This window comes from Trichosurus vulpecula, chromosome 4, assembly GCF_011100635.1.
Source record: "Trichosurus vulpecula isolate mTriVul1 chromosome 4, mTriVul1.pri, whole genome shotgun sequence".
Classification (NCBI taxonomy): Eukaryota; Metazoa; Chordata; class Mammalia; order Diprotodontia; family Phalangeridae; genus Trichosurus; species Trichosurus vulpecula.
The window spans coordinates 106,866,580-106,938,668 of record NC_050576.1 but is presented as its reverse complement, the minus strand read 5'-3'; the positions used below and the strand labels follow the sequence as shown (position 1 = coordinate 106,938,668).

Genomic DNA, 72,089 nt, shown 5'->3' with positions numbered 1-72,089 from the left:
AAAGAAAATGTAATCACCCACTGCTTTTGAGGATCCAGGACTAGGGCTTTGATCTTTTGAAGGGAATTCTGTTTTGGACCTTCTATTGGTGGATGCTATCTATACCTGGGACCTCTCCTCTAAATTGCTTTTTCATACTCTGAATTTTAGGAGCTATAGCTTCGGAATACGAGGAATAGGGACAGATTTTCCCATAAAGGATGGAGTTGCAGCCCTGGGCTGATGGTATCCAAGGCACTGAGTGGTAAATGGTGGGGCATGAGGTTAGAGACTTCAGTCCCTGGCTACTTTCCCTAGGAGAGTCTGTGAACCTAACTAGCCCTAATGCTCACTTTCTGAATAAGGATAATCTGAATATTCCTATATAATGTTCCCTCAGGAAGCTTTTGTATTTTGCAAAAACCCTTTAGCTCTGTGGGTTTTCCCAGTCTTCCCAGCAGGATATCTGGCCACTCCCTGCCCCCTTTTGAGGCAGTCCCCTCTCTGCCCAGCCACTTCTTATATTCCATCTAAGATTCAAAGTGGAGGGGATGGGGAGAAAGAGGCATAAGGAAACAGTTGTCAGAGGGAGATGGCTGGACCCAGGCGAAATCCTCAGGACTCTCCCAGCCTCCGTCACCATGGCAACGCAGTTATTTTTAGCCAGTTACTCATGATGCTGGGAGCACTGACTCTCTCTGCTCCAGAGAGGCCAGACTGGCCTCTGCCCTCATCCTTCTGTGTTGTCCCTCCTCGCAGAGACCTGAGGTGGGGGACACAAATGGAGGGACAGGAGGCCTGCCAGGTGACCTCCCAGCTGGGCATCCCTCTCAACGGGAACACAGTTCTAAGGGCTTTCAGCCTCCATGCCTTTGGTTTTGTGTCTGTCTTAGGAACCTAGTTCCTAAGTGATCAGACATCCCCATCCTCTCTCTAGGCAGTTACCCCAGAGGAAAACAGCTGTCATTCTGGGAGACTTATCACTCAGGGCACTGAATCTTTTCCCTGGTGGTTAAATAAGCAGATTCTGAGGGAGTTCCTTGCCAGCCCTATGGAATACATCCTCCATGTCCTGAAAAGACATAGAGAAATTAATTTGGATAATTAATGGTTAAGTAGGTTGTTACTGGAAACACATGTCTGATAGCCCTCCAGAATTAAAAATAGGTAACAAGGAGGACTTCCGGCTTTCTTACACCCAAGATTAAGATTGTGGTCACCTTTCCGGCCAAGAAATGGAATCATGGGTTCCTCTCCTTCACAAGAATAATCAGACTTCCAATTCCCCTCCCTTTGCAGGGGCCTGAAGCCTAACTAGGGTCCTGAGAGTCTTACTGGGAAAGTTTTCTGGAGGTGTTCTTTCTCTCATTCACACCCTTACCCCCTTCATCCCTTCCTAGACCCCATCCTTGTCCACCTTCCCCTACCCCTTCTTCCACGATGGCAGGGAACCCTTTGGGAGACAATGGTGCTACTAGTCCCCCTCAATATTTGTTCCAATATTAGTCAGCAGCTCTTGAACCCAGCACATGGAGCTGGGGGGAGAATGCTTTTATGCAAATCATCCAAAATCCTGGAGTTTCTGTGAAGCCACAGCCTCAGAGACAGATCTAGTTCCTGAGCCAGTAAAGTAGCAAACTGGGTCTGTCTCTTGCACTGAAGTCTTCCGGTACCAAGCTGCTTCCTCGATTATCCCTGGAGTAGCAAGGACCCATTTACTTCCCATATAATTGGTTTCCTTCTAGCTCAAGTTGTCCCTTTCCTGAACCTATGCACCTGGAGTAAGCACTTTTCTCATTCACACTGAAAAGCATGCCTGTAAATGCTGCTCTGTTAATTGCTGTAATAAATGGACTTTATTATATCCCTTTGTAGTAAACGGATTATGGTGTCATTGTGGATGGGGCCTCCATGTTTATTACACAGGGTGACCCACTGCAGCAGGAGGAGCAAAATATTACTTGCTGCCAATGCTGTCGGGGAAGGGAGAGGGGAAAAGAAAATCTGAAGGATCTAAAAGGTAGCTGAGTTGAAGCCCTGGGTAAGGTGTCAAGAGACCTGCCCTCTGTGTGGCCTTGGGGGCCTTCCCCTCTACAAGCCTCACCTTCTCTTGTCTTTGATTGGAGGAGAATCAATCTTTCCATCTCCTTTCTTCACAGAGAGGAGCAGCTGGATGGAATTGACTACTCTGGGGAAGAAAGGCATCTTACAGGACGTGGTTGCATGTATTAATGAAAGATCCTTTATTTTCTTTAAAAAAAGAAAAGAAAAGACTCCAGGCTAAAGTATTCCAAGTGTGAATAGCACAAGGGGACAGAAATGGAGATTTTCAGACCCAGAGTAAAAAAGAATTAAAAAAAAGAAGGATGCTTCTAATTGAAAAGAGATTCAGAGAAAGTAAATGGGAGACTTCTTGGGAGAATATAGGCTGAAAAACTGACTACAATCCATGTCAAAGGCCCTGAGACAAGGAGCCCAGGCTACACACACACACACACACACACACACACACACACACACACATACACATACACACTTCCTTCTTCTATTCCAGCCTCCTTTATTGCCCCGGGAAGAAAATTGAAATGTCAAATATGGGCAAGTCTTGGTAGAGATTGAGCAAAGAATACTCTTGAGATGGTGGCCTCACAGCCCCATTCCCCACCTCAGTCATTACAGTCTGCCTAATACAGCCATGTTTCCTCTCTTTTCATCCTAGGTTACCCATGAACCTGCTGGCATAGGCCAGCTCAATCCATCCACATCCCCAGCCCCTTTTCCCTGAATAAGGAGTGACAAGAGCAGAGATAGAGATCAGTCTAGTAAGTTCACATCTATGAGTGTCTAGTTCAGCATGGAAGCATGCCTTGAGTTAATCTATTATTTTATTAGAATGAATATTCCTTCCATTAATATAGATGCCAATTCTCCCACACGTCTTGGCAGATGGTTTAATGAATTTCATTGACCAAAACTGTAAAATTAAATAAATCAACCTGGCAGCTAACCTTTGAAGCTCTTTGAACTTAGTGAGTCTAGTCCATTAGATGGGTCCTCACTCAGTTGGCGCACAGCCTTCCAAGATGCAGAAGTCTTTCTGTGCCGCAACTGTATATCAGAGGAGAACTTAAAATGGGGGATATTGGACATTACTAAGAAAACTGTAGTATAAAGTAATACAGAATAAATGCCTAAGGGACATGCAAACAAAGCACCATGTGAGGTCCCAGGATCACTAGCAACTTGGAGGAGGGGAAGACATTTCCAAGAGAAAGTCAAATTTGAACTTAAGCAAGGCCATGAAATCAGTTCATTCAAACCTATCATTTGAGTAGGAGTGACAGTAAATGGCCCCAGGGAGTCCATTTGAGGCCTGGGGAACTGCTGTGAGTAAAGGTTTGAAGGTGAGAAAGTGCAGCATGTCTATGGGAAAGAAGTCTAGTTTAGCTGAAGCTTAGAGTACTTGTAAGGAGGTGTTGAGTATTGGGAAAATGATCAGAAACACCCAGAGATCCTTGGTAACTTTGGAGAGAGTGGTTTCACTTCAATAGGTGAGTCACAAACCAGATTGCAAGAGGAGTTAGTGAGAGAAAAGATGGTAAGCAGAGGCAAAAGGTGTAGGCAACTCTTCCTAGAAATTTAGTTATGAAAGAGAAGAGAGACATTGGACAAAAATTTGAGAAGATTGTAGGGTGAAGTGAGGGGTTTTGTTTGTTGTTTCAAAGGTAGGGAAGACCCAGGCTTGTAAGCAGCTAAGGACAGAAGTAACTGAGAAGCTGGGGGAGGTACTCAATTATGGAAGGTGTAGGCGGTTCAATGGTTAGAGGTAGCCCAGTGGTTAGAGCTCTGTGCCCGGAGTCAGAAAAACCTGAATTCAAATATGGCCCTAGATACTTACTAGTTTGTAACTCTGGGCAAGTCACTTAATCTTTATCTGCCTCAGTTTCCTTAGCTGTAAAATGAGGATAATAGTAGCACCTACTTTCCCCTGGGTTGCAGCAAGGATTAAATGGGATACATATAAATCACTTAGCACACTATCTGACACATAGTAGGTGCTTAATACTTCTTCCATTCCCTTCCCTTTGAATGCCTGGCTAAGGAAGGACTGAGCTTTAAAATGTGAGACCGGGTGAATGAGAGCATGGGGGGGAAGCAGGGGGAGGAAGACAAATAGAGGAACAGGATCTGGGATAAAAATATTAGGCTTAGATTTAGACACGTTGTATTCAAGGGGCCAGTGAGTAGAATTTCTAGGTAAAAAGAAAAATGTCCTGTAGGCAGATGGAGATACAAGTCTGGAGTTTGAGAAAGAGGTGAGAATGGGAATTATCAACACAGAGTATGGTTGCAGCCCTGAGAGTGATATAATGTCCAAGAAAGGGGAGAAAAAGGCTAAGGAGGGAATCTTAGGCAGTGGGTGGGGTGGGGAAGAGGTTAAGAGAAAGAATGTTTGGAGAGGTAGAAAGAGAACCAGAGTTGCATACACAATGCACATACACACACACACATACACACACATATGTATATATATAATATATATATATATATATCATATATATACATATATGATATATATATGCCAACTTTGAGCTAGGCAGAGTGATGTGGTGTCAGAGGTAGCACCCTTTCAGAGATGCCTGTAAGCCTCTGTTCCTCAAATCCCTTTAGTACTCAATTGGCTTATGCTGAAATCCCACAATTAGAGCTTAATTTCTTTGACAGGAGTACCAGTCTAACCTTTTTTCAGTCACATACATACCTCAGTGCAAATGCGCTCATCACAATTTCTCCTGAATACAGATTTTGATAGGTAGAAGGAGAAGGAATAGAAAGGCACTGGGCATGGTAGAAACAGGGGGGGCAGGCATATTGAAAGGGGCAAAGGTTGAAGAAAGGGAAGTGGAGATCTGAATAATGACAAAGAATTTCCATATACATTCTCTCATTTGATTCTCACAATAATGCTGCAATACGCGTAGGGTAGGTAGTAATTGTCTCATTCTGTAATTTCGAGATGTGGAGTAACTGTTCCGAGGTCATACAGTCAGTCATGAGTTTAGCTGGAAACGGAACCCAAATTTTCTGTCTCCCCAGTGAATGTTCTTTATATTACATCAAACAAGCAATAATAACCAGCTCACATTTCTGTGACACTTTATGGTTTGTAAAATACTTTACATATGTTATCTCATAACCCTGTGAAGTAGGTGCTATTTTTATCCCAGTTTTATGGGTGAGGAAACCAAAGCTCAGAGAGACTAGTAATTCTCAAGACCACACAGCTAGTCCCAAAGGCAGAATTCAAACTCAGGTCTTCCTGAATTCAAGCCTAACACCATTAAATTTATGGTTGTCAGTGTGGGAATAAGCCCCACTGGGGGGCCCTGACTGGAGCAGAGTAGGAAAAAGTAGGAAGACAGGTTGCATCCCACCTTCCTCACATAAACCAACACAACCACACCTACCTTTCTCCTCTAATATTCTTCCACTGCCCCTTTCCTCCAATGAGCAAGCTTCCAGCCTCCCTCTCTTTGAGCCCGGACTGGCTGCCAGGTCCTCATAGCAACAGCTGCCCAGGTGCCACTGGGAAAATTCTACCCTCAGTTCTTACCCATCCACATCATATCAAAGCTCAGGTGGCAGAGCCCTTTGATTAAGAGCCCTGCCCTCTTCCTTTTAAATCTAGGTGGAACAGAGTGAGTTTTGCAGGATTGAGTAGACATGGATGGAATGTGATCTACATTATCTTTCCTCCCAAACTCTCCATAATTGCCTCTTCTTCCCAGTCACCACCTTAGTTCAGATCCTCATCACCTTTTACCTGGCCTCCAAATTGGTCTCCCTGACTTGTCTCCCCCTTTCCAATCTATCTTCTCCATAGCTACCAAAGTGATTTTCCTCAATCACAGAGCTGACTATTTTACTCTCCTACTCAATAAACTCCATTGGTTCCTCACTAACCATAGGATCAAATATGATTTCCTCTTTATTTTTTTTGAAGGGGTGAAGGCAAGGCAATTGGGGCTAAGTGACTTGCCCAAGGTCACACAGCTAGTAACTGTTAAGTGTCTGAGGCCGCATTTGAACTCAGGTCCTCCTGACTCCAGGGCTCTTTATTTGTTTTTTGAAAAAAAGATTTTTGTGTGAATTTTTAAAAAATATTATTTTGTGTAAATTTTAATTTCCATAATTATTAATATGATAATACATGTATAGAGATAGGAATAGGAACTGGTCCTGGAATTTCTTTGGTATGGAGAATTCTCTGAAACTTTTATCCTTAAAGCAGTGAGAGGTTAAAGGGACTTGCCCAGGGTCACAGAGCAAACATATGTCAGAGGTGAAATTCGGACCTACGGTATTGTTTCCAGGTTGGTTCTCTATCCATTACTTCTCTGCATATATATAATTTGTAAACAAGCAAATATATATACATTGGGGATGCATGCACAAATTTTTTTTGCACAGTCAAAAGCCTGAAGACCACACAACACAAATGTTTACCCAGTACAACTACAGTCTTTGAAATTTTGTCAAAGGCCAGCCCTCAAATAGCATAGAAGTACATCCTCCCACCCCAATCCTCCTCCTCCACTGTTGGGCACAGTTAATGCCTCCTCCTCCCAAAGCTCTCCTTATCAATATTGCCAAAGGTAAGTACAACGAAAGGACAGTCTTTTGTGAATTGTAGGGGTGAGCTGTCTTGAATCATTGTTTTCTAATTAATCAGACACTATCCAATAGTTATTTATATCACCTCCATCCCTTTAGGAGGAAAAAGGGGAGATTCCTAGTTAGTTAAGTAAGTAGAAGTGTGCATGGGATATGAAACCTGGTCCACCAATAAGAAAGGCATCATGATTTATCGGACTCAGGACGATGGCCTGGCTTCACATCCTAGCTCAGACAATTTCTAGCTGTATGACCTTAAACAGATCACTGAACTCCTCTGATCTTCAGGTTTCTCATCTATAAAAGGAAAAGGTTGGATTGATGACGTCTCAGGCCCCTTCTGCCTACAAGTCTATGATCCAGTGGTTGAGCTAGGAAAACTTGACTGGAAAAACTTGATTGAAAAAATTCACCATGGACAAATCTGTCAACATCTTTGAGACTCACTTCCCTTGTTTGTAAAAAGGGAATGATAATTCTTCTAATTTGTAACTTGCAGGGTTCTTGCCAGTGTCAGATGAGATGAGAGATGAAAAGTGTTACAAACTTCATTTTGTTTTTGTTTTTTATGGTAATCTGGGTTAAGTGACTTGCCCAGAGTAACACAGCCAGTAAGTGTCATCTGAGGCCATATTTGAATTCAGGTCCTCCTGACTCTAGGGCTAGTACGCTATCCACTACACCACCAAGCTGCCCCTATCTTGCCAACTTTAGAAGGGTTACATAAATGCTGTACTTATTCCTAATTGACTGAAAATGAGTCATATGTAAACAAAATAAACTAGGTCCTTCAGGCCTATGTGGAAATGGCATTTCAGGGCATGAATTGCCATCCTTTTTTGAGGATTGTAAAGGAGCTGTTATCTGGGTGAGTTCCAGGCCAACAGGACTATGGGTGAAAGTTAAACCCAGGGAAACTATAATGAAATAGAGTAGTTTAGGAATTTGACCATTCAGTCAGGACTTGCCAGTCTATAATATTCCATATGCATTTCTAATTACCCTTTTCTGAAATGATAGTCTCTTTTGCCATTTAAATAAATATCTTTGCTTTAGACCAAGGTTGCTTGGATGTGGAAAGAAAACGTGTAGCAAAATTTTGTAAAAGCTAGTCAGAGGGGCAATAGAAAAGTAGCAAAAATGATAAGTGGCAATTACAAAGCGCTTTAAAGTTTACAAAACACATTATATACATTATCTCCTTTGAGTCCCATAACAATCCTTGTGATAGGTATTAAGGATATTAGTATCTCCATTTTACAGATGAAGAAATTGAGGATTAGAGAGGTTAAATATTCCCACAGTGGTCACAGAGCTAGTAGGTGTCAAAGGCAGATTTTAAAGCAAGGTCTTCCTGACTCCAAGGCCACACTGCCTCTAAAAAGTGAGTTGAACCCTTCAAAAAGAATAAGTCATCAAGGATCAGATGCAGCGCTTTTATGAACCCAGGAATCATAAGACCATAGGCTAAACTACATAGAATCTTAGGGGGTCAGCTAGTCCAACCTCCCATTTTACAGATGAGGAAACAAAGGCCCAGAAATATGAAGTGTCTTGGGGTACAATCCCACGGGTTGTAAGCTGCAGAGCCAGGGCCCTTGGCATTCTTTCTGTTCACTTTATTGCCTGTGCGAGACCAGGAAAATCCAAGAAGCTTGGTTTCTGGAGCAAAGGTCTAGAGATCAGCAGTTAAAAGGTAGTGAAAATGGGGCCAAAGGGTAAAAATGCCCTCTATGGGGAAGGAGAAGGAGCCTGGGGCCTGGAAAAGCTGCTGTGGTCAGCAGTGTCTAAGGCCTGGGGCTGGATTCCTCGCTGTAATGCAGGCTATCAGGGCATGACAAGGTGTTTACGGAATTCACGGTGATATCCTGAAACCAGTGGTAGGAAAGAAGTTCCAGTGGTAAAACACCCTTCTAGATCAGCCTCAACTTCCATACTTATTTACCTTGGAATCTTGGGCCCATCACTGACCTTTTCTGAGCTAGAAAGATAGGATCATAGGTTTTAGAGCTGAAAGGGACCTAATGCTGACATCTAGTCCTACACTCTCATTTTACAGACAGAGACCTAGAAAGTTACAGAGATTTGCCCAAGGTCATGGTATAGATAAATCCCTGCCAAAATTTGAACTCAGGTCCTTCTCACTATCAATCCAGGATTCCATCTTGGCATGTAGCAAGTGACTAATAAATGCATGTTGATTGATTTTTGTTGATTTCGCTGTAACACATTGCCTCTCTACCTTGGTTTCTCTATTTGTACCATGTAGAAAATCTTTCTTCAAATCAGAACAGATAACAGATGGAAAAGTATTTGTAGCCCTCACTGCACTGGGCAGTAAATAAACCCTCGATTAGTTGAATATACTATGGAATCAAAAGGAATTGTTCCGGACAACTCTCTAGGACTCTTAAGTTGCCCAGGTATTGGTACAGGGAGGTTCCTTACAGCAAAGTTCCTGAAATCACCTGAAAGAACCTGAAATCACAGGTTCAGTCCTCATCCCTACTTTAGAACATATTTGTTGAATATTAAAGCTAGAAAGCATCTTAAAAATCATGCATGGCCTAGAAGAAAATTTCTCCATGAAAGCCCCCTTCTTAAAATAGGCAAGTAGCTATGAAACAAGGCTGGCTGGCTGGCTGGCTGGCCTGGCTGGCTGTTCCCCAAGCAGGGGCCGCCTGGTGAAACTGGATGAAACAAAGTGGGCAATAACTGAAACTCTGGTTAAGGGAGCACCCTGCAGATGGCAATCTCTCCCACCAACTCAGCTTTGGCACATGAAAGGCTGGGGAAGGGTGGTGAGTGGGGGGAAATGTAAAGGAAAAACAGCCCCACACGCCACTCACATATTTACATCTGAACTGTCAAAATAGTTATTTTTAAGCGGAGCCCCGTCTGCTGCCAGTTTAAAATTAAGTAGCGCGACAGCGGGGGCGTCTGCTGAGACGTGAGGGCTGGAGGAGTCACAGAGAGCCAGTGGCTGCTGGAATCTGCCTGCATGTGAGGATATATGTGAGCCTGTTCTCTGCACGTGTATTCTTGGGCTTATATATGTATGCATGTGAACATGTGGCATGTGTGTGTGTGTGTGTGTGTGTATGTGTGTGTGTGTGTAAAACTTGTCCTTCCAGGCTACAGGAACTTCTGGAGTTGGAGAACTTCTCTCTGGTTCACTTAATTAAATGGGGGCACTCTGGGAATCAAGTTCATTCTTCTGCTTTCACGCAAAGTGGCCTCTCTCCCCAGTACATCCTCTATTCAGTTCCTATATGGGTCTGACCATGTTAGAAACCTGTTGGTAAGTGAGGGGGATGTCTACCCCACACACATGAAGACTTCCCTGGGCAGGATGGGTGGATGAGAACAGCATGAAGCTGGCACCAAGGAGTGCTTAGAGCTTGGTCAGATGTCGAAGACACCCCACTGTTCAGTAAACTCCAGTGGCTCCCATTACCTCCACAATCAAATATGAAAGGCTCTGTTTGGCTATGAAAGCCCTTCATGACCTGGCCCCTTCAGATGTCTCACATCTTACCACACTCCACAAACTCTACAATCCAGTAGATCCAGAGGGATCAAAGGACTTGTTGAGGGTCAGGGGCTCTCCTTTTAAAAGTTTGGGGTGAATGGGCAGAAGCGGAAGAGGAAAAAGGGAGAAGAGGTCACACGATTCAAGACAACCCTAGTGAAGACTGGTGTCTGTTCCTGGAAATACAATTTTATTTATGCATCTTCTTGGCTGTGTTTTTATCTGTCAACCCTCAAGGGGCATTTTCTTAGGCAGTGTTTTTTGATGGTGGGTGTAGGGTTATTGCTTGGGATTGAAGCCTGAGGAGAGAGCGGTAGGATGGTGATCACTCTTCAATTGGAATCATCTGTACTAGTAAACAAGACGTTCCATCTCATGACTTTGGGCATTTTTTACTGGCTATCTCCCCATGCCTGGAATGCTTTCTCCTCATATCTGCCCCCTGGCTTCCTTCAAATCTCAGCTCAAATCCTATGTTCTACAAGCTGCCTTTCTTGAGCCCCCTTAATCTTCCAATTTTACACGCGCGCACACACACACACACACACTTTTTTACATAATTGTTTACATAATGTTGTCACCCTAATTAGACTATGAGTTCCCTGGGAGCAGGGACTCTCTTTTGCTTTTCTTTGTATACCCTTTAATATGCTTAACACAGTTCTTGGCACATAAATGCTTAAACGTTAACTTGATCTACACAAATATGTCTTGGTGGCTGAGAGTGGGGAGTTCTGTCCTATTTGAAAAGATTTCTAGAGAAGCAAATTCCACAACCTGCCTTAATCATACAACCCTAGAAGTCAGGAATTTCTTCTTGGAAATCAAATATCTCTTGCTACAACTTATACCTATTTTCTCTCCTTCTGAATGTAAAAGAAAAAATTCCAGACACCAGTCTGGGAGTGAGGGTCACTCTGTCCCTTCTGACAGTCCCCTCTTTACTCTCTGCCTCCTCCCCACACACATTCCCTGCCTTCAGATACATCATTTCCAGAGTACTGGGAAACTGAGAACATTTCATGGGCTTGTCAACATTTTGATCACCCAGAAATATTGAAGCCTGTCTGCAAAGGCTATTAGGGCCTGAAAGCAGGAGTAGGGAAGAGATGACCTCGGATGCCAGAGTTATTATTTTGCTTTTTACAAAACCAGAGTGGGTGAGGGGGCTTTTGATGCTCAGAGCAATCTAACTGGAGACAGAAGCTGGAGGGCTCTGGTGTAATCAATATGTCTCCCCATTCCTGTCCAATCTTTTCTGGGTAATGAGCAGTGAGTGGGAATGTCACCTCTGTTAATGGGGGAAGATGCAACTGTGCACAGCTAGAAACGCCTCTCCGTCTTCATTAAGCCAGTCACAGCCCGGACCGCTTTCCCTCCCACGCTGGGTAACAGATGATTCCAATTGAAGAGTGATCACCATCCTACCGCTCTCTCCTCAGGCTTCAATCCCAAGCAATGACCCTACACCCACCATCAAAAAACACTGCCTAAGAAAATGCCCTTTGAGGGCAAAACACAGGAATGACAGATAAAAACATAGCCAAGAGGAAGAATAAATAAAATCTTGCTTCCAGGAACAGACACCAGTCTTCACTAGGGTTGTCTTGAATAGTGTGACCTCGTCTCCCTTTTTCTTCTTTCCCCTCTGCCCATTCACCCCCTTTTAAAAGGAGAGCCCTTGACTGTCAACCAGTCCTTTGACCTCTCTGGACCTCAGTTTCTTCATCTGTATAATGAAGGGGCTTGGGGAAGGGAATGGCAAACCCCTCCAGGATCTTTGCCAAGAAAACCCCAAATGAACAGCAACAACATAATGAAAGCGTTGGACTAAATGATCTCTAAGGTCCTTTCTAGTTTTACATCTCTTCCAAACTTCCCAATTACTGCTGAGAACACTATCATCCTCCAAGTCACTGAAGTTAGCAACCTCTGTGTCATTCAGGACCCCTCACTCTCTCTCACACCACATACCCAGTCTTTTGCAAAGTGTCACTGTTTCTAGCTCCATAACATCTCCATTCACAGCTACTACCCTATTTCAAGCCTTTATCAACGCCTGCCTAGACGATTGAAATGGCCTTCTAATTGGTTTCCCCAAGTCCCTCCTTATTCTAAGCTATCCTCCAAGCAAGTACCAAAGGCATTTTCCTAAAGCACAGGTCTGCTCATGTCACACATGCCCTACTCCATAAACTCTAGTGGTTCTCTATTGTCTTCTTTGTGTGGCATGTCAAGCTCTTCACAGTCTGGCCTCTTTCTAGTTCTTCAGTCTTCTTACCCTTTATTTCCCTCCATTCATTCTACGATCAAGCCACACTGAGCTAATGTTGTTGTTGTTCACAAAGCCCCACCTCCCATCTCTGTGCCTTTGAACTTCGGCCAGTTAACTATCAATCAATAAGCATTTATTAAGCACCTACTACGTGCCAGGCCCATTGTGCTAACCACTGGGGATACAAAAAGAGGGAAAACACAGTCCCTGCCCTCAAGGAGCCAACAATCTAATGGAGGAGAAAACATGCAGCATGACCAACAAGACAAATGATACAAAGGAGGCAAAACACAGTCCCTGCCCCCAAGGAGCTTACAATCTAATGAAGGAGGCAATATGAAAACAAATGCATACAAAACAAGTTACTTGCTTCTAAACTTGTGACGATAGGGAAATGAGACATACCAAGTTTAAAATTGGGGCAGGGACATAGCGCATGATTCTAGAAGATCGTTGCATAAATAGGAGCTAATTAACAAAGGGGAGTAAGAGGGGTTGGGGAAGGCTTCCAGTAGAAGGTGGGATTTTAGTTGGGACTTAAAGGAAGCCTACTACGTGTCAGACATTGTGCTAAGTGTATACAAAGTAAGGCAACAAACAGTCCCAGTTCACAAAGAGCCCACACTTGGAGGGTTCCCTATGCCTAGAACATTCCTCCACCACCTCTGCCTCCTTATTCTTCTGACTTCCTACAAAACTCAGCTCAAACTTCACCTTTTTTTCATGGAGAGTTCCACCCAGCTCCTCCACCATTAGAGGAGGGCACCCAGAGAATTCTCCTCATCATTTTCCACCAGCTACTTTCCTGGACACTCATCATTCTGCAAGATGAAATCAACTCTGCAACTCTCACCTCCTCATATCATTTCCCACCTCAATGCAGGTGCAGGACATCATTGTACCCCACCCCCCTTTCAGTTCCTTTCTGTGTGGTTTCTTTCATTAGACTGGGGGCTCCTTGAGGGCAGGCAGGCATGCCTTTATTTGTATCCCCAATGCTTAGCACAGTGCCTGACACAATTGTTATTATTGTTTGTCCTTCATTCTCAAAGAGGACCATGACATCAGAGAGGTGATGCCATGACACGCAAGTAAATTGGATTTAATGGAGGCAGGGCTGTGCAAAGTCACCAGCCTCACTTTCTCCTCCAGAGCCATCATCTTGGTGGAAGTGGAAGGTGAAGATATAGATCAGGAGGACTGGAGGCAGCCCTGGATACAGTAGCCCAGTAATAGCCTTTTTAAGCCAAGGTCTTTAACATGTCTCAATTTGACTGGGGCAACACCCATTCAGTGTAGGTGCTTAATGTTGATTGACTCTTATTGAGGACTGTCCAGTTTCCCATAGCTTCTAGTATCTCTCCCTTTGACATTGTCGTCCATCTACTCGGCATCTAATTTGTATGTACCTAGTTACGTATCACGATGGTGTGGGCTCCTCTGAGAACGGGACCGGTTTGGTTTTGTTCGTTTTGGGGTTTGCATTTCTTTGTATCCACAGCACTTCCCTGGTGTCTTTGATATAGTGATGACTTAATAAATGCTTGCTGACTAAGGTAGCCCATGATCCTTTTGCACTCCTTCTGATAAACCTATCCAGCATCCAGACGCTGAAAGGGAAAAAAGCACAGACCCAGAGGATCTGAGTTCCAATGCTGCCTCTGGAACTCACTACCTGGGTGACTTCCACGCAGCACAGGTCAATACGTCTCTCTGAGCCTCAAATTCCTCTTCTGCAAAATGAGCTGGTTGGACTACAAGGCTTCTGAAAGCCCCACCAGCCGGTAAATCGATGATATCAAGAAGGTGTCTGGATCCTCTTTTCTCATCTGATATGCACCAATACGTATGCACGCACGGACGTACAGATGTACACACGCCCTGACTGGCACCTTCTTTCTTTCCCCCGTAGCGGGAAGTTCAAGGGCTGACGTCGGAACGTAGGGAGTATCTAAACGGGTGACTATAGAGAAGTAAGACATACCAAGTTTAAAATGGGGGGCATAAGGCATGATTCCAGAAAATGTTTGTTTCCTTTTAAATAATAAATCTATAGAGCAATGATCCCTGAACTTTCTAGAAAAATAAATGTAAGGATATATCAGTCTGAACTAGTAAGATTTTAGGGAGTGGGTGGCAAGATGTACCTTTATATTCTAGCACCCCCTCAGGATTGACCGTAGAGGTAGCGTCTCCTAGAAGCGAGGAGCGCTCTTTTGTTGGAAATGGTTCCGCCCAAAGCCGGTGACTTGGTACGGCCCAAGATGGGGGTGAGAGGGGAGCTGAGGACGGTGCAACATGGTCTAAAGAAACGGGGCAGCTCTCCTTGCTCCCCCCGGAGACTGAGTCTCAGTGGGATGGACCAAGAGTCGTAGGGGAAGCGTGACGTGATTGGCTGCGGGCGGCGGGAGGCGGGCTGCAGGTGTTTACGCTCCGTCGGGGCGGGATCTCTGATCCCGGCTTAATCTAGGACCGAACCCTCCTTCCCCTCAGATGCTGTCAAATGCTGGCTTGGGGGTGGAGGGGTGGTTACCGGCACCCCCACCCTGCTAAGAGCAACCTGGGAAAGTACCTAGTCCACCTCTCACCCTCTTCCTTCCCCCCCATATTTTACAGAAGTGGAAATTGAGGCCCAGGGGAGGAGAGTGACCCCAGGTAGAAAGAAGACCAGACTCATTATCGTCAGTAGTAATAATAATAATACCCAGCATTTATATAGCGCTTTAAGGTTTGCAAAGCATTTTACAGATACAGAATTATCTCATTTGATCCTCATCATTCCCCTTATTTTACAGAAGAGGACGCTGAGGGGGCCGGGGGGGGGGGGGGGCATTTATGGTTAGGGTCAGAACTCAGGTCTCACTGACTCGAGGTCCACGGCTCTATTGGTTGGATACATGGTCAGTCAGTCAGTAAACATTTATTACGCGCCTGCTGTGTGCCTGGCACTCCTGAGCGCTAGGGATAACACGGATGGCAGAAGGCAGGCCCTGCCCTCAGGGAGCTTACAGTCTTGGGGAGGGGAGGGGGAGAAAAACATGCAAACAACTACATACAAATGAATCATAGACAGGATAAACAGGAAATAACAAGGTAATAGAATTAAGAGGGGTTAGGAAGAGTTTCCTGGAGAAGGTGGGGATTTTAGCTGCAACATTGTTTCCTAGAAACCACCTAATCCAGTTTCTTCATTATACAGAGGAAGAAACTGGCCTAAAGAGGTTTTAGTGGCTTTCCCAAAGTGCCTCAGATGTTAATTTAACATAAGAGGGTGGATATAGAGCCAGAAGGTACTTTAGGAGCCATCTAGTCCAGCCTTATTTTGCTCAGGAGGAAACAGGCCTAGAGAGAGGGTAACTTGCTCAAAGTCACTCAGGTGGGAGCTAATTGACCTAGTGGACGGAGCACAGAGCTTATACTTAGGAAGACCTAAATGCCAATCCAGCCTCAGACATTTACTAGTTGTGTGACCCTGGACAAGTCACATAACCCCTTGTTTGCCTCTGTTTTCTTGTCTATAAGATAGGGGAAAATTTTCCTACCTGCCAGGGTTGTTGTGAGGATCAAATGAGATAATTGCAAAGTGCTTAATACAGCGCCTGGTATATAATAAGTGCTGTGTAAATGGTAGCTGTTGTTATTATTGAACAGAATGTCTAAGAAAAAATGCTATCCGTGCTTGGTAATTTGGGTGCAAGTGTGCTAGAGACAATTTTATCTCAATCTCCAGCCATTTCTGGGCAGCCAGGTGGTACAGTGGTTAGATTGCCAGGCCTGGAGTCAGAAAGACCTGAGTTCAAATATGACCTCGGCCATTTACTAGCTGTTTGACCCTGGGTAAGTCACTTAACCCTGTTTGCCTCAGTTTACTCCTCTGTAAAATGAGCTGGAGAAGGAAATGCCAGACCACTCTACTATCTCTGCCAAGAAAACCCCAAATGGGGTCCCGAAGAGGTGGGCATAACTGAAACAATAAGCCATTTTTAGCTTGTAAAGATGTCCGGATGAGCATAGCTCCCCATGACTCTGACTCATCATATTCTCTACAATTTTAAGTAACATTTATAGCAATCTTTATTAAGGAAAAGATCATATCATATTAAAGTGCAGTTTTAGGTTAACACTTCAGAATAGTTAAACTCGGTTCCTTCCTGGATCACTTCCCCTTAACCCACTTTCTTAGTGGTTTTAGTATCTTAGCCTAGAATTTCAAAAGAGGGGGGTTGAGGTAGTCCAGCTGAGTGGGAAGGCCACAATCCCATCCAGACAAGAGCTGAGTTTGATTATCATTCTTAATTCCATTTCAAAGGAAAGCCTTTTGTTCCTCCTAAAGGGAAAAATCTGGAAAAGGTTTTAGGCTGAAGAAGATACTGTTTTAAAACCATTACTAGAGAAACTAAAAAAGGCAGTTTTAATATACATCCACAAATACGATCATAGATTTAGAGCTGGGTACCTCAGAAGTTGTCAAGGCTGATTCCTTTCATTTTACAGAAAAGGAAACTGAGGCCTAAAGAAGTTAAGCGACATGCTTAAAGTCCCCTAGGTAGGCTTTGAACTCAGGTCCTCTGACTCCAAAGCATGTTCTTTCCTCTGCGCCATGATAATAAGTGGCATGGGGGAGAAGGGGCATCTTCAGGAATTATTTTATTCTATCCTGCTCCCTTCAACCAAGTCATGCTTTAAAGTATTCCAAAGGTTGGTGTGCTTGTTTTTAAAGCTCTAGAAATGGGTATTCAGTGATACCCTGCCCACCACAACTGGTCTAGTGGACAATTTTCTATGCTACATCTGTTGAAGAAATCACAGATCCTGCCCAGTTTAAAATGTCTAACCCAGTCCATCTTGTGTGGGTAGAATCCCATTACCTTGATAGCTATCCTCTCAAGAAGTAGGAAAAAAAAGCACCATATCAGGAGAGTGATCACTTATTGAGTATTTACATGTCCTCTGTTACCACTGTTTGAGAGAAGTAGGTAGCCATGGCATGTTCTAGAGCAGAGCTCTTCCACATTTTTGTGATTTCCTACTATGCATCCTAGCAAATCAAAGAGGAAAGGGTTCAGATCCCATGTGTGATACAGCCTATGTGACCAGGGACCCTGGAGTCAAGATGTCACCCTATTATGTCACTGGTCCTCTTGGAAAATGAAGGATGAACAACATGTGGCCATGGGCAAGTCATTCCACGGTCCCTTCCTGGGCCAGTTTCCTTTTCTGTTAAATGAGGGGGTTGGGTTAACTGGTTTCTGAGGTCCCTTCCAGTTCTAAATCTCTGATCCCATGATCTCTTCCAGATCTAATGTTTAATCCTATCTTACTGGTTGGAGATCCTTGGTTTGCATGTTGTTTGCCTTCTTAGATAACTATGTCATCTTAATGGTGTCAGTATTCTTTCTATCCCTACAAAGACAGACCCTGGCACAGAGTAGATACTTAATAAATGCTTGTTCCCTTCCTGCCACAACCCCTGCTCACCTTTCATGCCTTTCTATTCATGCCCAGGTTTTTCTGTAATGTCTCCACAGAGGACAAACCCAGTTTATTGGAGGCCTTCTTGTTCTTTTAATGTCTGGAAGGTACCATTGAAGTGCTCAGTCTATCCATGTATTGGCTTTAATTCTCAATACATGACCACCTAATCTTCTTTTCTAGTTATCCATGCGTTTGATAACTTATCACCCCCAATAAATGTCCAAAAAATAGATAATAATATAGCAACATGCTATTGTGCAACTGTGCATCTGGATCCAAGAAGTACTGGCTTTTACGGCATCAATAAGAAACCCAGATGTTAGCTCTTAAAAATAATCATGAGACCAGCCCAGAGCAGAGGCTGCGAAGCTAATAAGAGAATATTTGTAAAGCACTTAGAGTAATGCCTAGCACATAGTAGGTGCTATATAAATGTTAGCTATCATCATCATTATTGTTACTAATACCTAAACTTCTTTAGAGGAAAGGCGATAAAGGACCCAAACGACTCAAATAATTTTACAACCGACATTAATTTTGCCTTCTCCAGCAACAGATGTGTGGTTAACATTCAGTGCATCATGAATTCCATCTAGGAAGGAGAGGGAGCAAGCATCAAGATTTTTAGAAGTAGAATATCACTTTATGAAAAGGAATGTGTCAGAGTAGATATGGTAATATCTTGGAAGAGGTTCTATTCCAAACTCATAGTTTGCTTGTCATTCTGATGACCACATGGTATGGTGGAATGAATCCTGGCAACTATGGGGGACCTGGTTTCCAATTCAGCTTTGAGGACGACCTACTTGTATGGCTCTAAAATGCATCATTTAATCTCACTGGGATGTTAGTTTTTTCATCTGTGAAAGGCGAGGGTTGAAGGAGATGACCTCTGAGGTCCCTTCTAGCTATAGAGCTATTACCCTTCATTCCTACTCCAGGCCTTGCTCCCCTCTATCTCGATGGTTGCAGGCACTAATCTCCCAGCTTCTACTCCATCACCAACTCAGCCTTCAGGTACTTGCCAGATTAATCCTCCTAAAATGTTCACAAACCTTCACTGGCTCCTCCTCATCTACAGCAGGACATCGTAGAGTCGTTCCTGATAGTCATAGTTTTGTGTGTGGTTTGACCCTACCTTAACTGTGCAATGTTATCACCTGTAACTCTCCAGAACAAACCTTTTCAGTGTGTCCTGTCTCGGTAAACAGTGGAGTGAGGTGAAGAGTGCTGCCTCAGGAATGGGAGGCCCTGCCTGGGTTAGAATTCCAGTTTTGCTACTTGTTGCCTGTGTCATCTTGGCCAAATCATCTCAGTTTTCTGATTTGTAAAATGAGGGAACTGCACTAAATGACCTCTATATTCTCTTCTAATTTCAATATTCTATGACCATTCTATGTACTATATTGTATTATTTTTTAACTTTGTGTCATTTCCCTAAATGGATGGTAAGTTAAGGTCAGGAACTAAGTCTCATACTTCTTCATAGTGTAGCATGGTGCTTTGCACATAGTAGGTGTTCAATCTTTGTTGAATGAAGGAAAGAAAAGATAAGCTGTCTTGTTAAGCTCTGCAGAATTATGGTGAGTAAACTAAGTTGGGGGTACAGTGGATAGAGTGCCAGGCCTGAAGTCAAGAGGACTCATCTTGCTGAGTCCAAATCTGGCCTGAGACACTTACTAGCTGTGTGACCCTGGGCAAGTCCCTTAACCATGTTTGCCTCAGTTTCCTCATCTGTAAAAGGAGCTAGAGAAGGAAATGGCAAACCATTCTAGTATCTTTGCCAAAAAAAACCAAAACTCCAAATGGGGTCATGAAGAATTGGACTGGCTGAAACAACTGAACACCACCACCACCAACAAAACCTCTTGAGATCATAATAGAATGTGATGGAGACATAGGGCTGGGAACAGGAAACACTGGCTTTTCATGATGTTACACTGAAACCCAGAAAACTGAGTAGTTAATATTTTATAGCTCTGCATAAGAAGAACTGAACAGTATTTATTTTGTCCTCCTCTAGGATTTGACTAATTAATTATACAGTCAATTCTCAATTATCTGCATCCAGATTATCTCTTTGGTGGATTATCCATGGTGAATTTTTAACGCTGGACTGGGCTTTTCCTTACTGCTTAGCCTGAGCCTGAGCTACCTCCCTCCACTGCCCAGCTGGTGTGAGCTCAAAGACTATTAACTCATTTCAATATTGACCTTAGCAAAACATAATTAGGAAGGCACATTTTCCACAAAAGGGGAAATATAATGAATTCCAAAGCCAAATATAAGTGAATTTTGGTTTATCCACTTTGCTACTTCCCTTAATACTATGTATAATGAAGAGCTGTATGTGCTAACTGCAGAATGATAATTGAATGCCAATACTGTATAGAGGATTAAATTCAACCTAGTTATTATGTAAGTGATTACTCATGGATCAGACATAAGGGATAAGAATACTATATTGTACAGACTTTTCCTGTTGCAAGCAAAAGAAAGAGGAAAATTGGTTAACCAGTTCAAATGATGTAGACAACAATTTTGGATAATTCGTACTGAAACCTTTTTTTTAATGGCAATTACAGACATTTTCATTTGGCCTAAATTATCTGGTAATTACCTCAAGTCTCCTTTTTCCTTTGTCTTCCACTTCGACTCTGAGACAGGTGGTAGTTGTGAGGTCATGTAGTAAGGGGGAAATGCTTTGGAAATAGTGATTGATGCAGGGAATTCAGCCTGACAGCTGCTGATCTTTGGTTCAGTTGATTTCCCTTTTGCAGATGGTTATTGGCAGTTGAAACTGCATATCTACTGTTGGCTCCCCTATGTAAATTGCATTTACATTTAAATTGTGCATTCTTCCAAAGGATGGGGTAAGTAAATAACTGCAGATTAAACTTTAGTAGTGGAAATTGTGTGGTACCAAACCTATAACTGAAGTGACATCTGGCTTTTACTGTTTCAGTTATTTAGGTTTAATAACAGCATTTGGCATTAAGGGAGGAAAATTTTAATGAAAGGAGGAAGCTCTCTGTGTTTGGATACCTTATCATGTTGAATTCCTAGTAGATTGGCAATTGAAATACTACTTTCCAGTGAATAATGTGAATAAAACACCTCTATGAGTCCTAGGAAAAATAAAAAGCAACCTAAGGCTCATGTAGACACAACCAAACATAAATGGAAGAAGGAGCAATTTACATGGTGAATGTGGAGAAAATAGAGAGCAAATCCAGATAATTTAGCATCCTTCAATACAGAATCTTCCAGTGAAATATCTTCAAATCCACAGAGCTGGAAAGAACTTCAAGAGATCAGTGCCTGGCACAGTGCCTTCTATGTCCAGGGGTGCCCAGGAGATGATCTTTTGGCTAAAATCATCTGTAGTTTAGTCCTTTGTCTGCTTGCTTGATGTGTCAAACTTCAGATATTTTTGCCAAGAAAATATCTTGAAAATGTTTGCCTCATCTCAACAGCCCAAGTATTTAATGAAAGCATTTCCACCTGGCAAGTGGCTTTTTGTTGGATGCACTGCCTGGAAATGTAAACAAATTGCTCATGCATCCTAATAGCTCAAACCTATCATTTATTTGCTTTTATTGAAACAAATGTGATAATTTTGGAAGTCTTTGTCTGGTGGAAATCAATGTTTGACTGTTATCAAGTGTTCACACAAAGAATTTGTTTGTAAACAAACACTTTGTTTAGAAACATTCTTAACCATAGCCCTGAAACTATGATCAGAATCACCCAGTGAACATCACTGATGGAGAGCTGAAGACTATTCTTTTGGCCCATATGGAATAAATGACCAAATGAGTTGGTGGAAATTCATCATGTGGGGGAGGGTGTCTACTAAAATAGTATAGACTCTAGCCTGGTGTGGCTAAGATGAGTGAAAACTAAGTAACCTGTTGGCTCTCTACTAACCTTAGTATTTGATCTATATTTTCTGTATCTTTCCCATGCTGGGTTTTTTTGTTTTGTTTTGTTTGTTACTTTTGTTTTTGCCTTGTGATTTACTTTTGGCTCATCAGATTTTCTTTCTTTCTTTCTTTCTTTCTTTCTTTCTCATTCTTCCTTCCTTCTTTCCTTCCTTCCTTCCTTCCTTCCTTCCTTCCTTCCTTCCTTCCTTCCTTCCTTCCTTCCTTCCTTCCTTCCTTCCTTCCTTCCTTCCTTCCTTTCTTCCTTTCTTTCTTTTTCTCCCTTCCTTCCTTCCTTCCTTCCTCTCTCTCTCTCTCTCTCTCTCTCTCTCTCTCTCTCTCTCTCTCTCTCTTTCTCTCTCTCTCTCTCTCTCTCTCTCTCTCTCTCTCTCACTCTCTCTCTCTCTCTTTCTAGCAGCTTTTCTTAAAAGAGACCTCATCCTACCCATCTGTAGGGATATAGTTGAGAGATCATAGATGTGAACTTCTAATCGGAAACAGCTGAATCTGAATAGCATCTCCAACAGTTAAGCAATGGCATGGCACTTAACGTTGTTGAGTCTCAATTTCCTCTTCCCTAAAATGGTGCTAATTAATAAAAATAACAATACTCTTATTTTCAACCTTGAGCCATTATAATAAAGGGAAAAGAATTAGCCCGAGCCAGACGCTGGGCTGAGCACCTTTCACAGCAATCTCATTTGAGCCTCCCAACAACACTGTGAGGTAAGTGCTGTTATTACTCCCATTTTACAGTTGAGGAAACTGAGGCAAGCAGAGGTTAAGTAACTTCAAGTCCTATTTGAGCTCACATCTTCCTAACTCCAAGCCCAGTGCTCCATCCACTGCAGCAGCAGCTATGGCTGACAAAGCGCTCTTTAAGGGTTGCAGAACTTCTACCTAAATTACTGCATTGTTCCTCCAAACAGCCCTTTGAGCCGCATCCTCAGAGGTTCAGTGACTTGCTCAGGGTTACAGAGCTCGTAAGCATTGGAGATAAGATTTGAATCTAGGTCTTCCTGATTTTCCTTCCAGCACTTTAGCCACTATGGTGTCCATGCTTATCTGTCTTTGAACAAATGCAAAGTATTCTCCTTAATTTTATTCCATTGTAACCAGAGACCAGGCAACGGGTGACCAGTCTACAGACTTTGCCAACTTCCAAACCATGTGGAGGATTTGGCAAGCCTGCTTCCTACACTAGTCTGTCCTTGGCCAGTCCCCTGTTGCAAATACCATGTTGGCTAATTCTCACACCGATGTGAATGCTTACATTTAAAACATTTTCCTTTTCTTCTTTCCTCTGCTTCTATACCATCAGCCCTGTAGGCTGATTTAATCATTTCTTTCCTCTGAGCTTTTTTTTCGGGGGGACTCATTTTAGTTGATGTTTCCTTACTTTCTATGAGTCATTTATTTTTTATATATTTATACATGTGCATCTTGTTTGTTTCCCAGGATAGAAGATAGAATATAAGCTTCTTGAGGGCAAGTGCTATTTCATTTTTGTCTTTGTATCCCCAGGGTCTAGCATACCCAATGCCTATACATAGTATAGACAATTAAATGTTTGGTGATTGATTGATAAGTAATGATGATTTCTCCATATCTTTTCCTCTTTGCCATAGACGTAATTCAAGGAAACTAATTTCTCTTTCAGTTGAAACTTGGAATGAAATTATAAATTTGTTTTCATGTCAATTGTTGCTATGGAAGTTACTGATGTCACACTGTCAGCATTATGACTATCATATCGTCTAAATAGGCAGAAAACCTGGTTGCTAGTAGAAACTCCAAGGCCAAAGTCACATAGCTTTGGTGCCTTTTAGGCTTTATGAAGGGGTAAGTGGATTAATCATCCAATTGGATTCCATTTTAATATTTCCTCATGTATTTCATTATTTCCTCTAGGCAATTGTCAAGTGTTGCTCTAAACTGATGAGATCTCTTTTTGAGTCTGTTTTGAGAGAGCAGGTAAAGCAGCAGAAACCACTTGGCAAGGATAGATGTCCCAAAACATGTTTGAGTAGTTTTATATAAACTGGAAGGATTCTTCACAATCTTATTTTACTTTTTCTTCAGGGCACCTCCATGACTCGTAATAGCTCACAATTAAATAGAGATGGACATTTTTTTATGTTATATTATATTTTGTTTATTTTGTTAAACATTTCCCAATTACATTTAAATCTAGTTCAAGGGATGCACCTCTGATTCTAGTCCAATCCACATCCAACACAGGAACCAGAGATGGACATTTTCCACATTCTTTTCTAACAACTCTGAGGGTGATTGCTCCCATTCTGTAGCTGAGGAATCTTAGGCTCAGAGATGTTTGTGATTTGCCCAAGATCGTACTAGTGGACAGTAGACCCAGGCCTCAGCCGAGATCCTTTGACCCTTAAGTTCAAATCATTTGATTTGGCTTCTCTACAGTACAAGTTAAGCACAGGTTCATTGTCATAATTCAACAAAAATACATGTCAGAAACTCAAAGACCAGTGGTTTTTTTCTGATGAGAATTCCAACCATCGATTACTAGTTGCATCTTATGTTGCTTACACTCTTTGAATTACTGAGGCTCAGAACGATTAAATGACTTGCTCTTGGGTCACCGAGGTAGTCAGAGTCAGTGAGGCTTTGATCCTAAATCTTCAAAGCAGGCCTTCCCAATTCCAAATCCAGTACTCTATCCTTGACTGCCTCAACAATGAACATTGATCAAATGTCTTATTTATTTTTAAACCTTTACCATACGCAAGGCATGTGATAGCCTAAGAGGGTTTAAAAGCCAAATGAAACAATTCTTATGTCCAGCAGCTTTATATTCTGACAGTAAATAAGAGATAGAATAGGGCTGGACTTGAGATTTCACTGATTCAGGAAACTCTCAGGTGACAAAATGCCCTTTACCAGTGTAGACTGGTACTTTCTTTGCACCGCAAGAGTCTCAGACAATTGTTTGGAGCACTGAGAAGTTAAGTGACTTGTCCAGGATCATATAGCCAGAGGGAGACTTGAACTTAGGTCTTACTGGCTCCAAGGTCACCTCTATTTCACCATGCTGCTTCTTAATAATAATAATAATAATAATAATAATAATGTTGAAGTGAGATAAAAAAAAAAAACAGCCAACACCTGACTTCAAAAAAGAGAAATGATGAACCTGTTGTCCTGAACTACGGGCTCATTATGCAAAATAGCTCATAAGATTTTTTTTATTCTTTCTTGTGTACTATGTTCCTCCTAATTGGACAATGATTGATAACTTATGAAGGCAAATCCTTTTATGGTATGTAATTGTCTTGCAGTGATTTTCACTACAATGTTAAAATGCTTTGTAATCTGGTAAAAAGAATTAAGTGGATGAATGCAATAAATAAACTCGAGGTGGATTTTTTTTAAAGCGTTGCTAATGGTTTTTGCTTTTTTTTTCTCCAGGTTTTTGTTAAATGGGTAGAGATTTTATTTCTCTGATGAAGGGATTATCTGAATAAAAGTGATTGAACCTGAAGCTGAGGAGTTTGGAACACTGAATCATGACTTGTATAAATCTATATAAATCAATTTCTGTGCCAGGGAATGAATAGCCAACTTCATTCAAATGCCAATTCAGCAATTACAAAGTCTGCTGGCAGTTAATTAAAAGCTACCATCTCATTATATTCAGAGGTAAATTACAAGTGTGAAAAACACTACTGTTCAGAATCACTTACTGTCCTATACTTTCTTTAGAAGGTCAGAAATAAATAACTTCCATTGAACTAACTGAAATTTCTCTCTCTTTCATATTTAATTAGTTTCTTATCTCTCTTTTCAAAGCTTGAATCTTACTTGAGGTCTGTAGGCAGTTATGGAAATATTGAGGTGTTAGTAATTTAGATAATTTCTAAGGAAGATCTTTCTCATACTAATTTGTTAGGAAAAGTTAGAAGTAATTAAACAATATAATATTGGGAGGAGGGTCACTTCAAGTTCTTTGTCACTGGCAGCTAATAGGTGATAGATGATTTTAGTGTATCTTTGTAAACTGTGATTGGCCACTCCCTCATGGTGAGTAATAATTTTTTACAGCAAGACAGAAAGAATGGCCATTTCATTTGCTGCCTATATTCTTGCTGAGGTAGGATAGACAAGTTAATAAACATTCTTTTGGGTTGATAATTTTTGGTACTTACTTATAAGACTCTCTTAATTAATTGAATGTTTTATTATTTCAAAGGTTCAATGACTAAAGAAGAAGGCCAAGTTCCCATTGGCATGGTGGATGTTAAAAATCTGACAGACAGTGAATTGCAGGAACAGCTTATCAAGCATGGATATCATCCGGGGCCAATAATATGTACGCATACAACAAATACAACAGAAATTAGGGACTAAGGAAAAATTTTATGTCAGAGAGAGAGATTTAATTTCTCCATCAATAACAGAATCAATATACAGAACAGGGTTATATAGCTGTGGGACCAACTGCATTTAAAAAAATGTATAACATGATATAAGAAACTGAATCATAAAATTTTATTATCTAATATTTCATTATATAGCAAAACTTATTTTAATAACTTCAATAAACCAATCAATAAACATTTAATTAGTGCCTACTATGTGCCAGACATAGCTAAGCTCTAGAAATACAAAAAGAGGCAAAAGATAGCTCCTGCCTTCAAGGAGCTTACAATCTAATGAGGGAGACAATATGCAAACAAATATATACAAAACAAACTATATACAGGATAAATACGAAATAATTAATAGAGGGAAGGTACTAGAATTAAGAGGGGGTAAGGAAGGCTTCCTATAAGAAGTGGGATTTTAGTCAGAACATAAAGGAAGCCAGGCAAGTCAGTAGTCGGAGCAGAGGAGCATTCCAGGCATTGAGCACTGCCAGAGAAATTCTTGAAGCCAAGAAATAGAGTGAGTAGAGTAGCCAGGAGGCCAATGTCCCTTGATGGAAGAGTATAAGTTGGGTAGAAAGTGTAAGAAGACTGGAAAGGTAGGAGGGGGCTAGGTTATGAAGGGCTTTGAATGCCAAGCAGAGCATTTTGTATTTATTCTTGTAGGCAATAGGAAGCCACTGGAATTTATCAAGTAGAGGGGTGACATGATTGTACTTGTGCTTTAAGAGAATCACTTTAGTGACTGAATGGAGGATGGATTGGAATGGGGAGAGAAGCAGGCAGATTAACCAGTAATCTCTTGCAGTATAATCTAGGCATGAGGTGATAAGAGTGTTGGCAGTGCCAGAGGAGAGAACAGGGCTGAGTATATGAGAGATTTTGCAAAGGTGTAACCAACAGGCCTTGGCAACACCTTGGATATTGGGGAGGGTGGAGGGTGGTGAGAGATAGCAAGGAGTTGAGGATGATTCCTAGGTTGGGAGCCTAAAGGACTGGGAAGATGGCGTTGCCTTCTACAGTGATAGGGAAGTAGGAAGTGGGGGAGGGTTTAGAGGGAAAGATAATAGTTCTGTTTTGGACATGTTGAGTTTTAGATGTCTATTGGACTTTCAGTTCAAGATACCTGAAGGACAATTGGAAATGCAAGGTTAGAGATCAGCAGAGAGACTGGGGCAGGATGGGTAGATTTGAGAGTCATCAGAATAGAGATGGTAATTAAATCCATGGGAGTTGATGAGATCACCAAATGATGTAGTATAGAGTGAGAAGAGAAGAAGGCCCAGGAACAGATCTTGTGGGATACCCACCTGTTAAAGGGCATGATCTGGAAGAGAATCCAGCAAAGGAGACAGAGATGGATTGGTCAGATAGGTAGGAGGAGAAGCAGGAGAGGTGGGTATCCCAAAAACCTAGAGAGAAGAAAGTATCAAGGAGAAGAGAGTGGTCAGCAGTGTCAGAGGCTACAGAGAAGTCAAGGAGAATGAGAATTGAGAAAAGGGTGGATTTGCAAGTGAGAGATCATTAGTAACTTTGGAGAGAGCAGTTTCAGTGGAATGATAAGGTTAGAAGTCAGATTGTAGAGGCATAAGGAGAGGAGAGAAAGTGAAGGCACCTGCTGTAGATGGTCTTTTGGAGGAGTTTAGTTACAAAGAGCAGAATAGGTAAAGAACAATAGTAGGGTTGGAACCGTCAAGTGAGGGGTTTTTCAGGCTAGAGGGAGACTAGGACATGTTTGTAGGCACAGAGAATGAGCCAATAGACAAGAAGAAATTGAAAATAAGTGAGAGAGTGAGGATGACAGAAGGAACAATCTGTTGGAAGAGATGGGATGGAATAGGATGACTTGAAGAAGTAGAGGGGTTATCCTTGGTAGAGAGTAAGGCTTCATCATGTGAGACAGGCATGAAAAAGGTTACAGTGGCAGAAGGCACTTGGGTGATGGGAGATGAGGAAGAGGGGTGAAGAGGGAACTCATGACAAATGGCCTCTATTTTTTCTGTAAAATATGAAGCAAGGTTCTTAGCTGAGAGTGTGATCGAAAAGGGGAGCCATGGAAGGTTTTAGGAGGGATGAAAAGGTTTGGAAGAGCTGCTGTGGCCAGTGGGATAGTAAATTGATAAGGAATAATTTAAACTCTCTCAACTTTCTCAGCTTCCACAAGACAGGTTTATGAGGATAAACTACTACAGTTGTTGACATATTCAAGTCCATCAACACAACATAAGGTTAAGAAAACTGAAGAGCCACATCAGGATCTGGAAAGTGAGGAAGATAAAGGTACTATGGTTAATCTAAAATTCATATGGCTAAAAATTCTTGTTTTTAATGGAATTGTCCAGAGCAGTTCATGTATCTTAAAATATTATGCAATATTGTCCCCTAAATACCTTTTCTGGGGGGCCAGTTTTCACTTAGGTCCTCCAACAGATCATGAAAATCAGGGGCCATTTTGTTGTTCAAGGATTTGGTCCTACAAGGGAGAATTATGCAACCGTAACCATTTGACAGCGTTCAAATACCTGAAAAAAGAGTTTGTTTACTTATGAACTGCATATCATCCTAATAACAATACCAAACTTGATAGTTGATTCCTAAAGCCAAAATCTACTGCAGGCAAATTTCAGAATCCCTTAAAGATAGCCAGATTATATATCTGATAAAAAGTACTTAAGAGAGCCGCATGAATTCAATTTATCTTCCCTTATCTAGACTCTCATACATGTTGTGTCACTGTCCCAGACAAGAGCTGCTAGGTAGTCTTTTTGGTAATCCTGGAATTTGGGGATAAAGGATACTCTTTGGAATTCCCTGATGTTCACTTGTAATGCACACCCTGTCAGAAGTTCCAGAATTCCCTTGTAGAACTTCCCAATTTCAAAGTCTTTAGCAGATAAACCCAGAGGTCCCAAAGCATACCTTTCAAAGCAATCAAATTTAGGAACTATGATAGGCAAATGTGTGGGAAGAGAGGATCTGATATAATTCCCTACTCCTTTCTAGTTTAGCAAATAGTAAGAATGCTTTAAGCCACTTAAAGATCTACTGTTCTCTTCTGTCTCAGGAAATGGCACTGGGTACTAGAACATCCCCTAAATTACATGTAACGCATGGTTGTCCCTCCCCCCTCCAACAAATGCAATTAATGTAAGATACTTCAGTTATCTTATGATGGCAAAGGATTTGGTGTCTCATCACAGTCCCAGCATTTTTTGGAAACCTTAAAGTTCTATATAAATGTTAGCTCTTATTATTCACAAGAATACTTCAGGGCACTATGATGGCCGCTCTAACAACTTTCCACAATAATCAGATAGTGGGACCTCAAAATTTCCATTTCCTGTAAATAGCAGCCCAAGCAAGCTACTTGTTAGCAATGGCCATTAGGCAACTGCTCTCCTATAAAGAGAAGCTCCTATAAAGACAATCATTCAGTTTGGCTTAGTATCTAAGAGAGAGCAGTGATGGGCCTTTGGGACCTCTTCCACCAGCAGGCACTGGAAGGCTTGTATTTGGTCAATGATGGTCAATGAAAAGAATAAACTATTCGCATAACCCAGTAGGCTAGGACAATCAACCCTTTTCAAAATACTAATCATAATAACAATCTCATTTTTAACTTGTGAGTGAGGAAATTGGATTTGGTAATTAGTGTCCATTCCTTTGATAGCTTTCATGTTCTCATCTCAATTTTCATTATGTTTCCCATGATTAGAGAATTTTGACGATATCGTTTTGAAGAGAAGCATCAAAATCTCACAAAGAACAAGACGACCCAAAAAAGTATGTAGCTTCCTGATTTATGAATATTTTACAAATAATTAAGAATGATAAATTGCAAGTCACTCTACTAACTATCAGGAAGAAAAAGTATGTGAAGTATGTGTTAAAAAATGGTATTTTGAGTAGAGTTCTGTTATACAAAGCTATTTCCATGCTCTGGAAGAATATTCATAGTAAAACTGCCATTCTTATTGTATTTAAATAAATTCTAAGCTGGGTATGGTGGTGCCTGCTCCCAGGAGGCTGAGGCTAGTGAACCTCTTCAGCTCAAGAGTACAGAGCTATAGTCGGCTAGGCAGGTCCTAGCCCACTAATGTCTGTGCTAGGTCCAATATCACTACGGTGTGGCCACCTGTCTGGAGCCAGTCAAAGTACCTACATTTATCAGTAGTGGGATTGGGCCTGTAAATGGTCGTTGCATATCCAGCCTGCTTGAATTAAAGAGACCCAGTCTGTTTCCCCACCCAAAATTTATTGAGCAAAAAATATACAGATGTAGTCACAAGTTCATATCTATGGAACAGTCATGCTGTTTAATGGGAATGTTCGGGTTCAGCATTTGGCCTTTCCACTTGAATTATACTGGCAAATTTTTCAGGTGACAACAGATTCTAGGAAGGTGGAGGCAAGTAGCAGTCAAATGAAGAGGAGCGATGGAGATAAATGGCAGGTAGGTCAGCAAAGGGGCTAGTAGATTAGTGAAAAACAGAAAAAAGGGCAGGCAATTAGCAGAACCAGGAACAATAAAATGGGCAGTGGAAAGAAGGAAACTCAGAGACTGGAATATTAGGTACAGTTAGAGTAGAAGTCACAAATATGGATAGAATTGCATTTATCCTTCTAGCTACTGTTGCTTTCACTTATTCCTGATTCTCCACAAACCAGACACTCTGAGCTCCATGTCCTAAAGAATCCATACAAACACACTAATGTACCCCCAAAAAAGTTGTGATTGTTCCAAATGGTTTTATGTATTACCTAAAGTAGTTACTTCTTCAGTGTTGCAGAGGATCTGTGATTTCATCAGTGTGAATATTCTTTCTTTTCTTTGGGAAGGAAAAGAAAAACAGAAGATCACCTCTGTACTACAATGAGGCACCAAAATGGAAATTTAATGGAAGTTATGATTACTTTCTTTCCTTTTTAAAAAAATCTACTTAACCACAATCTTAGAGATGGAAGAGATTTCAGATTCAAGCTATACTCAAATCATGAATATTCTCTACAACATCTCTAGCCTCCCTAACTGCTAGAAAACCTCTAAAGTTGTGGATTATGTCATCTTTAATGAAACTCATTCCATTTTAGGATATATATAATTGTTAGAGTATTTTTCCTTATGTTACTGAAATCTATCCTGTAGCTTCTACCCTTTGGGCCTAATTCTGTATTCTAAAGCCAAGTAGAATTCAGTTCAACATTTTAAAAATACCTACCATAGACAAGGTATTGGAATATGTAGAGGAAGTAGTCTCTTGCATATGCCAACCCTTTGACTATGTAGATCTTGAGTTTCTGATTCTCCAAACTAAACATCCTCACTTCCTTTACTGAGTCCTCTTTGGCGTGGTTTCTAGCCACCCCCATTTTGGCTGCCTCTTCTAGACAGGCTATAGTTTATCAATGGCCTTTACTAAAAGCTCTCCTCCCCAACCCTGAAACAAATTTAATATTCCAAATGACCAGAGTAAAGTCTCCATTCTGGACATCATATACTTACATTAATGTAGTCACAAGTCATGTTAGTTTGGGTTCCACATCATATTTCTGGTGTATTGAGCTCGCAAGTCTTTTAAAATATATATAAATTATCTAGCTACATCTACCCTATTCAACACTTGGACAGTTGATTTTTTAACCCAAGTGGAAAACTAAATTTATCCCTTTTAAATTTCATCCTGTTAGCTTTAGTCTACCATGCTTTACTGCCATGATGGTTTTGGATTGTTTGTTTCATCCAGTGTATTAGTAGTCATTCCTGGCTTTATATTGCTCACAAACTTAGTAAATTTGTCATCTCTGGCTTCTTCCAAACAACAGACAATACTTTTGTATATTATAACAATAGGTTCGTACTTAAATATAATTTAGATTTATTGAAGTAATTCTGATGTCTTACTAAGTTATTTTAAAAGATATTTTACTAATGAGTTGGAGGGGCTCATTAAACAATTTTTTCCATTTATTTAATCTCTGTTCTGCTTTTCAGCAAGTATTTTTCATATAATTCATCTAAATATATTTCCAGGAGAAATTGGCAATCTGTGTTGTAAAAATATCTCAGGTGAAATAGATGCCTTTCATCTTTCAATTTAAATATATTTTGAATAATCTCAGTTTAAATCAGCAGTCTAAAGAAGTAGGTAACCTGGAAGTTATGATGGGTTAACCGGTTTTGAATTCAAAGATCTTATATAAGCCATTCTGATTTAATCAAGGACCTTAAGACTTGAGAAGAGATGATAAAAAGCACCTCACTCTTCCTTGCAGAAGTGGAGGAATGTGGGTGTAGAACATTGCCTATACTGTCAGATTCTGTTGGCATGTATCATATTTTTGCTGAACTACAGTTTTTTTCTCTTTCTTGTAAGAGATGGCTCCCTGGATAGGAAAGGATGTATTCAGAAATGAAGATTATGTAAAAAATTATATAGAAATACATTTAAAAAATAATACGGGACCTTAAGATATCTGTTAAGCTTTAAATTTGAAAGTAGCTACAGCTTACTCGAAGGTGTTATTTTAAAAGTGATAGCCAAATATATTAGTATACTTATCTAATGCTATACACTTCAATTTCTCAAAAAACCCTCGCTTAACCCATACATCCGCACTGGCTATTGTCCAGTATCTAGCCTCTCTTTTGTGGCTAACCTCCTTGAGAAGGTCTTCTAACAATCAGTGCCTTCACTTCCTTTCCTCTTACTCTTTTCTTAACTCTCTACAGTCGAGCTTCTGATCTCTTCATTCCACATAAACCGCTCACTCCAAAGTTACCAGTGATCTTTTAATTGACAAAACCAACGATCTTTTCTCAGTCCTCATTTTTTTTTTACCTCTTTCCAGGCTTTAACACTTTAAAAGTCATGCTTTTCTTTCCTTCTTTTTTTTTGAGGGGGGGATGCAAAGCAATTGGGGTTAAGTGACTTACCCAAGGTCACACAGCTAGTGTGTCAAGTGTCTGAGACCAGATTTGAAAGTCACGCCTTTCTTGATGCTCTCTTCTTTCTAGGTTTCCATGACACTACTCTATCCTGGTTCTCCTACATATCTGACCATTCCTCTGTTTCCTTTGCTGGATCTTCTTCTAGGTCTTCCCCACTAACCCTGGGTGTCCTATGGGGCGATGTCTGGGCCCTCTTCTCTTCTCCTTCTATACTATTTCTCTTGATCTCATCAGGTCCTATGGACTCAATTGTCATCTCTATGCTGATGATTCTCAAATCTACTTATCCAGACCTGACCTCTCTGCCTATACCCACTCTTACATCTCCACCTGCTTATTAGATGTCTCAAATTAGATGTTCTGTAGACACCTTGGACTCAGCAGGTCCAAAACTGAACTCATAATCTTTCCTCCAAAACCCTCCCCCTTTTCCAGATTTCCCTATTCCTATCGAAGGTAACAGTATTCTCTCAGTCACCCAGGCGCACAGCCTCATCTTCAGCTCCTCACTTTCTCTTACTCCCATATCTAGTCTATTGCCTAGGCCTATCAGTTTTATCTTTGCAACATGTCTCAGTACTTAGCCCTGTTCTCTCCTCTGACACTGTCAACAGCTTGGTTCAGGCCCTTTTACCCAGAGCCAGAACTATTGCAGTGGCTTGCTAGTTGGTCTGCCTGCCACGAGTCTCTCCCCACTCCAGTCTATGCTCCTTTCAGCAATAGAATAGATCTTCCTAAAGCCCAGGCTCACTTACGATAAACTCCCATTCAGTAAACTCTTTGGCTGCCTATGACCTCCAGGATCAAATATAAAATCTTATTTGGCGTCCAAAGTCCTTCATGACCTGGTCCCCTCCTACCTTTCCTGTCTTCTTACAACCTGTTCATCCCCAGGTACTCTCTGATCAAGTTTCACTGGCTCCTTGTTTGTTGAACCAGGCACTCCAACCCCAGATTTCACGCCTCTTAACTGGCTGTCCCCCAGGATTGGAATGCTCTCCTTCCTCATCACTGCTTCCTGGCTTCCATGTCTTCCCTCACGTCTCAGCTGAAATCCAGCCTTCCCTGATCTGCCTTCATGCTAGCGCCTTTCTTCCGTTGATTGTCTTCTGTTTATCCTGTCTGTAGTTTCTTTGTACCTAGTTGTTTCCATGTTGTCTGCCATCAGACTGTGAGTTCCTTAAGAGCAGACTCTTGCTTTTTTCTATAGTCCCAGTTCTTAGCACACAGTGCTTGACCCATAGTAGGTGTTTAATAAATGCTTACTGAGTGAGAAATGGAATAATACTTAGTAGTACCTCACAAAGTATTTGCATTTCTTTGATCAGGGCACCAGTGAATATTATTTTCTTATTTCGGTAGTTATATAATAGAATTGAAATGACTTTGAGATTAAGATCATGTCTGTAAATGTCCACTGAGTCAGAGAGGCAAATGCATCCACTGCTTGAAATGCTGACCCTGGGAAACATGGTATAATTCATGCATCTTGATGGCTGCATTAACTGTGCTCGAAGGTAGAGGACGATGGGCTGGGTCCTTGAGCAATAGGTCATCTCCTCCACCCAGGCCGGGATGCTCATGTCTCCTAAACATGCCTTGTTCTTTCTTACCTCTGTATCTTTGCTTTTTCTTCTTTCAGCTTGGAATGTTTTCCCTATTTTTATCTACCTATCCAAATATCACACATGTCCAAAGTCCACCTCTGTGAAGACCTCTAAATATAACACAAGACAATATAATATAACTTAATATAACATAACACAATAAAATAATGTAACTTAATACAAGGTGTTCCTAAAGTCTGGACACATACGCAAAAATGCACATTTTCAAGAAAGGAAATGAATGAAATTTTCAACATTTTATTTAATTGGAATAGTAACAAACAACATCTTCAATATGATTTCCATCATTTGTGATGCAAAGGTTGATTAGCTTTGCAAGATTCATGTGAACTCGATGCAATAATTCCATGTTACTGTCAATTTTCCTATGTGTCCAGACTTTAGGGACGCCCCATATAAGGGGGCAGCAGGGGGCAGAGCGAATAGAGTGCCAGGTCTAGAAAAGGGAAGATTTGTCTTCCTGAGTTCAAATCTGGCCTCAGACTGTGGGACCCTGGACAAGTCACCTAACCTGTTTGGCTCAGTTTCCTCATCTGTAAAAATGAGCTGCAGAAGGAAATGGCAAACCCCTACAGTATCTTTGCCAAGAAAATCACAAATGGGGTCACAAAGAGTCAACAACAATGTAATATAATATAGCATAACATAATAAAATATAACACAATATAATATAATACAGTTCAATATAACAATGGTGAATATAATATCTTCGCATAAAAGTGTGTGTGTGTGTATGCATTTTAAGAGGGAGAGAGCATTGAAAACTAGAGGGGAGTGTAAGACCTCTTGCCAGCATCATCAGGACCCATGAAGTGGGCGTCTCTGCTTAGCCTTCAAGTCCAGGTAACCCACCAATTGGGGGAAGCGCTTGAAATAATTATGGAGGTACTGGCATGTGCCGTTTTATTCATGTCTCCATGACTCCTCACCCGCAACAATAGTATTGAGACTACTCAAGCCTGCCATTGTTTCTTTCCTCTTCTAGTTTCCCAAGGGAATTATTGGCCTTTTAGGGGCAATGTGAATTTATGCGTCCCTATTCATCATTATTCATCCATATTCACCATTTATCTTTCTGTAGGAATGAGTATAATATGGCCATTACCATGGAAACCATTGTGGCAGGCATTATCTATCTACATAATTCCAATTCCAATTCACTGACACCTGCCATCCTGCGTAACTCTTGTCCGTGTCTTCACATAGGTTTGCCACAGGGGAGCCGTGTCACAGGGGAATATTAGTGGAATGCTCTGGCCATCCACCTCTCATCCTTTGCCTTCTCCACGTGACCGGTCCATCTTTTCTTCCTATCGTACATTTTTTTCTTTGATATCTTTTACTCCCTTCTTTTTTGAAATTCCCATTAAAAAAAGAAAAATGCAAAAAGTAGGCTGATGCTGTCTCCTTCTGCCACCACATTCATGGTGGCAGAAGGGCAGGAATGCATACAGAGGTGCTAAGAATCCTGGTTCTTAGACTGTTAATAAACTTTAACTTCACAGTTGCTACTCTAGAGGTGCCATAATTTATCCGATGACCAGTATAGACAGAAGGCTGGAGGAGGTACCAATCTTGACATTCTCACTATAAATGAAACCAGAAGAAAGAAGAAAGTTGCAACCAAATGGAATGATGGCTCACAGGTGGTCCTTGGAAAGAAAGGACTTGGTGGAGTTAATCTTATTATATACCCAAAAGCAATGAGAAACATTAATGCATGGGATATTTGGTTATCTCATATCACAGTATCACTAATATCTATATGTAAAAAAACCCCATAAAAATAAACATAGTTTATGCACCAGTATTAGTTATTGAGGCTAGAGAAGAGAAATTCTATGACAAATTCATTAGGATCCTTCAAAGTCAATCAATACACACTCTGATAGTTGGTAACTTAACGGGGGGAGGGCAGCAAAAATATATATGGGAAATCATGGCTCAGGAAGAAGGAATGAGAAGATAACCTGTAGGCTACACAGAAGCCTCATGAATATTTTCTTTTAAAAAAGTAGTCACAGGACATGGGAGCATCAAATAAAATTACCAAAAAGAAATTAAATAGACTGCATTTTAAAAGCAGGGAGGAGAGTTGTTATTTATGTGAGTTATTCCTGAATCAGCTCTCTGTGTATGTCTTTTTGTTGGAGTAAAGATCAAAATGAGTAAAAATCAAGAAAGAGTTACAAGAAAAGGATATGGAACACAGTTGAAACAATTCAGTACTGAACTAAACAACTATTTGACAAAGAAAAAGAGATGATGGACAACAGAAATGACGTTGAAATGGATTATAATAATCTTATGTGGAAAGTGTTATTTTGTTTTGTTTGGACCAGACCTGTGATTTCAGCAGTACGAGGAACTCTTGGTGAATATTTTCTTCTTCCAACGCAGATCTAGACTTTGAAACCTGCACAAGTGATGTCATGAGGAAAAAAGTTATTTTTTAAACTAAATCTATGATTTCATTGGTATTGAGAGCTCCTAGTAAGTAAAATCCCACCATAATTGCTACTTGTCTTTAGAGTTGGAGGAAGGGGACTAATATATTTTTCTTTTCTTCTTTTTGGAGGCAATTGGGGTTACGTGACTTGCCCAGGGTCACACAGATAGTAACTGTCTGAGGCCACCCACATTTGAGCTCAAGTCTTCCTGACTCCAGGGATGGTACTCTATCCACTGTGCCATCTAGCTGCCTCTTTATGCTCATGTTTTTCAATTCAGTGGTCTCCATATGGCTTTAGAGAGTTCAGGACAAACTAATCTTCAGTTCCTTTCTAAATCTAGTCTTGTATTCACAAATGCAATCATTTATAAGGGTGAAGACTAGCTGCATGTTCTTTACAAATTTGCAGTAATGGCCCAAAACTCTGAGAAAAACTATTAAGTGTCTAATGGGCAGTTGAGGAATCATCTTGTCTTCTCTGAGTCAGAGCTCACTCTTTGCTGAGATACTATAGAATTCAAATACTTGATAGGAATTCTGTAAAATTGGTACTTCTTGATTGACAGCTTCCAACCAGCATACTCCAAATGACCTAAAATGTTTATCTGTCTTTCTCCATGTTCTTCTAGTAACTTTCCAAAGACATTGAGGTCATCTAGACATGCCAATGTGTCCGTATAGTTCATTTCTCCATAAACCATAGAAAAACATCAAGTGTCACCAAGATGGTTTGCAGATTACATAAAACTAGTAAAAACCGAAGAGATGAAAACTGTCTTCTCTTTACCTTCCTCTGCCTTAGGTATGTAGTAGTACCTACTCTGCAAATCCAGTAATGAAAACCACTGGCTTCACAGCAGACAGTCCAGGACATCTTACAGTCTTGGAACGGTAATCCACTTTGGTTCTCTTGTTAAAATTCCGTTAGTTTACTCTACACACATTCATATTTTACTCTTCTTTGTCTGTACCACCACAGGTGAAACCTATGGACTGCTGGATTCTGTGATGATAGTATTGACCAATAGTCTGCGTATGATTTTAGGATTTGTTGTCCTTAGACTGTATAGATGCAATGACAGACTCTTCAATTTTTTGAAATCAAATTTTTCATTTTGTTCTAGGTTCCATACTTGCTCACACCATAGTTGCTTCACTGATTCAGACATAAATTCTGCCTTTCCCAGGAGGACATCAGTCCTTTCCTGAGAATATTTCTGACTTGGGCCTGTGACTTACCTGTAAAGCAGGAGGTCTATACACAATATTATCCATAAGTAAAACATCTTTTCCTAATTTAATGAAGTTTTTCATTGGTTTATAAACTGGCAAGCTTTCTCTGCACTAGGGCTTTCACTTTCTAATTCTGCTTCTCTTTAGAGGGAGAAATAGTGATCAATTTCCCTATAATCACTGTATCAGAAATTTTTGAATGATCATCTATACCTGTTACACCACAAAAAATTACAGAATAGACTGAAATTTATATTAATCACCACATATATCCCCAAATCTTATTAGCTCTTTTCAGTATTTTTATAAGGTCCTTTTTTCTCTCCTTTTTTTAACAGTCAGGGTCTACCCCTATAATTACTCCTTTGTGTTTTTTATAACTGTTGTTTCACATCACTTTTTTTAAAAATTTGGCCTCAGTTTTGCTCAAATCTTAGTTAAAATTGTATCCAGTAAATCAATAGTGCTAAATACAACAACCCAATGCGAAGTGTCATACAATAACAAATCAGTAAAGAAATATGCTAATGCAATCAGTAACCTAAAGTGCTATTATGGAGCAACAGAGAAGCCACAACCAACAATTAGCGCATGAAAAGGCAAGCAGTGTCAGTGAAATCAGTGCTCCATACAAATAGGCAACAATATTATCAATAGTACATAATTTTAAGTAGTATGGACTATCAGCAGAGCAATACCCCTGTACGTAACAGGCATGATTCATTAATAATCAATAGTGTTCACATGCACAATGTACTGGCAATCCAATGAAAAACTGGGTAAATTATGAGAGGGTACAATCCCAGAGAACAAAAAGATTTTTTTAAAGTATCACTCAGTACTAGAAAAAAATGTCATGATGAAACATGAAGAATTAGAATATAAAGTAAATTTATTTTTTCATTAAATAAAAAATATAACTAGGAAAAGAGTATCTTTTGGCTTAAAACACAACAAAACAAATGACTCATATACTCATACATTCCTAAGACAAGCATCCCCACAGGTGACTACATCTTGGCTCCAGGATATCAATGTTTCCTATAGTGCTAGGATCTTATCGTTTAGCTCATTGCCGCTTCCATCTCCCAGATGAAAATATGGAAGCCCTAAGGGCAGCAAAGAAAGAGAGGAAGCCAACCCTGAGCTGTAAGTTAGAGAACCCATGTATCTTGATATTATGTAACATGCTCCCTGCTTCAGCAGCTCTCAGGGCAGTATAGTTTCCTTTATCATAGAGAGGAAGAACAAGGTATATCAGTTCTGTTGATATATCTCACAAATTCTGTTCTGCCTCTTTCCCTCTATGGAAATATTTTCGTCCTTTGAGTCTCCCCAAAGATGAAAAGGCTCTGCAGAAGTATGCAGAAGCTATACCACTAAATATCATTATTTTTATATTTAGTCCAGCAATCTAGTCTGTTGGAATTTTTTGTGTCCCAGATCTCACATTCAACACATTAACTATCCCACCCACATTTTGTGTAATCTGAAAATTTCATAAACATGTCATCTTTTCTATCATTCAAATCACTGATAAAAATGCATAAGAATCCTAGATCCCTGGGCCTCTCCACTAGAGACCTCCTTTCAAGTTGATCTCAAGCCAGTAATCACTACTCTTTGATGTTTTTCAACCATTTCCAAATCTACCAATGTGTATTGTCTAGCCCACGTATCTTGTGCACAAGATGTCATGTTTTGTTAACTGATTGGCTGAAATCTGGGTAAACCATTTACCTCACTTCACCCATGTGCCACTTTAGTAGCATTATCAAAAATAAAAATGAACTTAGTCAGACATGACTTCTTCTTGATAAAGCCATGCTGGCTCTTTGTGAAGACTGCTTCCATTTTTAGTTGTTCACTAAGCATCCTGTTAAAGGGCACCTGGAGACACAGTGGGCAGAGCACTGGGCATGAGATTCATCTTCCTATGTTCAAATCTGTCCTCAGACACTTAACTAGCTTTGTGACCCTGGGCAAGTCACTTAACCCTGTTTACCTCAGTTTCTTCATCTGTAAAATGAGCTGGAGAAGGAAATATCAAACCATTCCAGTACCTTTGCCAAGAAAACTGCCAAGGGGTCACAAAGAGTCAGATACTCCTGAAACAACTCAACAACAACAACAAAAATAATTCCAATAATGAAATTTTTATTTCAAAGAGTATTGATACTTTATTTTTCAAAATTTATTTGCACAATTCCAAATGGTTCTGCAAATACTTATACCACTTCAGAGTGCCAGCAACAATGTATTGGTGTGCCTATCACTCTACAATCTCTCAAACATTGACCACTTTCATTTTTTTTTCATCTTTGCCAATTTGCAAGATAATTTTGTGAGATTGTGATTTTCATTTCTCTTATTATTAGTTATTTGGAACATTCATATAATTATGAATACTTTACAGAGTTGGAATTATAAAGTACCTAGAGCTCTTTTGAGGGAGGATGATTATTATTATTTATAGTAGCTGACCTTCATATAGTGCTTTTTAATATTTGCAAAAATTAGATCATGAGCTCCTTGAGGGTAGGGAAGGGCTAAGTTTTTGTTTTGTTTGGGGTTTTTGTGGCCTTTCTTTGTATCTTTAGCACTTAGCACAGTGCCTGACACATAGTTGCCACTTAATACACATTTATTCAATATCTAATTTGGTCTTTACTATAACCCTCTTAGGTAATTACTGTGGTAGGGCACTAGGTAAAGGAATGAATAAAACACTAGGCCTGGAGTCAGGAAATCCTGAGTTCAAATCCTGTTGCCACAGACACTTACTAATGGTGTGACCCAAGCCAAGTCATTTAAGCCCTATTTGCCTCAGTTTCCTTAAGTTTAAAATGAGGATAATAATAGCACCTATCTCCCAGGGTTGTTATGTGGATCCAATGAGAGACCATTTGTAAAAAGTGCTCAGCACAGTATACAGTAGGTGCCATATAAACACTGGCTAGTTGTTACTATCCCTTTTTTATAGACGAATAAACCGAGGCTCAGAAAAATTAACTTGCCTATGATGGACAGTGTCAGAATTGGGATGTGACCTCAGATCTCTGCTGATACCAAGCTCAGGCCTCTTCCCTACATTACAGTGCCTTGAATTCACCAGGTCTGGATTAGAGCCAGAAATGAGTAGAATATAGCATTCTGTACTTGTTATGAGCACTTCAAGTGTTGGGTGTTATCAGTTGGGTTGACTAGCACTGCTCCATCCATGTTGTAATGTTTTAATCATTATCAGTGAAGTATTCTGAGGTCTCCATGTCTCTATTATCTTCTCTCGTTGGACATGAAGCCGTGTGCACAAGGTTGTGACACCCTCTACTTCTCTGCTGTCATTCAGATTATTTCTGTTCTTCAAGCTGGCGAAATGTCTCTTTTACCAGACACTCCTCTTACCAGTTTCTGGGTTTTGTGCTGGGTCCTGAAGGCTTAAAAATCAATCTGATATATATCAGGGTGCTCAAGGATAGATTTCCCTGATGGAAATGAAGACCCTCTACTGTTTCCTGGGCATGGTTAACTTTTCTAGACAGTTTGTTCCAGGCTACTTCTAGCTTATGGGGCTTTTCTCATGGTTCCCTGTTGCTAACAACTAACTTTATATATCCCTTTAAGGTTTGCAAAGCATTTCACAAATGTCTTCTTTTATTCTCACAAAGACGGTAGGAGTTAGGTGCTATTATTTTCCTGAATTCAGAGATGAGCATACAGAGACAGACAGAGCTTGAGTGACTTGCTGAAGGTTACCCAGCTAGTAAGTCTAAGTTTGGATTTGAACTCAGATCTTCCTGACTCCAAATCCAGTGCTCTATCCACTGCCCTTAAAAGAAGGAGCCATCCATCTAGAAAGAGCCGAATGACAACGGGCATTCATGCCAGCCTGGCCATTGTCATCCATCCCAAAGTCAATCCTCTTCTGCCCAGAGATTGATATGCTCCATTTTGAATATTAAGTTCAGACTTGAGACAATGCCAGGAGAAGAGGGGGGGACTTAAACTTGAAATTGCTTACTGATTCATCAGTCAGCAAACATCTATCAATGCCTGCTGCATTCTAGGCTTTTCATCCTGACTCACTAGGAAAACAAGACAAAAATGAGATTGTGCCTGCTCTCGAGAAACTTAAATCCTATCAGGAGAGACCGTGCACACATCATAAATACAATGTGATGTGTGAGAGAAGGCTCTGCACTAACAGAGCAGGGGTGGGGAAAAGCACCAGGCAGATGGTAGGGCTTATGCTGAGCTTTGAAGGAAACCAGGTTTTTTTAATTAATGCCTTTTTTTTTTACATCACCATAATTTCCCCCAGTATCTTTCACCTTCAACAGTCATCCCATATAATGAATAATATTTCTTGGGGAAAAATGAAAGAGAAAAGGGGAAAATTGATATAACTTGTCAGTACATTGAAAAAATATGTGCAACACGCCACACTTATCGACCTTTTACTTCCACAAAGGGATGAAGCGGGGATTTTTCTTCTTATCTCTTTGAAGTCACGCTTGTTCTCTGTAATTTCTTAGCGTTCACTTTTAATTTTTTGTAGTTCTTTCCATGTACACTACTGTAGCTATAGTACAAATTGCTTTCTTGGTTCTGCTTGCTTCACTCTGCATCAGTTCACGTAGATCGTTCTATGCTTCTGTGTATTCTTCATGCTCTCATTTCTTTCAGTATAGCAATATTCCATTATATTCGTGTACCACAATTTGTTTAGCCATTCCCCAGTGTTTATTAATGATATTAGTCTACAATTCTCTTTTGAGTGCTTTATTCTTCCCTTGTTTAGGTATTAGGATTATATTTATCTTGTAAAGGGAATTTGGTAGTGTAGAATAGTTTGTGTAGTATTGCTAATAATTGTTCTTTCAAAGTCTGATAGAATTCTCCTGTGAAATCACCAGGTCCAAGAAATACTTTTAAAAAATTTGCTTTAGTTTTGCTTCTTTTTTCTGAGACTGCAGTCTTTTGTCCATTTGGATATTTAAAAGTGTTCCTCTGTTTCTTTTGTGTTCTCACCTTTGAGTTGGTAATCAACTGAACTGGACTTGAACTAAGGCACAGCATCTAGCTGTGCAATGTAGTTTCTTCTGATTCTTTTTGTTCTGATTTTGTTGTGATTTCACTTGGTCATTTGCTGTTTCGCTGATTTGATTTTCTGACTTCTCTTTAACCTATCAGCTGAAAGTTTATCAATTTCAAAGAACTAGCTTTTAGTTATATTAATCATTTCTGTAAATCTTTTTCTTCTAATTTCTATTTCTCCTCTAGTTCTTTTATGTTTATTTTAGATATATTTAACTTTTTACTTTTAAAATACATATTCAGTTCATCAATCTTCTTCTTTTCTGTTTTTTTAATCTATGTTCATAGGGATATAATTCCCCCCCCCAAGATTGTTGTGGCTGCATCCTAGAAATTTTGGTATGTTTCATCATTATCATTTTTCATATTGTTTCTATGATTTGTTCTTTGACCTCCTTATTATTTAGGATTTCATTGTTAAGTCTCCATTTGGGTCTCTGTGTTTTTCTCTTCCCTAAACTGATTGCTATTTTTATTTTGTTATGGTCTGTAAAGGAGAAACTAGAGATTCTAAGAGGCATGAAGGTGGGAGATGGAGAGTCCTGTGTGAGGAACAAGAAAATCAGTTTGGACTGAAGAGTGCATGAAGGGGAATAATATATAATATGACTGGAAAGGTAAGTTGGAGTCAGGTTGTGAAGGGTTTTCAGTGCCAAACATTGAAGTTTGTATTTGATCCCAGAGGTAAATGGAGTTCATTGAATAGAGTCAGTTGAATCCTTTAAGAAAATCCCTTTTGTGGTCCTTTGTAAAAAGAGGAATTGGAGAGGAGAGAATCTTGAATTGTATCAATTAAGCTATTTCAATAGTCCAAGCAAGTGGTAATCACCTGAACTGGACTTGAACTAGGCCTAACTAAAGAGATGGGGATTAATGCAAGAGACATTGTGGAGATAGAAGCAGTAAGACTTGGCAGCTAATTGGATATGTGAGGTGAGAGATAAAGAGAGAGAGAGGAGTAAATATAGCCTCCTGCCTTTAGAGAAGCCAGAATGGAAGCCGACAGGATGAACTGTCAGTCACCAATGTATTCTGATTCAAGGACCATTGGGGGCTTTGGAAAAAGACAGTTTCCTTCTCTCATTCTGAAGAGGGGATGGTGACTGAAAATCCTGCAAGGGGAAGAATTGAGCAACGGGCTAGCACATGACTAGCTAAGAGAACTAAACGATGCAGAGCCAATAGGAAAGGCTAGCTATTTTTATTTGCTAAGAGATAATGGTGATGCTTCTCCTCTCCCCTTTGCCACCTCTTTTCTCTTCTAGGGAAAGCAAATACCCACTCCAGCTCTTTGTTTCTTTACAGTTTGATCATTTATATGTGTTACTCACTAGTATTAAAATAAAACTGGTTTAACCAAAGGACTGGTAGTTGGTGTGTATTTCATTTATTCAAGGGCAGTGCAGAAAGGGTGAGAGTCAGCTACGCATAATGCAGGAAGGAGACTCTCTTGTTTAAATTGCCAGTTTCTTCTCTGATGAGTGCTCAAGAGAACCAGAAAGATTTTTATTGATAAGCATTATTATAATTCCTGATAATCTTGGAATTAAGATTAAATCATGTGAATTTGAATTGTTCTGAGTTTCCCTGGGGACAGTTGTGCTAACACTTGTCATTAGGAGAAAAGAGGCATGGTAAGAAGTCTTCTCCCTGAGCTCCTCAGAGGCAGTTGGCCTTGGGCCGCTCTCCTCCTAGGGGTCCTATCTGCCCCTGAGGGGGAAGTCATGCCCACAGGGACACCTAAGGGAAGAGCTGGGAAAGAGTAGCTTCACCCACGTGAGAATGGGAACCATCTGAGAAGAAGCAGTTAGCTTTCCTGCTAAACTAAACTGCTCTAGTCCTGTGAATGGTTAGATAAGGATGCCTCTGAACATCCCAGGTTGCTAGATGGATGGTGGTACTTTTGGCAGAAATAGGGAGCTCTGGATGAGAGGAGGGCTTAAAGGGAAAGATACTGAGTTCTGTTTTGGACATGTTGAGTTTGAGATGTCCCTGGGACATCCAATTTGAAATATCCAGTAGGACTTGGTAATGCCAGGCCTGAGCTCAGAAAAGAGACTAGGACTGAAGGTAGAGACGTGAATGTCACTTATGTAGTGATGATAATTAAGCTCATGGAAGCTGAAGAAGTCACCGAGAAAAAAGTGTGTCATAAGAGGGATCTTTGGGTGCACCAACAGAGGCGCAGTAGAAGATGGTGATTCAGCGAAAGAGACTGAGACAGAGCAGGTGGGAAGAAGAACCCACAGAGCAATGTCCCGGAACCCCAGAGAGAGAGGTTCTGCAGCAGGAGAGAGAATGGGCGACAGCGTCAGATGCTTCATGAGATTCGTAAAGATGAGGGGTGAGGAAAGGTAATCAGATTTGGCAATTCAGAGAGGGCTGAAAACTCTGGAGAGGGCAGTTTCAGATGGATTATGCGGTCAGAGGTGGGTTATAAGGGTTTGAGATGGAGTGAGAGGGGAAAAAGTAAAAATAAGTAGATAGCTTAAAACTTTTTTCTTTTTTTATTATGAATTTAATCATCAACAAATATTTTAGTATAAAAACAAGAAAAATAGATGGCATATGAACCTTTCTTGTATACAGCTTGTTTTTTAAGTATATATGAAATTTAACAAGGAAGTAATAAAATTGCCCTGGTTTTGTTCCTTTGTGAACTTAAATTTTTTCTGTGTGATTGTTAGTGTTTTATTGGTTCTCTCTCTGTCTCTCTGTCTCTGTTTCTGTCTCTGTCTGTCTCTCTGTCTCTCTGTCTCTCTCTCTCTCTCCCCTCGCTCTTTTATGTTTCTACCCCAACACATCACCTTATCTCCTACTCACCCCTTGTAAAAAATATCAAACCAACAAATCAACACATCAGTCATATCTGAAAATTTATATGAAATGTAGATATCACGATGCATGTGAGAGCTGAGGATGGTCCTCAGCTGTAAACATCCCTCACCTACCAGTAAGCTAATTAAAGGTGAAGTACGTATAAGGAAGCCATAATGTGTATAATGATAAAGGAATCCAAAAGGAGAGTCACACTACCTACATGTCCACATTCAACCCAAGCTGTCTCACATCTGCCCCAAGAGAATGATTTTCTACTTGGTGCAGGGGTGGGGAATCTGCAGCCTCCTTGGGTGCAGCATTTTGACTGAGTCCAAGTTTTACAGAACAAATCCTTTTATTAGGGGGCTTTATTCTTTGGAGTTTGGATTCAGCCAAAGGGCTACACTTGAGAGCCTAGAGGGCCACATGTGACCTCGAGGTTGCAGGTTCCCTACCCCTGGCTGAGGAATGTTTTGATTCGGTTCAAGTTATTCATCTCTCTCTCTCCTATAAATCAGCCTCAAATTGGCTAAGGAATGCTCAAGGTCACATGAAAGGTTTGGGATTCTCCTGGTAGAAATCATGACTTTGTTGTTTCCCTGTGCCTCATGCTGCAAACTGGATGCATCTCCTGTTTTTCTCAAACCAACCAGTTTCCCCAATCTCACATCAGTAATGCAAGCATCAATGACACAGCAAGGATTAGTGGCCACTAATTATTTTATATGGAGGCAAATAGACAATACAGTAATCAGGGAAAGAGAACAAAAGGGTAGAAGGGTACCTGTTGTTGGATGTAACAGTGACCAGCAACAGGTCCTTCTAACCACAAGAGGAACTCAAAATGGCTTTTCTTTTTTAGCCTGCAGCTAGGGAGTGAAGTGGATAGAGCACTGGGCCTCAAATCAGGAAGAACTGAGTTTAAATGTAGCCTCAGATACTTACAAGCTTTGTGACCCTGGGTGTTAGGGGTCCCTGACCAGCAAGGACCCCAATCTCAGTACGCAATGATGAGGTGGAAGTGAGGGAAGATGCAACTCCGATCTATTGGGAGACATTATCCAGTTTTATAGGGTTTTGCACTGCAGGAGCAGAAGCAGGTGTTCAAGGGATAAGGGAATGACAGCATGGGAAGATCAATATCGGGTGGGAAGAATCTGAATTGTTGTAAACTATGATTCCTAGGAGCGTATGGGAAAAACTAGGGCTGTAGTAAGGTAGTTTCCATAGGAGTATGGGAACAAAAGGGGGGTGCTGTTCTACAGTATCTAAGGAGGCACGGGAAAGCTCAGGCATGTAGCCAGCTGATATCAGAGCTGTATGAGCTATGTGAGGCATGGGGCAGGATGCCCTTGTAAAGTATCAAAGATGTTCCAGTAAGTAAAGTATCAAGCATTGTTGTGTTAGGCACTGGTTCAAGAGCATTAAGTAGTGGCCACCTGGGTTCCTCCTTCTGGGCTTGTGAGTCCCTGGTGAATGGACTCTGCCTGCATGAGAAAGGATGGCTACGAGAGCGGGAGAGGGGCTGTTAGGGATGGAAGTCCTTCCTCCAGGCGCTTGCCATTCCAACTCCTACTAAGCCTGTCTGGTTTTACCCAGGAAACAGGCCAAGCACAAGGGTCCAAGCAGCCCCGGGGTTGGCACCAACTCCCTACACTGGGCAAGTCACTTAACCTCTGTTTGCTTCAACTTCCCCATCTATAAAATGGGGATAATAACAGCACCTACTTCCCAGGCTTGTTGTGAGGATTATGCTTAGCACAGTGCCTGGCACATAGTAGGCTTATTTTCTCCCTTTACACCACCTAGACCCCTAACCCCCTTATGGGAAGGAGAGAGAACAAAACCTACAGCATTTGCTCCATTAGAAGGGTAGTGTCTTTCTCCCTCCTCAGAGGCAAGAGAGAAGGGGATGTTTGGGTTAGCTCATGAATCATTATCCTCATCAATGAAAAGAAATACTGTTATTGACCTCAGCAATAGCTCATCATGGCCTCTGAAGGGAAGAAATAGGGGTGCAGAATAGCTGAGGGTACACAGCATCCCCTCACATGGCACAAAGATGTAGAATCTTGAACTCTGAATGGTGCCTCCTCATTTCTCCTTTTTCCAGCCTCTCTTTCTATGAAAAACAGTCCTAGAAACCTTCACCAGCTATTCCCAGGAATCCTAGTTACAAAGCTTCAGTGCTAGAAGATTCTGGAGCACCTTGTTCATGGCAATATCAAGTTACATATGTCTTTCTGACTAATTCATAACCTCTCTGCCAAGAGGCAGGAGACATGCTTCATCGTAAGTCTTCTAAAGCCATGACTGGCCATTGCATTGATTGGAGTTCTGAAATCTTTCCAAGTTGTTTTCCTTTACATAATTGGATCATCCTCCAACTTGTTCCACTAGTTCAATTCATTTCCTTCTGTATCAGTTCATTAAAGTCTTCCCAAGTTTGTCTGAAGCCTTCATTAGTAGTTCTTAAAGAGCAGTAATATTCTCTTACATTTACATATTGCAATTTGTTTAGCCATTTGCTGATTGATAGGCACCCACTTTGTTTTTAGTTTTTTCCTACAACAAAAAATTGGTGCTATAAATATTTTTGTGCATATGGTAGATTTTTTCTAGGACTTTGGCTATGAAATGTAGCAGAGAAAGAATCAGTAGATAAGGAGACAATTAAGATTGGGAGGAAGGAGATGATTTTTGGGGCAATCTTTTGAAAGAGACAGGAGGGGAGTAAGATCAAGGGTCGGTTTGGAAGGGTTTGCCTTAAGAAGAGACGAGTCACTTCTTCATCTGAGATGAACTAATGGATGGCTACTCTTGTCAACTGATGACAATAGATAAACAATATTGTAATTGGCAATTAAGACTATTTTGTGGAGACCTGAAAGTATCACTTCAAAGGAGTTCAGTTGTAGTCATGGGCCAAAAAGATCTTTTACACTTCAGAGGCCAAAATCTTAGTCACCATGCATGATGGACTCTGCCTGCATGAGAAAGGATGGCTACGAGAGCGGGAGGGGGGCTCTCCCACTTCTTTCTGCTCATAGTATACCTGCCCATGGCCAAGAACATACTGTCTACATAAGGCAGACCCTTGTCCACTGTCAATCCAGGCTGTCTTACATCTGCCCCAAGAGGATTGTTTTCTGTGTACAGCTCCACTGCAACCTCATTTTTTTCTGAACTTTATCCCAAATAAAATGAGCATTTCGTATATGTAGTAGAATATAAAAAGAAGATTATACATGAAACTGTGAAGCTTTTCTGGGAAAAAAAGCTTGCTTTTATTTTGAAGTATATAATAAGTTCAATGTGTAACTTTCAGCATCCTTCTTGTCTGTGATTCCTTCTGGTCTGGCTGTACCAGATATTTTAAAAAAAATGTACCAGATGTACCAGCATATTTTAAAAAAATGCTTTGGTGACCTCTTTTTTTGCTAGCTCTATTTCACCTCTCCTTTCTACAACTTCCTGCCCCCCAAAAAATGGGAAAAAAGAAAAAAAGGACCTAATAACAAGTATGCTGGTCAAGCATAACAAATTCCCACATTAGTCCTATCTGAAAATGTATATATTATTCTACATCTTGAGCCATCACCTCTTTGTCAAGCAGCTTGCTTTATCATTGGCCCTCTAGAATTATGATTTATCAGAGTTCTTAAATCTTTCAAAGCTGTTTTTTCTTGCAATGTTATTGTTATATGAATTGTTCTCCTGGTTCTTCTTACTTTACTCTGTATCAGTTCATATAAATTTTCCCAGATTTCTCAAACTGCACCTCATCATTTCTTATAGCACAATAATGACCTATAATATGTTCAGTTATTCCCCAGTTTGTAGATATTACCATTGCTTTCCATTTCTTTGCTTTAACAAATGCTGTTTAAATTTCTGCTTAAACATTTGTGTACTTATGACTCTTTCTCTTCTGTAATCTGGTTAGCATGTCGTTGTAACAGTGATGGAGCCCAAAGTTACAGTTTAGTGACATTGGAGACATATGAACTGAGAATTTTTGTTGCTACTTGTTCCTCTGCCAGAAACTGCCACCCATTCTGCAGACACCTTGATTCTTTTTAAAGAAGACAGGTTTCCGGCTAAGGATAATTTCTGAATGGGGTCTGAAATTCACAGATCAATTATAGAAAGGTTTACAAAAGAGGGATAGCTCCCACTTCAGCATATTGCCTATAAAGTTGTCCTAATAGAACAAGATTGAAGGAAATGAGGAGACTCCCACACACATTTATAATCAAACCAACTCTAATAAGAGTCCATGCATTCACCAATATTCAAGCCCACCAACAAATTGGACAACTAGATTCAGAAGTTAAGGCTGTCTAAGACATGGAGGATTTACCTAGTTTTCCATATGTACATCAAACCCTTCTGCCAGTGGAATTTCTGAAAAAACAACAGTATGAACAGCCATTATGATGAATACATAGGTGAACATTGTAAGAGGTAGAAGTGGTTCTGACTCATCTTCTGGAAAAAACGCAACTTGAAAGTTCAGACCTGAGGAAAGGAGGATGGCCACATCCTATACTGGGGAACTACTCCCACCAAATGCATTGAAAAGGCCCTATCCACCCAATCCACCTGATGGGGGTGGGGTGGGGATGGGGGCAAGAGAAATACAGTCACCAATTAGATGTTTGATATTCAGCTTCTAGAGCAAGTAGTGACTCCAGAGAATAGCAGCAGGAATTCCCTCAAGCTTGGTGATGTTTAGTTTACTAATTTTAACAGGGAAAACCTCTGATGACAGAAAATTAGACAATATCATTGCAGAGCCACTCTACTAGCTTTTTCTTTCCTCTAGAATAAAATATAAACTCCTCTGTTTAGTTATTAAAGCCCTCTACAAACTGGTCTTCTTTCCAGTCTGATTGGATGTTCCTCACCCTCTTCCTCTTCCTCTCTATAATCAAGTCTCTCCTTCCCTTTGCCTCAGAGTGTGCCTCTTCCTATGTACCTAAAACACCATTTTCTACATGAAGCCTTTCCTGATCCTCCCAACTGCTGGTGTCCTCTCCCTCAAACCACCTTGTATTTAATTACTTTGCAAATTTACTTCTTCTCATTCCCTTTATATTTATCTGTGTATTTGTCTCTCTCATTAGAATGTCAGCTCCCCAAGAGTAAGGATTGTAACCCCAGTGCCTAACACAGTACCTGGCACAAAGTTGGTATTTAATGCTTATTGATGATTGGTCGATCAATTAATGTAGCAGTACTGAGTCGTAAGTGAAATGTACGGAGCATCTGACGTGATAATCTGAGGTACTCATGGGGATTTGGAATAGGAGTGTCCTCAGACTCAGATATCTGTGTGCTACACGTCTGAAGCATTTTACTAAGACTTGTGTCTTTTTCCTGAGGGTGGGACACACCATAGAGTACCTTGGCTACTGGAATAACTGTGAAAAATCAAATGAACTAAGCCATCAAGGGAATATATGTTGTCATCATTGCAATTAAGTCTGTGATTTCAGTGGTTTTAGGAGACAATATAAAACAGCTTAAAATATTTTACTTAATTAATTGAAAAACACTCTAATTCCCAGTGGTAGTTTTCACTCACTCAATTTGTGTCAAAGAGGAGTAAATTACATATTCTGATGATATTTAGGAAAACCCTATTTTCTTACCTTTGTCATGTGCTAATGGGTGTTAGCTGTCATTTTTACTAGGGTAATGAAAAGGGCAAGTGAATAAGTATTTGTACAGGGCCTACTATGTGCCAAAGGTCCTAGTCTTCCCTGAACACAAGAAGGCTGCCGAACCCATTTCAGGGCTGCTTTCCACCTTTGACGTCCACCTGTTCCACTCTCCCGTGTAGAGAGACCGAGGAGTCTCAAATCTGTTGGTGAGTTAGTGAAGACCTCCCCTGGTGGAATGGGAGGATGAGAACAATCTGTTCCAATGGCCATGAAGGCAGATGAAGCAGGCGCTGTGGAGCGCTTAGAGCTTGGTTAGACATCGAAGATGCCAAAGTCATACACTGCATCTTGAGCCATCACCAGTCATCTTGATTCTGTCCTGCCACTGGACTGTGATGACTCTGGAGGAGAGAGTGAGGCTGCCGACTTCATGCAACTCTGCCTCACTTAAATCCAATTTATGCACAAATCAGAAGACAAAAATGTGCCAAGCACTGTGCTAAGCACTTTCTACAAATATCATCTCATTTGATCCTCACAACAACCCTGCAAGGAAGATGCTGTTATTATCTGCTTTTTGTAGTTGAGGAAACCAGTACAAATACAGATGAAGTGACTTGCCCAGGGTCAAACAGCTAGGAAGTATCTGAAGCTAAATTTAAACTTAAGTCTTCCTGATTCCAGGCTAGATACTTTGTCCATTGTGCCACCTAGACCTCCTCTAGATGGGGACATAACTCTAAATTCTTCCTGAGAAAAATGTTGAATTTACTCAAGCTGTCTGCATCATATTAATTTTACATTGATTTATTTCTTGATAAATGTCTTACCAGTGAAATAAAAATATGGCATACAAATATCAGAGCAAGTAGTTACTATACTTTTGAGTTAATGATAAATTATTTATTAGGTCTCAAATTTGAAATGTAAACATAAATATTTAGACCTAAAAGGATATTATTGGTTTCTTTAGGAATTCACATTTCCTTATCTACCGTTTAAGAGCGTGGTCTCAATACCCACTGTCATATTCATCCTAATTATAATATGATGCTGATAAATCGATATGCTGTTTACTTTATTAGTGTACATCTTCTTGAGAAAGAGTAGGTTGCTGACCCATTATCAGTATAAAATATACTTTTGTGTTATTTTCTAAGGAAACAAAAATGTGAAGTGGCATAAAAGTATGGACTGAGCCCTTCACATTTTCTCATCCATTAACACACATCTGTTCAACAGCTCAACGGGGCAGGTGGTGAATTCTGTCGCCATGGAAGTTTTTCCTCTGTATAAAGCCAACCAATCTAATAAGCAGTCTTGATCCCATGAGCATTATCCTTGAATCCTCTGAACTAAGGAGTCTAGACACCTTTTTAGAAAAGATCAAGGAATTTTAGAACTGGAAAGATATGTTAGGTATTTTAGTTTAAAAACATTAGAATTAGCAATATTTTAAATAGGTTTGAAAAACAAAAATACTTTTCAACTTTTAAAATCAATGACTGCTTCTTAATTTTTTTTTAATTTTAAAAACTCTCAATCAAAAGATTCTTCCACATTTACGTAGCTCACATTTGCTAGTTTGCAGATGAGGTGGCCCACTGGCAATTGGATAGATTTCTATATATGAGCTTTACATGTAACTTATTGCACAGAATCTTACAATTACATGAGATCCCACAGGTCTAATTTAATCCTTCCTAAGGAGGAATCCACATCTTTTTTGCTTTTATTTTAGTAACCCTGACAATGGGATTATTCAAACTGTCCTTGAAGACCCCCAATATGATGGAGAACTTATTAATTCCTAAGACAGTCCATTCCACTTTTGGACAACTCTGTTAGAAATATTTTCCTAACATTGAAACGATCTACTTTTCTGCAATTTCTACCCACTATTCCAAGTTTTCCCCAGTAAGTTCAAGTTGAACGCATACCCGAAGCCAGAAGGGGTAGGACCTTAGGGAAAGGTCTGGTGCTGCCCTAGGGTCAAGCCTCAGACCCCACACCTGGAGTCAAAAAAACTTTGCCACAAGAACCAAAAGAGAATTTGTGACCCCTCCACCCCTTGCAACAGGAAACCTCAGACACAAAACTGAACTTGAATGCCAAAAGGGCCAGGGTCTCTGACACTGGCCTGACAGCCAGAGTAAACAGTCCACATATGAGATATCTTCATGGCGTGTCTCATTCCTAACCATCTGGGGATGGAACTACTAATTGGTAGTTATGTGTGATTTCAGTCTGTTCTCTGATTCTATGTGCCATACACTGTACTAAGCACTGGGGAAATACAGAGACAAAAGGGAAACAGTCCATGCCCTTAAGAATCTTACACTGTGTGTGTTAGGGAGTGGGGATTGGTGGGTTATGTGGAAATGAGTCAGGGGCAATAGAAACACAGTTTATATAGGATATATATGATATATGAAATACATATGTGTATATTGGATATATGTTATATATGTATATGAGATATGGGTGTGTATATGTGCATATATTCATACATTCATATATGCATATACATACACATTCATACATGCATTAACATATGTGTATGAATGTAACCCCAGTCCTAAAGCCCACTGGTGTGGGACTTTTCCTCACTGATCGAAATCAATGCCTTGTACCTGCATGAAAGGTAGAAAGAGAGAGAGAGAGAGAGAGAGAGAGAGAGAGAGAGAGAGAGAGAGAGAGAGAGAAAGAGAAAGAGAGAGAGATATTGAGAGATTCCCTCTCTTCGTGCTCCAGAGGGGGAGAGGCGGGTCTTCAGGTGTCTTCAGGCTTTGCAGTCACTTTGGACACTTCTGGCTCCCAGCTTTGAGAGAGATTTCAACCCCACTTCAGGTTGCTGAAGGAAAAGACTCTGTCTGGGAAAACATAAGAGTTGCTGACAGTCTCTATCATGTCCCTATCCCCAGTTTGCTACACTAGAGACTAAGGGGAACTTCTTGTGTGAGATCTAGTGTACTCTCTTGGTTAAGCTGAGTTACCTTAACCCAATGGGACAGCTCTTTCACTCTGTATCATCTGGCATATAATTCCTTATGTATACTTTCTCTGACTTCCATTTTGCAACAAATTTGGATAAATGGGCTTCTTGGCTAGGTGTTATGTTTGTTCATTTGGGAGCTAGTATTTGGTGATAAAAGGGTCAAGCCTCGAATATAAATCTTGAGACCTACTTCTCCCACTAATGAAACAGCGATCAGAAGTTTAGCTTGAAACTCACATCCCCTAAACTACCAATGGGCAAAGGTGTCTCAGTGGATAGAGTACTGGGCTGGAAGTCAGGAAGACTCATATTCCTGAGTTCAAATCTGGCCTCAGACACTTACTAGCTGTGTGACCCTGGGCATGTCACTCAACCCTATTTGCCTCAGTTCCTCATCTATAACATGAGCTGGAGAAGAAAATGGCAAATCACTCCTGTATCTTTGTCAAGAAAACCCCAAATGAGGTTACAAAGAGTAAGACAATTATTTGCAAGTCTGCCCTAGCCCCCGGAGACATAAATAAGACTTTTAATATAATGAAGCATATTCAATCATATTGCATCTAATAAAATGTTACATTAATATTTTAGTGAGAGCAAAAAGGGTTTTGTACTATTCATAAGAAAATTTTAAATATTTCATATTTATTTTATTTTTAAACTTTTATTTTACATGTTTATCATGTATATAATTTGCTAGTATAATGGTACATATATGTAATTTATAGATAAATATGTACATGTTGAGGATGCATACTCAATAATTAAAAGATTTTTTTTACTAGTAGACGTACAAGGTTTTTAAAAATTTGGAGATTGTTGGTCTATAGGGTAAAATACAAACTCCTTAGCCTGGTTCCTCCATGCATTCACACAGACCGCTCCCCCTACCACACACACACACACACACACACACACACACACACACACACACACCCTTTCCATGTCTGGAACACTCCCCCCTCATCCCCATCTCTGCATCCTTCAAGGCTCAGCTCAGATGCCATATCCTCTTGTGATACCTTTCCTAATCTCTCCACTTGTTAGTGGTCTCTCCTTCCTGTTTTCTTTGTACTATATTCATTAATGTTCAGATTACATCCTCTTAGTAGAACATAAGCTCCTTAAGAGCCAGTTCTATTTTTTTATCTTTGCATCCTCAAATGTCTTGCACATAGTAGGTACTTAATAAAGGATCTATTGAATTGGATTCAATTGAAATACCTGAAGGTAGCTATCCCTTCTCACTCAAGTTTTCTCTTTTCTCAGATAAAAATCCTCAGTTCCTTCAACTGTTCCTCATATGGCGGTCTTTAGTTCACATGCCATCCCCGGTCACCTTCTTCGGATTCACTCAAGTTTGTCAGCATCTTTCTGAAAACAGCATTCTAGAACTGAAAAAAAAAATACTCCAAACATGGTCTTCCCAGAGAGCAGTATCATGTCACTTCCAATTCATTCTCACACACATCTTTTCACTGCCTATCACATCCCAGGCACTCTTACTTCCCTCATTCTGACCAGGGCCTGATAGGAAAGCAGCCTAAACACACTCACCCCACAGGGATTGATCTGGCCACGCTTTCCCCACCCTGAGCTTGCTGACTTTTTAAAATCCAAGTTTAGATCTTTGCATTCGTCATTATTTTTGGTCTGATTAGATTCCACCCATCCTTCTAGCCTACCAAGATCCTTTTGCATCCTGCCCCTGTTGTCCCATAGGTTAGCTCTCCTTCCCAGCTTTGTGTCACCTGCAGTTTTATAAGCTTCTATCGAAGCCTTCCTATGAGTCATTAATAAAAATGTTGATGAAAACAGGGCCAGGAACAGAAGTGGGAGGCATGAAAACATTATTATAAATAGGAATTAGGGCTCTATAAATACTAGTAATACAACAGTTCAGAGATGTCCTCAGTTAACTATGCTTTTGTGGACTAGAAGGAGAAAATTGAAATAATAACACTTTCACTACCTATTTTACAGGGTTTGTTGGGAGGATCAGATGAGTTAACATATGTAAAGTGCCCTGCAAACCCTAAAGTACAAATAATAACAGCCAACATTTGTGTAGCACGTTAAGGTTTATATGGTACCTTACATACATTACTTCATTTGGTTCTAACAACAATCCTTTGAGGTAGGTATTAAAGTTATTATTATCCCTGTTTTCCAAATGAGGTCATTGCTATTATCAGGTCAGCTCCTCTTTATTTATGACGTTGTTTCTATGGGAAAAAATGCATTCTGAGGGTCAAAACAATTGGCTTACAAACTTTGCAAATACTGCCTGTGGGTTAGTTGGTGTCTGCTTATGTGTTCTATTACGTCATGATCTGTTGTATTCTATTATAAACTGTCACAATGCTCAGTGCCCTAGGTCACTTTGTGTTCCACTGGATAATCTTCCCAAAAAGAAATTAGGGGGAGTTCAGAAACCCACAGTTCCCATAGATACCTTATGGGAAATTGAATCTAAATCTCAGCCTTTCTATCATTGCTCATATCTTCTTAGTATCTGGGAGTGGAGCTGGGGGAGGCAGGTAGAGAGAGGTGGGATGATGGAATACAATGTTAGCCAGGACACAATCCTTAGACACAATCTTTCTTATACCTAGTCCAAGTTCAAAGCCAGGTCTCCAAAGTATAATATATGCTCTGAAACTCACTCATTGTTAAATACCATGGACAGCTAAAACTTCACCCCCTCACATAAAATTCACTCCCCAAATCCTTCCACAACATTCTAATGTAACTGCCACACACCCCTAACTCGTTAATCGCTCTAAAGTTTTCCTTTTAAATACCTAATAACTGATATTAGCCTAAGGTTATATCATTCTGTTTCCAAGCACTCACATGGAATTTCAGGCACTTTTTCGGCAACATAGTGTCTTTGAGAGTCATCCAGAAAGTTGAACAGTTAAGTGGCTTGCCCAAAGTCATGGAAAAACTACATGCCAGAAGTGGGACTGGAACTCAGATTTTTCTATCTGTATCATGCTACCTTTCTTAATATGTGATATGGCATAATATAATACAAGAGAAGCATTGTGGCATAGTGGGTAGAGGACCAGCTTTGAAATCTAGGTTCAAGAGCTTCCTCTATGTGACCTTATTAGTTGTCTGACTATGAGCAAGTCATTTAACTTCTCAATATTCTGGACGACTCTCTAATATTCCAGGTTGCTCATCCTAATTAATGGAGAAAGTTTCCACCCTGGGAATTTACTGCATTTATGAAATCACAGTTCTGGACAAATTCTACATTTACACACATACACACAAGTACACAAAATTCCATGTTAGTATTAATGTAGATAGCCTATATATGTGGGCAATGATTATCTAAAGAACATATTTCATTATTTTCATTTTCAAAATATTAATTTCCATCATATCTTAATGCACTATACTTATGTGTACCCAAAATGTCTAGGGAAGTGAACAAATTATCATAATTATTGCTATCATCACTGGTGGGGGGAAGAGTAGGTGATATTGTTTTAGACTGTGGAATTAGTGAAATGTTTTTAAAAGTATTTCCCTCTGATATTTTCAGTAATGAGTCTTCCAAAATGGAAATATTTTCCTGGATGACTGTTTTGGCCATCAAGGCAATACAAACATCTTGATAATCAAATGTTCCTGGTTGAATTTAGTTGTACAATTCTGAAATATTCCATTTGCTATGGTAGACATCACCCAATTTGTATTTCAGCTTTCAGACATGTGAATTTGTGGATCTTTCCATCTTCAATTAATATCCATCTTTTACATCCTGATAGAATCCTGCACTTCAAAAATCTGCAAAAGAAGAGAATTATGAAATAGAAGAGTGTGGCAGCCCTTCACCTCTCCATAGCAAAGAGGTAAATTATTGCATGTGTATTATATCTTGAGTTGCTTTAGAGTAGTGATTTTCCCTCCTTTGGATGGAGTGGGGAAGGGGACAAGGTTGGAACATACTGTCATTTGATTTTCCAATACACTTTTCCAAAGGTAAAATCCTTTATTTATATAAAAATGCAAGTATATTCCTTCTCTTGGAAATCACTATAGAAAAAAAATAAAAGTGGACTGTTTACTTAGGTTGTGACTTGTACCTGAGAAGGGAGAGCAGTGAACTCATTACACAAGAATGACATTGCTCATTAAATTCTGTGGAATTGTTTAAAGCAAACTATTGGGAAAATCACAATATATTTGAAGAAAAAGAATCCATACGTAAGAAACTATTGAGGTATACTTAAAAAGTAACATCTCAAGAAGAGCAAATGAATGCAATACAAGCCCAAGTCAACGAGCATTTATTAAGTGCTTACTGTGTGTCAGGCACTATGCTAAGTGATACCTCCCTCGAACAATAGTCTTATCTCCTTTACTATGTTATAGACTCCTTAAGGACCTTGATTTATTCATCCACTGTCCTCTACAATGCTTTGCAGTTAGAATATGGAATGGAAAAGCATTGTGCTTGCCATCAGCTACTTACTATGTTAAGTACTGGGGATACAGGCAATCCCTACTCTCAGGGAGCTTACATTCTAACTAGGGGAACTAATACATATTAGGAGAGTTCAAATTCCAGGCAAATAGAAGGACTTAGTCAATCTTAGGGTGCAGAGGCAGGACAGATGAAAAAACCCAGCAGTCCTTGGGGTATCATGGCAAGTCAGATGGCAATACCTGGATGTCAGAAGGGCATAGCGGCAGGCCAGATGGTAAGACCTGGTGGACTTTAGGAAACAATGGTATATTCTTGAGGGTCTCCATTAGTCATGTATTGCTTTGTCATGATACTTATATTTTAATGCTCTATGTATTTTATGTTAATTTTTCAAGTCTATACCTTCCCAAACCGTATTATAAACTCCTTGATGGCAATGAACAGATTTTAAATTTCTCTGTATGCCCCATAGTGCCTGGCACAAGGCCTAGTACAGAATAAACTCTTATAAATATTTGTTGATTGAGAGAGCACCCTGAAAAACAATACACAACAAAGAAAAATAAGATATTGACCTAGTTTCTGTACTATTTTAGTACTCTTCCTGTAGTGCACCAACAACATGCCGATATAGGATTCATATAGACATATCTTCTCTATACCACATGAAAGAATATTTTATACAACTTAACTAGTTTTACACTAAGAATCCAGGCCTTTTGAATCAGATTTCAGTGGCCTATATTTCTCTTCCTGTCTGGACCAGATCCATACGGGAAAATCAAATATAGTTCCAGGCTTGCCAATGGGCAAAAGCAGTGGTGTCCAATTCAAATAGAAATAAGGGCCACTAAGCAGTACATAAAGATCCCTGCAGCCGCATATTAATTTATGTTTATAGATTTCTTTTTTTGTTAATATGTCAACACATTAAAATCACATAAATCCATTTTAATCTGCTTCCCCAGCACTTGAGAATGTTGTGGACCTTGTACAGCCTGTAGGCAGTGCGTTTGACACCTCTGGTCTAAGACACCCTCAGGAAGCCTTGCCAGGGCTTTAGCTCCTCCTTTGAAGGTAAAGAGTACAAAATTCAAGGAATATTTAGTCCTGTAGGGTGATCTTTAGATCTTCTAGGTTTCTTTTTGGACAGAATATTTAAGAGTAGGGCTATACTTCATCATTCTGTTCACTAGTTTATTGATCTTAAGATGATAAGTATAATGATGCTACACTTGAATGTTTTGTAGACTATTAAATAGGAAAACTTTCTTACAGTGGGGATTATAAGATACTAAATTAATCTTTTAAAGCTATTTTATTGAATTGCTTTCCTTGGAGACTTAAAAATATTGGGCCACTGTATTTTCTTATTTACGGTAGGTACTGTCTTGCCTGGAAGCAAGAGGATAGGACGGGGAGGGGAAGGTGCTACATTACCTCCAATGATTCTATCAGCTCTTGGGTTATTTACAGAATCACAGCATTCTAGAATTGGAAGAGTCCAAACCACAACTGAAAAGTAATCCTGATTGTAATGTACCCAATAAACAATCTTTCAGCTTTTGCTTGAAGACATCCATTTATATAGAACTCACTACCTCCCAAGGCGGATCATTCTATTTCTGTATAGCTCTAATTGTTAGGACGTTTTTTCCTGACATCAAGCTTAAATTTACCTCTTTGCAACTTCTGCTGTCCTCTAAAACACATCACCAAACTAATCTCTCTTCCACCTTGACAAGCCTTCAGATACGTGAACTTGGATATCATGTTTCCTCTGTGTCATAGACTGGTAGAAATCTATGTTTGTGAAGGGATTTTCCCTATATAGTTTTGATCCATGGTTTCCTACCAATCCTTCCTCTGAACCCACTGAAATATTCTTTCCCATGATCCAGGGTGCATGTGAGGTGCCTATGGGTGCCTGTGTTTTCCACTCCTTTATCATAAACTCTAGGAGGGAGTGATCATTTCTCCCCAAGATTCCCATTAGTTCTGCCCCAGCAATCAGTTCCCCTGTTACTGAGAATCAGCCAGTATCGAATTTCCTCTTATTAATTTATCTACAACAATAGGCATCAATTTATTAAGCCCTTACTGGGTGTAAGCCGCTGTACTAAGTGTTGGTGGAGAGCCAAAGAAAAGGGGGAGACAGATTCTGCCCTCAGGGAGCTTACCTTCTAAAGGGAGGCATGTATGCATAAAGAGGTATATACAAGATATACACAGAGTAGATTCAAAGTAACATTATAGAAAAAGGCACCAGCAACTGGGGGAGGGGACCTTGGCAGAGGACTAGAAAAAGCCTCCCACTGAAGGAGACTATTTAAGCTGAGTCTTGAAGGAAGCCAGGGATTCTAATAAGTGAAGATGACAAAGGAGAGCTTACCACATATGGGAGACAGCTGATATGAAGACACCTAGGTGGGAGGGGGGTATTTGGGGTCAGGAAAAAAAATAGGCTGTTTGGACCACAGAGGGCATGGAAGGGAGTAATTTAAAGAAACTGGAAAGATAGGACGGGGCTAGGTTCTGGTGAGCTTTAAACACCAGAGTTTATGTTTGATCTTAGAGGTAATTGGGAACCACAGGAATTTATTGAGTATGAAGGGTGGCATGGTAAGATCTGTGCTTTAGGACAATCGCTTTGGCAGCTGTATGGTTGGTAGACTGGAGTGGGGAGACCCTTAGAGTATGGAAAATAATTAGCAGGGTATTACAATAGGTTAGAGGTTAAAAAGCCTGAACTAAATAGAGTGGTGGAAAGGGACATAGAGCTATTGTGGAGATTGAAACTACTATAAAATTTAGCAACTGTGATTGTCTATAGGGTGAGTAAGAGTGAGATATTGAGGATAACATCAAGGTTGTGAACCTGGGTGACTAGAAGCATGATGAGCTAGCAATAATAATTGGGAAGTTTGGGAGAGGAATGGGTTTTGAGGTAAAGATAATGAGTTTTATTCTAGACATGCCAAGTTTGAGATGCCTATAGGACCTCCAGTTCATAATGCCCAGTATGTATCTGGTAATTTCAAAGTGGAAGAGAAGGGGATAGAGCCTTAGGGGACATCCTTGGTCAGTATGGGTGACATGGATGAAGATCCAGCAAAGAAGAAAGAGCAGTCAGACCGGTCAGAAGAAGATGAAGACAGAGTTGTGACACGAGAACCCAAGAGGAGAAAGTATGCAAGAGGAGCAGATGGTCCACAGGATCAAATGCCATGAGAGGACTAAGAAAAGGACCATTAGATCCTCCCATTAAAAGGCCTTTTGGTAACTGGAGAGAGTATGTTCAGTTGGGTGATGAGGTCAGAAGCAGAATCACAGAGGGTTTTAAAGAGTGTGAAAGAGCAGAAAGCAGAGGCACTGAGTGTAAATGGTTTCTTCAAGGAGTTTAGCTTAGAAGAGGTGGGATATTAGATGATGGCACTGGTAAGTTCTGAGGGCTTAGACATGTGTGAAGGCAGCAGGGAAGGACTGTATAGTTAGAGAGAGATTGAAGATTCAGGTCAAGGTTGATGGTGGGAGCAATCTGATGGAAAAGATAGGCAGGGACAGGGCAAAGAGTATAGGGAAAGGAGTTGACCTGGGCAAAGGGAAGGACTTCCTCTTCATTGAAGATTGGAACTTAGAATGACACAGTGGGGGAAGATGTCAGGGGGAACTGACATGATAATGGGAGGAGAGGGAGCTTGGGGCAAATGGCATCAGTCTTTGGAAGGGTGAAGAATACTGGTTTTTGGAAAGGGAAATAAGGTCCCATTTAGGGGCCAAAGAGAGAAAACCACAGACCTCATGAAACTCTCTCTCTTTCAGTTACCTTCAGTTTATTCTGTGGATGGTGATGTTGACATCTATTATCCTGATCCCAGCTCTCACACAGGAATAAGGTACTTTTGTGAAATATAGGAAAGAACTATGTGTAGGAAATATAGGAAGAACTAATTTGTTCTATCATGTCCCTCTTATTGCCAGTTTCTAATGTCACCAGAGTTAATCAGATCCTTGGATCCCTGAAAGAGAGGTTGGGAGGTGAGATAAGTGTCACTTACTGTGAGCACTTCCAATTTCAACATGGGATGATAAAAGTGCCTCCCTATAATAGAACTAGCAAAGGGAGACAACCCAGATGTCCAGAATTTTCATCCTTAAATTCATATATTCATAATATTCCAAATTCAGTGATACCTCCATCCCGACTCTCTAACCCCAACTAAATAATCATGTCTTTATTTTCTCTTCTGTTCTTTCATCCTACTCTGTTATTAAAGAAATAGCCTGAGTCAATGGAGCATCCTTTTTTGGGACAGAGTCCCCAAGCCCTGGTGAATTTATATTTTTAAAACTAAATTAGTAAAAGTGATTTTTCCTAAGGTCATTACTTAATAAATGGTAGATCTGAGGCTAGAACTTAGTTCTCTTGAATTACTGCATATTCTTCTTCCTGTCTTTAAAGAAGGGAAAATAGAAGTGGTTAACTTAATAGAAAGCTCAGCTTGACTCATTTTTCCATCAGTGAGTCTTATGTACAGCAAAGCTTTGTGTTTCCTTGATTTCTGAACAAACTGTGTAAGGCACCTAGCCTACTTCTATGTCTCACTGCAGAATGAAGCAGATCTTAGGTACTCAGAGGTTATGCCAGCAGAGCCCAATGTCTGATAGGGGCCATAAAGCTAGAAAGCTTCTAGTATCATCCCTATACCAAAGGTTTTATCTGCTAAGGATTGGCTGACCTAAATACCAAGATGCTAAGCAGTGGAAGGTTGATCAATAGAAGATGAATTCTTTGACCAAGACAACCTATGGATTGGATAAAAATTGCTACATTTTTACCAGCACATGCCTGTATTGGATGTAGGTACTGATGGAACTAAAAATAGAGAACCCTAAGAAAAATGTTTAGAAAAGACTACCTACCTTTAGTAAACTGTAAAATAAGCAGGTACAAAGTCCCCAACCCATTCCTAATTGCAATGCAGGAGGTTATTTGGACAGATTTATTTTTTTTGGATAGATTTATTTCATTTTTTGCCAATTGAAGAGAAAATAAAGGGCCTCCCTTGCAGAGATATTCCACTGGCTTCTGTCATTTTTCCACGAGGAACAGATCCCCCTAAATAATAGATGGTCAACACATTGAGTGATTGATTATCCAAAAGTACAGTTGCTAGTTTGTAGAATTTAGCTAAGGTGAGCACTGTGTGCATATGATATGTTTTAGGGAGTCTTAGCCATCTCTGATAACACCCTTGAATGCATAGAAATCTTAAGTGGAAAGCTACCACTGAAGGACCTACACTTGTAAAGTCTCTTAGCTTCCCTTCAACCTCTAGTCCCAAAGCTTTGCAGAGGGTGTTATATATAGTAGCCATATATTTAGATAGTTAGATAGAGACAGAGACAGAGACAAAGACAGAGAAAGAGAGAGAGAGAGAGAGAGAGAGAGGGAGGGAGGGAGGGAGAGGGAGAGAGAGAGAGAGACAGATAGACAGACATACAGATGTCACAGAGATCCACCAACATTTTCACAGGATTACCATAAGAAGACCATTAAAAACCAAAAGAGAGGATCCACGAACAATATTGGAAGAAAAGGAAAAGGAAAGGAAAATAGGAGTGATTTCAATCGCCTTTATAATTTCTGTGTGGCTCATTTTCACCTTAATACTTTTTGTCTACTTAACCATGGAAAAGGAGGTAATTGAAGTTTAGTTCCATACAGTAAGACAAGTGTGAAGACAACAAGCAATGGCCTCCTGACTGAGTGAGTAATGTACCATTCTATCTTCCTTCAGTAAAAGAACTCAGAACAACTTTGGAATTAGAATGCTCAAGTAAAAAGCCAAATCCAATGACTATGTGGTCTTCCTTTGAAAGTATACTGCTTTAAAAAAAAGGAAAGGGAAAAAATACACTGGTAGGTAATTTATCTGTATGCCTATGTCAGGATACAAGAAAGCAAATGGCACAGAGTAACCTTTTCAAGATGGAGAACATGATTAAGAATTCTCTCTATATTCATTACTGCACCTACTTTTTAATATTCCCTTGAATTTTGCTTCTGAATTTTGGCAGACTTATAAAAAGCAGAATGCTGTTTTTAAGCTTGGGGATAAGCTATACATGACATTTCCTTTACTCCTCAAGTGATCTGGTCAGACACACATACTTCTGTTAAGAGCCATTGACAGAATTGTGAAATTCTTAGTCATTTGATAACTAATAGTAATAAACTTCAATCTGCTCTCGGCAATAGTGATCTCAAAGCACCCTTAGAGAGACATCACCAGTATTAGTCTTTGCTAATTTTTTCTTACAATTTGGGACTTCTATGGCATGAAAAAAACATTTGAAATGATAACACTAATACCCAGAATCTTGTGTCTCTTCCTCCACCAAGAAATTCCTAAAATTAGCAAACTATTATTTATGGGATTCCCAATCAAATTTGTATAAGTATTCATGCTTAGTAATTTCTAGAGATGTGTCCTTACCTTACAGTAAATCCTTTACTAAGAGTTTTTCTCGGTCTGATTGTCAAATGTTTAAATGTTGTACAGACTAAAGTAGTTAGAATCCATCCTTATATTTACTTTGGTGTATTTTGTTTATCTGTGCTTTGTATATGGAGAGATGGATGACATTCTGTTGTGTGTAATGTTTAAATCTTTGCAAAGCCTACCTTCAGGTTGATAGACTGAAGAAAATTTGAAAAACTTTTTTTCCCGTCTTTCTCAATTCAAAGAAACACTATATACTATCGAATAATGGGTTAAGTACCAAAGTATTTCCATTGCCGTAATACTAAAGGTAAACGAAGAAGTGCCAAACTGTGTTTATTACAGCCAACAGCAGGTTGTATGCAGACATAAGACCTAAAGGCTATTGATACTTGGGCTTTATTTAATGGGAGAAAAAAATCTTGTTGATTTAAGAAAGTCTTGGAATTGAGCCTTAAGGAAAAGTTAAAGCTTACTCTTTCCTGAAATAATAGTTTATCTCCTACTCTAATTTGAGAAAACGCTTTTAATCTGCCCAGAGGCAGATTTTGAGGAGAAAATTCCAAAATGACCTTGGATACTGGGAGACAAGGGTGTTAGTGCACTAATTGATCTGATTCTGGGCTGACTTTGCTTTGGATAAACGAGCCTACAAAAGGGGGAAAGAGCCCTTCGTCAGCTCTCCCTTTCTTCAGAGCACATTTCATGCTAGCTCGGTTTTTAGCAAAAGCAGGTGAACGAAGAGAGAGAAAAACCTGTGTAGATGTCGCTGCAGGAAAAATCGATATTGATAGGGTGAATTTTCTGCTGTCGTACAAGTTCATTCATGGAAAAATGATAGTTCTCTTGTGTGGGCAGTAACCTAAACAGAGTCCCTGACTAATGCAACCTTCTCTGAGGAATTAGAAGGGTGCTATTCTAGGTACAACGCAAAAGCAGCTTGAGGACATTACTACTGTATTCCTAGGCAACAAGAGAATGGCATTTTTGGTGCAGTTCCAAGGAATCCCATTGTAAAATCTTCTTCGTTCCAGAGCTGGGGATCCTGGGTAAAGATATGTAAGCTCCTCTAGAGCTGAGACTGCCTTTTTTTGGTTTTGTTTTCTGTTTTGTTTTTTGCACCTCCAGCTTAACAGAAGGTTTGAACTTAAGAAGTGCTTATTGAATTAAATTAAACTGAATTCAGGTGTCATTGTAGGTAAAGGTTTAAGTAAATATAGATAGGCACGTTTAAGTATATGTAGATATGTAGGTAAACATGTTTATGTGTGTGTGTGTGTGTGTACACTCATAGATAGATGGAGTTTTGATTAGAAAGCAGACTTTTTCTCATTCACAAGATCGATAAAGGGGATAAAGGATGGCCCACTATCAAACAGAAAAAGAGCTAATATTTATATAACACTTTAAAATTTACAAAGTTTTTGTTGCTATTCAGTCAGTTTTCAGTCGTATCTGACTCTTCATGACCCCATTTGGGGCTTTCTTGGCAAAGATACTAGAGTGGCTTGCCATTTCCTTTTCCAGCTCATTTTACAGATGAGAAACTGAGGCAAACAGGGTTAAATGACTTGCCCAGTATCACACAGATAGTAAGAGTCTGAGACCCCATTTGACCTCAGGAAGATGAGTTTTCTTAACTCCAGGCCCAGAGCTCTATCCACTGATATACCTAGCTGCCTACAAAGCTTTACATATGCTCTTTTTAAATTAAATTAAATTGTTTTTTCAATTAACAAGAATCCATTTTCTCTCTGGCCTACCTCCACCACTGAAAAAAAGAAAAGAAAAGAAAGAAAATGCCATCATTGTAATATATGTATAGTCAAGCAAAACAACCACATTGGCCATGTCTAAGAAAATCTATGTCTCAGTCTACATCCAGAGTCTATCCCCTCTGGAGCGGCATATTTCGCCACGGTCTTCTGGAATTGTGGTTAGTCATTGCACTGATCAGAGTTCTTAAGTCTTTCAAAGTTATTTGTCTTTACAATATTGTTATTGCATAAATTGTTCTGTTTCTTCTCACTTCACTTTGTATCAGTTCATATCTCAAGTTCTTTTTGCATATTATATGTATATACATATGCATATATAATTGTTATAAGGGTTTAATCTTTTTTTTTGGTGAGGGGGAGGTGGGAGAGAGAAAAATAAATTTACTTTTTAATACTTTATTTTTTCCCTCCTCCCATCTTTTCCTCCCCATTCTCAGGGAATAAGAAAAGAAAAGAAAAACAAAACCCTTGTAACAAATATGTCAAGTGAAACAAACTTCCACATTGGCCATGTCCAAAAATATTAGTCCTTCACCTACTTCTGTCAGGAGGTGAGTATTATGTTCCATCATGAGTCCTCTGAAATCATGGTTGGTCATTGTGTTGAACAAAGTTCTTGGGTCTTTCAAAATTGTTTGTTTAAGTGTTTCTCTTTTTCTTTATTTCTTACAGAACAACAGCACTTCATTTCATTTATATGCCATAGTTTATTCAGCCATTGATATGTACCCTCTTAGTTTGCAATACTTTGCTACCACAAAAAGAACTGCTATAAATATTTTTGTGCCTATGAGTCCTTTACCTCTTTCTTGGTCTCACTGGCATATTGAACTCGTAGTGGTACCTCTGGGTCAAAGGGTATGCACAGAATAGTAACTTTGGGGGCATAGTTCCAAATTACTTTCCAGAATGACTAGACTAATTCACATCTCTACCAACAGTGGATTAACGTTCCTGTCTTCCCTTCTGCCCCACCCTGCTCCAATATACTCCAACATTTGTCATTTTCCTTTTTGGTCAACTTTGCAAATCTAATGGGTATAAGGTAGAATTCCAGGGTTATTTTAATTTGCATTTCTTTACTAGTGATTTGGAGTGTTTTCATATGGCTACTGAAAGCTTGGATTTTACATATATAATCTTATTTGGGTCCCATAACTTCTCCAGGAGATACATACTATGGGTATTTCCGCCCCCCCCCCTTTAAAATTGAGAAAATTGAGGCTTCAAAAAGTCTTTCTGATTCTGAGTGTAGCGTGCCATCTACCACACCAGGATGCCTCTCAAAAAGGCAGGAAATTTATTAAATAAAGAAATCTTTGCTACTGAAAAAAAAAACGGTTTCACTTACAATATCAGGAAGACTGACATTTCTACCAACTCTAGAAGGGATTAAACTGTTGTCTACACAGGCACTTTCTGAGAGACATTGAGATGTGATGAAAAAAATCACTGGACTGAATGAACTAGGAATTAAGAGAACTGGGGTCTGATACTCAGTCTACATGACCTTAGGCAAGGCTTTTAAGCAATCAGAGACTCCATTTCCACATATGTAAAATGATTTGATGACCTCTTAAGGCTCTTTCCAGCTCTAAAATTCTATGATTCTGTGATGTAGAAAACCAAGCAATTGTCTACTGGTTTTGCTCAATGTAGGTTTTTAATGTGTCACTCCCGTAGGAACATATATCATAATGCTTGGATAATTCCCTCAATTGTCTACTTCATATTGCCTCTGTGGGTACACCCAGAGTGTGGCCAGGAGCTCCTGAAAAAGATGATAATACCACACATTTATAAAGCACTTTACGTTTTGCAAAGTGTTTTTCTCACAGCAACCCAAGGTTTTTACTGATGAAAAAAAACTGAGGCTCTGAGAAGGAAGAGACTTTGCCCATGTTCACTCTCCTAGTAAGCGTCTGAGATGGGAGTCAAACCCAGATCTTCTAACTCCGTGCCTGGTGTTCTATTCCCTATGCCACACTGGCAAACTCTCCTGGTAAAATTAGTCAGAAAGCTGAGGGAATTATCAAAGCTGAAAATTCACTTTCCTCTCTGTGAGTTTTAATTCCCTCAATTACTTACTTGTCTTTGCTATTAGGGACTTAGTCAAGAATACTTAAGACCCAGCACACTTTGTAAAACCTTGTGTTTTGGTTTCTGTTTGGAAACCAGTGTGGCATAATATTCAATGCACCAAACTTGTCAGAAGCCCTGTATTCAAAATCTGATTCTGACATTTATTAATTGTGAAACTTGGGGCAAGTCATAACCTTTCTATTCCTCTGTTTCTTCATTTGCAGAATGGGGCTAATAATATTTGTAATACAATTTAACAGCTTATGAGGATAGTGCTTCATTAACCTTATAGCAGTACAAAAATGTGAGTGGTTATCATTACCTTCCAAAGGCATTTGCTATTCCAATTTGGACAAAAGTCTTGCCCATAATTCAAACAGTATCATGCATTTTTCCAGGACTTTGGTGTATAATTATAAATACATACAGGGAAATGGAATCCTAATATAAAATGATTTAACTTCCTCGTAACAGTAGCAACTATATAGATGCTAGAGTTTAGGCATTGAGGTAAGCTCAGTTTTTTGCAATTAATTCTAAGTGGAAAAAAAACCCCAATTAATTCTAAGTCACAGCACAGATGTCTCCTGGTCATACTTCTCCATTATAAAAGTCATTTTGTTGTAACATGTTCTCCTAACATGGAAATGAGCAGGTATTTTTTATCAATAAATTTACAACCTAAACAAAGTGCTTCGGGTAATGTGAATTTTTTGTTTATATAGAATTCCACAACTATAGGAACCTTTGTTTGATATGTTTTGCCCATTGTCAGGGGCACCTCTTTCATTTAGCCTAGTCAGAGAATGAACTTTGCTCTACAAAAGTAAAAATATCTTGCTTTTAACCCCCTCTCAGTGCCAATACTTTTGGAAATATTTTTGTAATACCTTAGTAATAATATTTTAAAATTTTCACAACATTTTAAAACATTTCCCTTTTGCAGGAAGTAGAATATACTGAACATAACTTACCCTTTTTTGATGACTCAAGATCGTAATCATAGACATTAGCTGTTATAATGTGTTGTAACTGGTTTTTACAACATTGCGCAGAGGGGCTTTGGAATTGTGTAGAATCACTTTGCCCCTAATGACAGTAAATGGCCCCAGACCACCATGGGGTTGGCTGTTGCTTCTTAGAGGCACCTCTCCTTTTTGGCTTTACTTACTAAAATGGCAGCAAACAAACTAGGTAGCAAGTCTGTTACTGAATCTAAAATATCAGTCGAACTTCTGAGTGAGGGCCTGAAAGGATTTCCTAAAGCACATGGGCTTTTTGTGGAGTTTTCTGCTCAATGTTTTGGGGTTTTTTGTTTAAAAAAATCTTTGGTTTCTCTCTTATTTTCTGGGTAGTTGAGGTGTCTGCGTAAGAAACCTCCAGATAGAGGTGATGCTACTACAAATGTAGGTTTGTATGTTGAGGGTCCCACTCCTGCCCCGCAATGATGGCTACTCTAAAGGCTAAAAAAAAATATTAAATAACTACTTTTAACATGATGAGGTTTGAAAATAATTCAGCATCATAATTAAAGAATCTGTTTTAGTTGGTTGACTTAGTAACTCCTAATAACCCCTTCTGTCTTTATTTTTGATGTTTCTCACCCTTCCTTCCCCCAAACTGAATGTGGTTACTCCTCAAATTTTCTTGGAATATTTTGTTTAGATCTCTTTTTTTCATATCACACTCAATCTTATGTCATACTTATGTGTATGTCATAACCCTGATAGTACATTGTAAACTCCTTGAGGGTAGGGGCTGTGTCATATTTGGTTCCAGCGGAATGTGGTACTTCACACATAGTAGACACTTAATAAATGCTTATTGAATTATAGTTTTGACCTTACTGTTTGCTGAAAGTAAATGGATTCTTCTAGTCTAATTTTTAGATTGGGTGCAAGAACTGGTTCCTGGGATATAGTGTACAAGCCAGAAGAGAACAAGGATGCCAATTAGCAATCTTTGCCTTTCAGACGACATACCAAGTGCTGGTTCAGAGAGTGGGTTCCTTGGAGATCAAATTCCAGAAACTAAAGCAATGGCACATTTTGTTCACATACCAACTCAACTGGTTGAACAACTTTATGACCCTAACATCGCTGGCCTAGAACCAACATTCAGTCCGTACACTTTTTTGTTTAACAAGGCCTTAAAAAGCAAGATTCCTTGTCCTG

At 39.9% G+C, this 72,089-nt stretch overlaps 1 protein-coding gene across 1 annotated transcript; it reads left to right on the top strand.

Annotated features, from left to right (window-relative positions):
- The first annotated feature begins 26,086 nt into the window (after window positions 1–26,086).
- On the top strand, window positions 26,087–65,267 carry LEMD1 (LEM domain containing 1). Its single transcript, XM_036757507.1, has 7 exons — window positions 26,087–26,201; window positions 28,411–28,536; window positions 29,972–30,039; window positions 31,504–31,506; window positions 58,888–58,971; window positions 63,372–63,445; window positions 65,087–65,267. Exons 1-7 carry the CDS (start codon window positions 26,087–26,089, stop codon window positions 65,265–65,267), a joined length of 651 nt encoding a protein of 216 aa, XP_036613402.1.
- The last annotated feature ends 6,822 nt before the right edge of the window (window positions 65,268–72,089 follow it).

What these genes read in the sequence shown, in the direction of transcription:
- LEMD1 (XM_036757507.1), top strand. Translation starts at nt 26,087, where the DNA reads ATGACTAAAGAAGAAGGCCAAGTTCCCATTGGCATGGTGGATGTTAAA. An exon ending in TCATCCGGGGCCAATAATAT is followed by an intron (nt 26,202 to 28,410) that starts GTACGCATACAA and finishes CAACTTTCTCAG; the next exon opens with CTTCCACAAGACAGGTTTAT. An exon ending in AGCTCTCACACAGGAATAAG is followed by an intron (nt 63,446 to 65,086) that starts GTACTTTTGTGA and finishes ACATTTTCACAG; the next exon opens with GATTACCATAAGAAGACCAT.